General features: G+C 43.9%; 2 protein-coding genes across 2 annotated transcripts; both read right to left on the bottom strand.

The window, feature by feature from the left end:
• Positions 1 to 30,760: 30,760 nt before the first annotated feature.
• On the bottom strand, positions 30,761 to 32,080 carry LOC120044403 (D(1)-like dopamine receptor). Its single transcript, XM_038989039.1, has one exon. The coding sequence runs from the start codon at positions 32,078 to 32,080 to the stop codon at positions 30,761 to 30,763; it is 1,320 nt and encodes a 439-aa protein (XP_038844967.1).
• Positions 32,081 to 37,977: 5,897 nt separating this feature from the next.
• Positions 37,978 to 63,388, bottom strand: LOC120043906 (DNA repair protein RAD50-like). The gene is made up of 4 exons (XM_038988509.1): positions 63,205 to 63,388; positions 61,827 to 62,020; positions 61,495 to 61,605; positions 37,978 to 38,058 (listed from the first exon to the last, which is right to left on the bottom strand). Exons 2-4 carry the CDS (start codon positions 62,007 to 62,009, stop codon positions 37,978 to 37,980), a joined length of 375 nt encoding a protein of 124 aa, XP_038844437.1. The 5' UTR covers positions 62,010 to 62,020; positions 63,205 to 63,388.
• Positions 63,389 to 72,089: the final 8,701 nt, after the last annotated feature.

Below are 72,089 nucleotides of genomic sequence, written 5' to 3'. Positions count from 1 at the left end.
AAAGCCGCCCGTCTGCCATGAGCCTACAGAGCCTTCCGCCAGACAGGAGCCGCTAGAGCCTTCCGCCAGACAGGAGCAGCCAAAGCCTTCCGCCAGACAGGATCAGTCTGAGCCATCCGTCTCCGCAGCGCCATCTGAGCCATCCGTCTCCGCAGCGCCATCTGAGCCATCCGTCTCCGCAGCGCCATCTGAGCCATCCGTCTCCGCAGCGCCATCTGAGCCATCCGTCTCCGCAGCGCCATCTGAGCCATCCGTCTCCTCAGCGCCATCTGAGCCATCCGTCTCCCCAGCGCCGTCTGAGCCATCCGTCTCCCCAGCGCCGTCTGAGCCATCCGTCTGTCCCGAGCCATTAGAGCCGCCCGTCTGTCCCGAGCCGTCAGAGCCGTTAGTCAGTCAGGAGCCGCTAGAGCCATTCGTCAGTCAGGATCTGCCAGAGCCGCCAACCAGACAGGATCTGCCAGAGCCGCCAACCAGACAGGATCTGCCAGAGCCGCCAACCAGACAGGATCTGCCAGAGCCGCCAACCAGACAGGATCTGCCAGAGCCGTCAGTGAGCCATGAGCGTCAAGAGCCGCCAGTGTGCCATGAGCGTCCAGAGCCGCCAGCGAGCCATGAGCGTCCAGAGCCGTCAGCCAGCCATGAGCGTCCAGAGCCGTCAGCCAGCCATGAGCGTCCAGAGCCGTCAGCCAGCCATGAGCGTCCAGAGCCGTCAGCCAGCCATGAGCGTCCAGAGCCGTCAGCCAGCCATGAGCGTCCAGAGCCGTCAGCCAGCCATGAGCGTCCAGAGCCGTCAGCCAGCCCGGAGCTGCCAGTAATCCGGAACTGCCCCTCAGTCCAGAGCTGTCTCTCTGTCCGGAGCTGCCTTTCAGTCCGGAGTTGCCCCTCTATCCTGAGCTATCTCTCTATCCTGAGCTACCTCTCTATCCTGAGCTACCTCTCTATCTCGACCTACCTCGCTGTCCTGAGCTACCTTGTCTTGGTGTTGCCCCTTATATTAGGTGGGTGGAGAGAGAGGGTGGTCATTCTAAGGGGGAGATGTAAGCTGGGATTGACTATGGTGGGGTGGGGACCTCGCCCTGAGCCTGAGCCACCACCGTGGTCAGATGCCCACCCAGACCCTCCCCTAGACTTTGTGCTGGTGCGCCCGGAGTTCGCACCTTAAGGGGGGGGTTATGTCACGTTCCTGACCTGTTTTCTGTTAGTTTTTGTATGTGTTAGTTGGTCAGGACGTGAGTTTGGGTGGGCAGTCTATGTTTTCTGTTTCTATGTTGGTTAATGGGTACCTAATATGGCTCTCAATTAGAGGCAGGTGTGTGTCGTTTCCTCTGATTGAGAGTCATATTAAGGTAGGTGTTTTCACACTGTTTGTTGTGGGTGGTTGTCTCCTGTGTCAGTCTCTTCGGATGAAGAGGAGGAGGAACACCGTTACACCAATTCTTTGTTTTAAATCATCTTTGCTATATTCAGTCTGAAACATACGGTTGAATGTCACCATGTAGCTAGCTAAAGAACATAAAAAAATGCCCCATCATTGAATTTGTGTTGATGAAAGGAATTACTTGAAGCAATTGCAGTCTGGTCAGTTCTTTCAGTTTTGTCCCAGAAGATTTGTGTTGCCTCCACCTCCCTTTCAAAAAAGCCAGCCTTGGGGAGGGATGGGGCCAGAGCAGGAAGCGAGACTGGAATAAAATGTGCAGGACTACACATCTCACTGACCTAGAAATGTCTTGGACATGATCAAAACAAACCCATATTCCCCCAGGGTGAAAATTTCCTTTAATAACAAGGGACCAAAGGTGTATCCTACGAAGCAAGCTAGATCTACTCAGGGTTTTCTAAAGCTAACCCTCTTTAGTTAGCTTCACATTCCAGCTGAGGTTTCATTTGTACTACGACGATGGATATTGCTAGTCCACCTGCCGCTAACTCTAGCAGTCTTGTAACTGCGCTTGCATGTCACACATGGCTTGTTGAACGCTGAACTCTTCATTGGGACAATGCTGAAACATTAATCCGTGGGAAAGTCAGTGCCACATTTTCATTTGTGCTGAAATCAAAATTAAGGAAAAGTTATCTTGAAAATTCAGCAGGCTATGGCGTGAAATAGGCTTTTAGAAGTGCCGTCTTTATTTTATTACGTATCTTCAATGCCAACTTTGGTGTGCTTATCAATCCACCATTTTTCCCACTCCTACCGATAAAATAATTGTATTAAGACGTTCAAGTGAAACTGTGACATTCAAAATGCTTCCTGCCATGACTAAATGTGTAATGTGATATATTTTAACATTACAATTTTTTAACACACAGAAAACATTTGATAAGTAAAATATTTAATCAGTCATCTTCCTCAAATTAAAGTGATGATGATGCAATCTTTGCTACAGAGAGGGAATCTGATTTTACAGGTTCTCAACCCCGCAGCTCAGTCATTTCATTCAGGGTGTCACGTCGTATAAATGATTGGAGACGGGCGCAGGAATTCATAATAGGGGGTTTAATAACAAGTGCACAATACACACAGCACGAAAGCCGAAATAACAAAGCACAGGTATTCACAGACCAACGGACATGGGACCAATAACCAACCAGACAATGGTGAACAGAGGGCACATATATACAATTACTAACAAGGGGAATTGGAATCAGGTGTGCGTAATGAGACAGTTCAGTGATGCCTAGAGGCCGGTGACATAGACCTCCGGAACTGGTGCTCGGAAGGGCAGCAGTACCGGGGGAATCTGTGACACAGGGTAAGTGGACTTATCCGTGAGTTAGCCGGTACACCGGCACAGGTTAGTTGCCATAGAAATGTACCTGGCTAAAAGGTGAGCCACTTTCGTATGACTGGTTATCCCGAGTTGAACTCAGAGTTGACCAAAGTTACCTTATTAACTCCTCAAACCTGCTACGTGGATACCCCGCTGGTTGACACCTCATCCTGTTGCATTGCCTCTGTCGATTTACCAGACAGAATTTAATTTCACTGAGATTGAGTTAAAGGGAAATTCCACATCATTGGAATTATTCAGTGTACTGGAATAATGCAGTGGCACAGATTTGACTTCAGCTCATCATTGTGCTAAGAAATACATAAATGCATATTTCTGTGCTGAATACTCTTTCTGGTTGGTTTTCTGTGAAGCACCACATTAAATGATAACAACCAGAGTATCCTGCTCACTTGCTGAATATATGCAGATGGCAGCATAACCAACAGGTTGGGGGTAAAATGAAAGGTGACCGCGGAATTTGAGGGCCTCTCTAAAATAGCATCCTGACGCAATTTTATTTAAACACCGTGGGTATTTCAGTTTCTGCATGTTTGATTTTGATTTTATTCCCTAGTTTGTCATCCCCTTGGGCTGCCTTAGTCACTTCAGAGCTGGTGCTGAATCTTACATAACAGCCTGCCTGATCTGTGTCTGGACCGATACGCTGCAAATATACAAGTTACAGGCAAACTTGTGGAGCTGTGGTACTGTCACCCTTCCCTCACCTCCCTTCCCTTTCCCATCCCTTATTTTCCACTAGCTGCAACTTCATCTTCCGATCTCATGTTCACGCTTCTGTGCCATCATCACCCCTTCCCCTTACTATCAGACCCTTGCCCCCGAACCATTCCCCCCCCCCACCTCCCCACCACCTCCTCCCTTCTCTTCACACCTCCATCCTTGCCACTTCCCATCAGACTTCTGTGGTCACAGGAGGGTGTGTGAAAGCGTGCCACGCACCTGCCAGTGAGGGGCCTGTCGCACAGCACAGCTGTGAATCCAGCGTTAAGTCACCTCGGCCCGGCCTAGTGTCTCCCGGCCAACTGTGCTCATCCGCTCTATCCCTAACACCAAGAAGCAACAGCAGCTGCATCAGCAAAGGCAAAGCAGTGTTCTGTTTTTGGGGTTGCAAGAATAGCATAGTCCTCACAGCACTAGGAGCTAGCTAGGAGAACCAGAGGGTGGCTGATGTCTTTGTTCTATTTGGTTTTAAAAATACAAAACCCCAAAAAGCAGCCCTCAGGTCATTGTGACGTCACTGACTCCCTGCGATGGCGATGTGTGGGCGCTGACTCACTGCAAGAGAATGACACTCTCCTTTCCTCCTGTGACTCCCAGCCGCTGCCTCATCAACTGGTGCATCTGGCCCCGAGTTCCTCCCTCCCCCTCTCCTCCTTCTCTCCCTCCACCCTCTCGCTTCCCTCCCCTCTGCCAGTTTCCCCTTTGGGGTGATCAGTGGGCTGGACAGGGAAAAACAAATCCACACCTCCATTTATGTGAGCCCTTTCCACTGCACTATGGCAGTGGATCTACTAGCATGGCGTTTAGGAGCCCAGCCAAAGGAAAGGTCTGGAGTCTGTGGACAGTGGCGCCACATCCCATTCTCTAGCCTTGGACAGACGTTTTTAACTAGGTTTTTCATTATGTGTCATGGAGGGCTCAAACTTACCATGATCACAGTCCCTATCAGCAGCCATGCAGGGATGAGGTAGTAATTGATTTTCGCCACGGGTGAAGCACTTTATAGCAGAAGTCAAATTGCATCATGGCGTAGTCGAGAGCTACTGATGTCGTCCTCAGGTTTGATGGAGTTCTGAATGTGAGCTTTGGTCACTGGTTACCATGGAGATAGTGAGGCTTTGTATCTAGTAGGTAATTGATCAATACAGCCATGTATGTATAACTCTGTTCATGGTACTATAGCCTCATTCTCTGCAGTATGACAGGACCACAGTGGGGAGAGATTAGTTGTGAAACACTCTAGAAATGTCTTTGCATGTGTTAAATGTGCATACGGTATAATGTATGTATGGTGCTGTGAACCATTATTTGATAGGTTGAAGGGACGTTTGTAAAGGCATTATGCTCTCTTAACTTTTACCGCCTCAGAAACCCGGATCCGGGAGCACCCCCCCCCCCCCCCCCCCCCCCCCACTGACTAGCATAGCTAGCATAGCGTCACAAGTAAATTGTAGCTTCTAAATATCATTAAATCACAAGTCCAAGACACCAGATGAAAGATACACTTCTTGTGAATCTAGCCACCATTTCTGATTTTTAAAATGTTTTACAGGGAAGACACAATATGTAAATCTATTAGCTAACCACGTTTTTTTTACTCCACTATTTTTCCACTCCATCACCAGCTATCACCAATTCGACCAAATAAAGAAATAAATAGCCACTAACCAAGAAAAAACCTCATCAGATGACAGTCTGATAACATATTTATTGTATAGCATAGGTTTTGTTAGAAAAATGTGCATATTTCAGGTATAAATCATAGTTTGCAATTGCAGCCACCATCACAAATCTCCCCAAAGCGACTAGAATTACTACAGAGAGCAACGTGTATTACCAATTTACTCATCATAAAACATTTCTTAAAAATACACAGCTCACAGCAATGGAAAGACACAGATCTTGTGAATTCAGACAATATTTCAGATTTTCAAAGTGTCTTACAGCGAAAACACAATAAATCGTTATATTAGCATACCACATTTGCAAACGTTACCCGAGCATTGATTCAAGGCAAAATGAGCTATAGCGTTATCATCACCAAAATACATTAATTTTTTCACTAACCTTCTCAGAATTCTTCCGATGACACTCCTGTAACATCATATTACACAATCCATATAGAGTTTGATCGAAAATGTGCATATTTAGCGGCACAAATCGTGCTTACACAATGGAAATAGTGTCCAACTACTCAAGCAATCTGCCCGGCGCCATCTTGAAAATACAACTATTTTTATCGAAAACTATTCATAAACTTGACTAAAAAAATACAGGTTGGACATGAAATGAAAGATGCATTAGCTATTAATGCAACCGCTGAGTTAGATTTTTAAAATTAACGTTACTAGACATACAGTGTGCGTTACAGCCAGACTAGTGCCGCAATAATGGCGTCACTAGTCGCCATTATTGAGTTTACATTTTTCCACATAAAAACGGAATAACATCATAAATAGCTCTTACTTTTCGACGAGCTTCCATCAGAATCTTGGCCAAGTGGTCCTTTGTCCAAAAGAATCGTTGCTTGGTTGTAAAACGTTGCATTCAACTTCTGATATAGCAGCTAACAATAGCTAACAATAGCTATTTTGCCCCAACGTGTCCAAATCCTCAAGACGCAATACTGAGGAAATTCCGAAAAATAGCAATATACTCGCATAATCTGATATAACTCAGTTTAAAATAGCTTCGTTATGATGTTTCTAACACCTATATCGAATTAAATTACAGACGGATACATCTAAGGTTGATAACTGAGCGTTTGAAAATGGCATCCTGAGGTCCTTCTCTGCGTAATGGTCAGCGTCGAAAAGAAGGCGCACCTCACTCCTTGGCCTTTTATAAACTCTGAGAGCTACGTAGAAAGCCCATTCCACTTCTCATTGGTTACTGACATCCAGGGGAAGGCGGGTGCAGTTCATGTCGTTCCATAGGATACACACAGACCTTTAAAACTGATCTGAGACCAGAGCTTCGCTCTCAGACCTTCGCAGTACCTGTCATGGATTTCGCTGTAGAAAGAGTTCTGGGTCACCCACAGACATAATTCCAACGGTTTATGAAACTAGAGAGTGTTTTCTATCCAATAGAATTAATAATATGCATATTGTACGAGCAAGAATTGAGTACGAGGCAGTTTAATTTGGCAACACCCAGAAAAAAAAAATGCTAACTGCTCCCCCTATTGACAAAAGGTTAATGTGCTGTTTTTTAAAACGTGAATGAGCCTTGTGAAGGCTTGTGAAAATCAATGAATATATACATCTATGAATACTTAACCGCCTGTAAGGAAGTGCAATGCCTTTTTTTGTTGTTGCATAAACTGAAGCCAATAGACCCAATTTGTGGCAAAACCAAGAGGAGAAATAAGCCCGTGTTTGAGTTGTCATCATAACCATAGGAAATAATGAGCAAAGTATATGCGGTGTACCTGCACTTACTATAGTCATATCCAAATGATGATGCTATACTCAGCAAAAAAAGAAACGGCCCTTTTTCAGGACCCTGTCTTTCAGGTAGACAGGATGGACAGCTGATCATCCTCGCAGTGGCAGACCACGTGTAACAACACCTGCACAGGATCAGTACATCCGGACATCACACCTGCGGGACAGGTACAGGGCGGCAACAACAACTGCAAGAGTTACACCAGGAATGCACTGTCCGCAATAGGCTGAGAGAGGCTTGACTGAGGGCTTGTAGGCTTGTTGTAAGGCAGGTTCTCACCAGAAATCACCGGCAACAACATCGCCTATGGGCACAAACCCACCATTACCGGACCAGACAGGACTGGCAAAAAAGTGCTCTTTACTGACGAGTCGTGGTTTTGTCTCACCAGGGGTGATGGTCGGATTCGCGTTTATTGTCGAAGGAATGAGCATTACACTGAGGCTTGTACTCTGGAGCGGGATCGATTTGGAGGTGGAGGGTCTGTCGTGGTCTGGAGCTGTGTGTCACAGCATCATCGGACTGAGCTTGTTGTCATTGCAGGTAATCTCAACACTGTGCGTTACAGGGAAGACATCCTCCTCCCTCATGTGGTACCCTTCCTGCAGGTTCATCCTGACATGGCCCTCCAGCATGACAATGCCACCAGCCATACTGCTCGTTCTGTGCGTGATTTCCTGCAAAACAGGAATGTCAGTGTTCTGCCATGGCCAGCAAAGAGCCCGGATCTAATCTCATTGAGCACGTCTGGGACCTGTTGGATCGGAGGGTGAGGGCTAGGGCCATTCCCCCCAGAAATGTCCAGGAACTTGCAGGTGCCTTGGTGGAAGAGTGGGGTAACATCACAGAGCAAGAACTGGCAAATCTGGTGCAGTCCATGAGGAGGAGATGCACTGCAGTACTTAATGCAGCTAGTGGCCACACCAGATACTGACTATTACTTTTGATTTTGACCCCCCCCCTCCCCCTTTGTTCAGGGACACATTATTCAATTTCTGTTAGTCACATGTCTGTGGAACTTGTTAAGTTTATGTCTCAGTTGTTGAATCTTGTTATGTTCATACAAATATTTACACATTTTAAGTTTGCTGAAAATCAACACAGTTGACAGTGAGAGGACTTTTCTTTTTTTTGCTGACTATTGGCTATGCAGCCTAAATGACAACCCATTAATTGGTAGGCTATAGCCATGATATATTTGATTAATATCCATTGCCAGTTTTTAGAATTAAAAACTTTTTAGGAGCGTTTGAAATTTGTCACGATCGTTGTATAAATAATTAGACCAAGGCGCAGCGTGAGTAGAGTTCCACATTTTAATGATGGTGAAACTTCCAAAAACAACAAGGATATAACGGTCGTGAAATACGTGGCGCACATAGGCACTCAAACAAAACAATATCCCACATCGCAGGTGTGGTATGATCCCCAATTAGAGGCAACGATTATCAGCCGCCTCCAATTGGGAACCATACCCACACACCAACATATAAACACAATACCTAGAACCCCCCCCCTAGTCACGCCCTGACCTATTACACCATAGAGAACCCCGAGGGCTCTCTATGGTCAGGGCGTGACAAAATTAGGATCCTTTGCCCCAACAAGAGCATATCCAGGCACGGAAATTAATAATATATTTAGAAAATTCCCCAAACAAATCTTTCCCTTATAAAATCACCATTTTAAGCTTAAATAATGCAACAAAATATATATATATATTTTTTTACTATACAAATAAAGTTTCCCTGCTTGATAAGGATTGTCCCGACTTTCAAGAATCTCTGAGCTAATTTCCTGCTATTCTACACATTTTGCCATGAGGATAAGATACATTTTAGCAGTTTTAAAGCTAATTTCCTGTAATTCTAAACATGACGTGTTCATATGCTATCTGGGCGGCCCGACCTCCGGGTCGACCACAACCCCTCTGGTACGGCAACCTGGTACAGTGTCACATGGTACGGCAGCTGCGCCTCCTTCAATCGCATGGCTCTCCAGAGGGTGGTGCGAGCAGACAACATTGGAGGCACACTACCTGCCTTCCAGGACATCTACAGCACCTGGTGTCAAAGGATGGCCAAGAAGATAATTAAGGACCTCCAAGAAGATAATTAAGGACCTCAACCACCTGAGCCACGGACTGTTCACCCGGCTACCGTCCGACATACAGAGACAGTACAGGTGCATTGGAGCTAAGACTGAGAGACTAAAAAACGGCTTCTACTACAAGGCCATCAGACTGTTGAACAGCCATCACTAGCCATCTACCAACTGATGCACACTCACTCATACAAAACATACACACAAACTATCACACACACACACCACGTACACACATCCAACACTGCTTCCCCTTGCTATAGAGGCATTGAACTACTGGTCACTTCCGTTTCAAACTGTGATACTGTATCCCCGACTCATCATTTATTTATGGATTCTTGACATAGCTTATCTATTGCTGTAAATACCATTCTTAGCTGATCCGTGTAAAATTCTCCCGGTGTTCATGTGTTTAGATTGCATTTGATTACTGCTACAGTGCTATTTTGGTTATTAATCAGAATCGTCCCACCGGTCTTGATTTCATGTATTTTTTGTATATACTGTATATATTTTTTCTTACATTTGAATTGTTTGACATTTTACTGCATTGTTAGGAGCTAGTAACATAATCACCCACTAAAACACCTGCTAAACTGTGCATGCGAGCTGACTTTGATTTGATTACAAGGCACACCTCAAAATATGTTAACCTCATCTTGTAACGACCTGGGTGTCGGGGGGTGTGAAGTCAGACGCAGGAACAGCAGAGCTTCAATACGTTGATTCTTTAATGCCCAACTGGCAAACAAAATGTCCAACACGGACTTACTGGGTGTCATAAACAACTGTCCAAAAACACGGGAGACAAACCCAGTCCACAATACATAAACCACTCCCGAAATCCAAAGCTACAAACGAACAATCCCGCACAAAGAAGCGTACGGGCTGGCTGACTAATAAAGCCACACTAATTACCAATTACCTAAACACAGGTGATACAAATAAACACATAAGGAGGGGGAGGAAAAAGAGTCAGTGGCAGCTAGTAGGCCGGTGACGACGACCGCCGAGCGCCACCCGAACGGGAAGGAGAGCCTGCCTCGGTTGAAGTCGTGACAGTACCCCCCCTCTGACGCGCGGCTCCCGCAGCGCGCCGAGACCGGCCTCGAGGTCGACCCGGAGGACGAGGCGCAGGGCGATCCGGATGGAGGCGATGGAAATCCCTTAACATAGATGGATCCAAAATGTCCTCCACCGGTACCCAGCACCTCTCCTCCGGACCGTACCCCTCCCAGTCCACGAGGTACTGCAGGCCCCTCACCCGGCGTCTCGAGTCCAGAATGGCCCGTATCGTGTACGCCGGGGACCCCTCGATGTCCAGAGGGGGAGGAGGGACCTCCGGCACCTCACCGTCCTGCAGGGGACCAGCTACCACCGGCCTGAGGAGAGACACATGAAACGAGGGGTTAATACGATAATAGGAAGGGAGTTTTAATCGATAACACACCTCGTTTATTCTCCTCAGGACTTTGAAGGGCCCTACACACTGCGGCCCCAGCTTCCGGCAGGGCAAGCGGAGGGGTAGGTTTCGGGTCGAGAGCCAGACCCTTTCCCCCGGTACAAACACGGGGGCCTCACTGCGGTGGCGGTCAGCGCTCCTCTTCTGCCTTCTAGTAGCTTGTTGGAGGGACTCCTGGACGGCCCTCCAGGTCTCCTTGGAGCGCTGTACCCACTCCTCCACCGCAGGAGCCTCGGTCTGGCTCGGATGCCATGGTGCCAGGACCGGCTGGTACCCCAACACACACTGAAAGGGGGACACATTAGTAGAGGAGTGGCGTAGTGAGTTCTGGGCCATCTCGGCCCAGGGAATGTATCTCGCCCACTCCCCTGGCCGGTCCTGGCAATACGACCGCAGAAACCTACCCACCTCCTGGTTCACTCTCTCCACCTGCCCATTACTCTCGGGGTGATAACCGGAAGTCAGGCTGACCGTGACCCCCAGACGCTCCATGAACGCCCTCCATACTCGGGACGTGAACTGGGGGCCCCGATCAGAAACGATGTCCTCCGGCACCCCGTAGTGCCGGAAGACGTGGGTGAATAAGGCCTCCGCAGTCTGTAGGGCAGTAGGGATACCGGGCAACGGGAGGAGACGGCAGGACTTAGAAAACCGATCCACAATTACCAGAACCGTAGTGTTTCCCTGAGAGGGGGGAAGATCGGTCAGGAAGTCTACGGACAGATGAGACCATGGCCGTTGTGGAACGGGGAGGGGTTGCAACTTCCCTCTAGGAAGGTGCCTAGGAGCCTTACTCTGAGCGCATACCGAACAGGAGGAGACATAAACCCTAACGTCTCGAGCTAAGGTAGGCCACCAATACCTCCCCCGAAGGCTCCCCACTGTCCTCGTCACCCCAGGGTGACCCGAGGAGGGTAGGACATGAGCCCACCGAATCAGTCGGTCCCGAACACCAAGCGGTACGTACTTACGGCCCGCCGGACACTGAGGAGGCGCGGGTTCCGCCCGTAGCGCCCGCTCGATGTCCGAGTCCACCTCCCATACCACTGGCGCTATCAGCCTCGAGGCGGGGATGATGGGAGTGGGTTCGGTGGTCCTATCCTCCATGTCGTAAAGGCGGGACAGTGCGTCTGCCTTTACGTTTTGGGAGCCGGGTCTATAGGACAACGTGAACCGAAACCGGGTGAAGAACATGGCCCACCTTGCCTGACGTGGGTTCAGTCTCCGAGCTGCCCGAATATACTCCAGATTCTGGTGGTCGGTCCAGATGAGAAAGGGGTGCTTAGCCCCCTCAAGCCAGTGTCTCCACACCTTCAGAGCCCTGACCACCGCTAACAACTCCCGATCCCCCACATCATAGTTACGCTCCGCTGCACTGAGCTTACTAGAGAAGAAAGCGCAGGGGCGGAGTTTTGGTGGCGTACCCGAGCGCTGTGATAGCACGGCACCCACCCCAGCCTCGGACGTGTCCACCTCCACTATGAATGCTAAAGAGGGATCCGGATGCGCCAACACGGGAGCATCCGTGAACAGAGCCTTCAACCTGTTGAAAGCTCCGTCCGCCACCGCTGACCACCGCAACCGCACCGGGCCCCCCTTTAGCAGTGAGGTAATGGGAGCCGCTACCTGGCCAAAACCCCGGATAAATCTCCGGTAGTAGTTGGCAAAACCCAAAAACCGCTGCACCTCTTTTACCGTGGTCGGAGTCGGCCAATTACGCACGGCCTTTATGCGGTCACTCTCCACCACCACCCCCGAGGTGGAAATGCGATAACCCAGGAAGGAGACGGCTTGTTTGGAGAACACACACTTCTCAGCCTTGACGTATAAGTCATGCTCCAGCAGTCTGCCAAGCACTTTGCGTACCAGAGATACATGCGCGGCGTGAGTAGTTGAGTAGATCAGAATGTCATCGATATACACAACTACCCCCTGCACGTGCAGGTCCCTGAGAATGTCGTCTACAAAGGATTGGAAAACGTCTGGAGCATTCTTTAACCCATACGGCATGACGCAGTACTCATAGTGGCCCGATGTGGTACTAAATGCGGTTTTCCACTCGTCTCCTTTCCGAATACGCACCAGACTGTACGCGCTCCTGAGGTCCAGTTTTGTAAAGAACTGCGCTCCGTGAAATGATTCCACCGCCGAAGCGATGAGAGGTAGTGGGTAACTAAACCCCACTGTGATGGCATTTAGACCTCTATAATCAATACACGGACGCAAACCTCCCTCCTTTTTCTTCACAAAAAAGAAACTCGAGGAGACGGGTGAGATGGAGGGCCGAATGTACCCCTGTCCCAGAGACTCCGCGACATATGTCTCCATAGCCAACGTCTCCTCTTGGGACAAAGGGTACACGTGACTCTTGGGAAGCGCAGCGTTAACCTGGAGATCTATCGCACAATCCCTACCCGGTCGATGTGGTGGTAATTTCGTCGCTTTCCTTTTACAGAAAGCGATTGCCAAATCGGCATACTCGGGGGGAATGCGCACCGTGGAACCCTGGTCTGGACTCTCCACCGACGTGGCACCAATGGAAACTTCCAGACACCTTCCAGAACACTCCTCTGACCACCCCTGGAGAACCCCCTGTCTCCACGAAATATTGGGATTGTGCCGGGCCAACCAGGGAATACCCAGCACCACTGGAAACGCATGCGAATCAATAATATAGAGACTGATACGTTCCCTATGATTCCCCTGCGTCACCATGTCCAGGGGAACTGTGGCCTCCCTGACCACCCCTGACCCTAATGGCCGGCTATCTAGGGAGTGCACGGGAAAGGGAGAATCTATCGGCACAAGCGGAACGCCCAACTTACGGGCGAGTCCGCGATCCATAAAGTTCCCAGCTGCACCTAAATCGACTAGTGCCCTATGCTGGGAAGAGGGGAAAAAATAAAGGAAAAAAATTGAGACAAACATGTGACCAACAGGGGGTTCTGAGTGAGTTTGGTGCTGACTCACCTGGGGTGATCGAGAAGCGTTCCGCCTGACATCTCGACTCCCAGACAGACCCCCCCAGCACCGATCGGCCGTGTGTCCTCTCCGACCACAGCTGGTGCAGGGGGGGCCTCCTCCTCCGGTACCCCTAGGCGCGGCCCCTCCCAACTCCATCGGGATGGGAGCCGGGGCGCTGGGTGGTGGAACGCACAGGACCCTCTCCGAACGCCCGCGGGCAGCCAGCAGATTATCCAGTCGGATGGACATGTCAATAAGCTCATCCAGAGAAAGTGCGATGTCCCGACACGCTAGCTCCCTGCGGACGTCCTCCCGGAGACTACACCGGTAGTGGTCAATAAGGGCCCTGTCGTTCCACCCTGATCCCGCGGCCAAGGTCCGGAACTCCAGCGCGAAATCCTGTGCGCTCCTCCTCTCCTGCCTGAGATGAAATAGTCTCTCACCCGCCGCTCGGCCGTCTGGGGGGTGGTCAAACACGGCACGAAAACGACGGGTAAACTCCGGGTAGTGCTCCTTCGCGGAGTCCGGGCCATTCCAGACTGCGTTGGCCCACTCCAGAGCACGACCCGTTAGGCAGGAGACGAGGACACTCACCCTCTCCGCTCCCGAGGGAGTGGGGCGAACAGTGGCCAGGTATAGCTCCAGTTGGAGTAAGAACCCCTGACAACCTGCCGCCGCTCCATCATAATCCCTCGGGAGCGTAAGACGGAGCGCGCTGGAGCCGGGGGATGGAGAGTCCTGGGGGGGGGAGCCGAAGGTGGAGAGAGGAGCCCACTCCTCTCCCATCGCTCCATTCTCTCCATCATTTGGTCCATGGCTGATCCGATCCGATGGAGGACGGTGGTGTGGTGGAGAACCCGTTCCTCCATCGATGGGAGAGGGTTGGCTGCTGCTCCTGCTGACTCCATTTTAGTGGTGCGGGATTCTGTAACGACCTGGGTGTCGGGGGGTGTGAAGTCAGACGCAGGAACAGCAGAGCTTCAATACGTTGATTCTTTAATGCCCAACTGGCAAACAAAATGTCCAACACGGACTTACTGGGTGTCATAAACAACTGTCCAAAAACACGGGAGACAAACCCAGTCCACAATACATAAACCACTCCCGAAATCCAAAGCTACAAACGAACAATCCCGCACAAAGAAGCGTACGGGCTGGCTGACTAATAAAGCCACACTAATTACCAATTACCTAAACACAGGTGATACAAATAAACACATAAGGAGGGGGAGGAAAAAGAGTCAGTGGCAGCTAGTAGGCCGGTGACGCCGAGCGCCACCCAAACGGGAAGGAGAGCCTGCCTCGGTTGAAGTCGTGACACATCTGGCCAGAGGACCCCATAAAAAAATAAATGTCCAGCCCTTATATTTAGGTTCATGAAGTGTTTTACCATTTTCTTTTCAAGACAACCAGGGCTGAACACAAAACAAATGGACATAAACAGTTCATTGGCAAATGTCAAAAAATAAATAAGCTCCACCTAGCAAAAACCTGATAAAAACTCATTTATAAGAATGCTGTAAGTACGGAAATTGTTTGCTCAGTGGGAAATGAATATCCAACTAGTCAGTGACAACTGAAGTCTATGTAGAGTTACAGCTGCAGTTACAGCTGCAGTATGTAGTATATCATTGCATACTGTATATCATGGTACAGCTATATGGATGGAGATCAGACAAGGATTATGATATGGGTTGGTAAGCATGGGTAAGTGTCGAATAGTAAGTATCTAAAAAAGTAGCCCATCATGCACTGTAAAAGTTTTCCCTGCAAATGCACAGCTTTATACTGGCACCATAGTTGCAAGCTTAATACTGTAATGTTGCTTTCCAGCAGAGTAGCTGCAATATATTTTCACAGTACTATTTTCTGTCAAATATATTACAGCATCCCTGCTCTACATTTAAGAAAATATAGTACCTTGAAATATATTACAGTATTTCTGCTGTAAAGCAAAATCACAGTATTAAGCTGGCAACTCTGGTGTAAATATAGAGTGCAATTCTTCCTAAAATCTAAATGTAAGAAAAACAATACATTTGTACAATACATTTGTACATTCAAATTGGTAAAGACCTTATCGCGTGACTAACACATTTGAGTTATCGAGTGTGACCAGATACTCAAGAGGCCACTAACAATGAAAATAAATGTTGAAAGCGTTCCACAGGGATGCTGAATAGAATGCTTCCCATAGTTGTGTCATTTTTTCTGAATGTCCATTAGGGGTGGAGCATTCTTGATACACAAGGGAAACTGTTGAGTGTGAAAAACCCATCAGTGTTGCAGTTCTTGGCACACTCAAACCGGTGCGCCTGGCACCTACTACCATACCCCATTCAAAGTCACTACAAATCATTTGTCTTGCCCATTCACCCTCTGAATGGGTAAGCACAATCCATGTCATGCACAACCCATGTCTCAATTGTCTCAAGGCTTAAAAATCCTTCTTTAACCTGTCTTCTACCCTTCATCCAAACTACAAGACATCAATAAGGGATCATAGCTTTCACTTGGATTCACCTGGTCAGTCTATGTCATGGAAAGAGCAGGTGTTCCTAATGTTTTGTACACTCATTGTAGCAGTTATTTTGAGTAATATATTTCATGTTTTATGATTTTCTGTTATTTTAAAATAATTTAATATAATTAGAAGTTTAGCCTCAAAGTGTCTCTTTACCATGAATGGCCAGACAATAGGTTCACAAAATCCTTCTAGGTCTTTCTCTTTTTTTCCAGCTCACATTCCATTAAGCTGTGAAAAAGTTATGCATGATTCAATTATCTTGACATCTTGTCTATTTAATTTCAAACAACAGCAGTGTTTTGAGTGCAGTCACACAGCAAACATCCCACCGTGAGTCAAATAGTTGCTATACTGAGAATGCACTTTCAACGCTCAATTATTCATCTCAAATTCACATGAACGAATCAGGTATCGCCTGATGAGGGACTACTACAGCACTCGGGAGGAGCGGAGCGAACATACTTGAACTTGCTGACAAGGTCACCGAGGCTTGTGTAAAGGTCTGGGGCCTGGAGTCCTGAGTTGAGTTTAGTCAATGTGAGTGATGCACGACAGGCATGCTCAAGGTGCCACGTCAGCCTGACCAAGGGTTCACACAGGACTGGAACATTTCCTGTCTGACATTATTCTTGAAATGTGTTTTTAAGACATGCAGTCGCACAGACATCGACAAACTGTTGACTTATTAACGGGAGTTTCAGATCACGTTGGCATCATCTTTAGAGCATAATGACCATCGGAATGATATTGGACACACAATAAGACACAGTCCTCTGGGGTGGTGATGTAATGAGATTTCTTAATTATGTCAAATGAAGTGTAGGGCCCAGGGGGGTCAGCGGCGCTCTCTCCTCGCCACACTGTAAATAAAGTCACTGTCCGTGATTCAACAACGAAAAAAATACGTTTTGTCTGGGAGGATGACAATCTGTCTGGGCGGATGATAATCAATCTGATAATCTCTCCTTCTGACATGAGCCATACTCTTGGGCAAACTCATATGCACAAATGACTGCGCTGTGGAGCGGCGCAAATTTCATTCTCCTCCTGAGTCACACTATACTCATTGGTCGTTAAGATATTACTGTAGCTTTGGCGCATGTGTGTTGGAAGGGGATGTCAAATGCAGAAAGCTCAATCCTGTGGCACAACTGTTGATATGATGAATATTGAAAGAGAGAGTATTTTCTCTCACGATGATTAAGCTGTCATTAGGCATCCTTTGGAGGTTTCACCATCTCTTTGCAAAAACACCAATAACTTTGAAATACATTTTTGTGTAGCTATCAGTGACGTATTTCCACATGTAGAGGCTATGTGGCTTACCAAACAAACCCCTGGTGTTTTCATTAATAAATATATTCAAAGACATGCTCCAGAACTTTGGCGACTACTCAGTATTTTTCAAACTTCCCTCTTTGGCCTGGATGTGTCAATGTGTAGTTCATACATGCATAATTACTGTTTTACCTCAATTAGCCACTAAATCCCTAGTTTGAAATTAACCTTTACAAATGTAACAGTGTGTCCCAAAGGTAGCCGACAGTATTCCATTTTTTTAAGAGAGGGCAGTTAGTGGTGTCAGAGGCGACTGGAGCTACAGATGTCGGATCTTAATTTGACCCCTTTCGTCTCAGGAGGAAAATAATATCAGAAGAAATATTTAGAATCACCACCAGATGGCAGATGGAAGCGATATTTGCACACCGTACAATGCACACCGTACCTACTTTGTAATGTATGTAGGCTACGTGCAGGCTACAGCGTGTTTCACATGAAGTCTTATGTAGATTATTATAAATTGACATATTTGTAGGTTAGGGAAAATCTTTTTTTTATTATCAATTGTTTTATTATACGTTGAGGGCAAGTAATAGGCAGAATAAATGATTAGTTTCCTCAGTGCCTGTGTGGTCCAGTGCTTACAGCCACTGACCTCAGCACACATACTGTATGCCGGAGTTGGCATGGGTTTGAATCTGGCCCACTACCCTTTGACTCATGTATTAATGTCTATTTTTTACGCATTAATTCCATGTAGTTACAGGGTTAAAACAGAAACAACTCAAAGGTTAACAGTTTAGGCATTAATTAAGTTAAGGCTATGGTTTGGGGGAGGCTTAAAACAAAATAATAAAAAATGACACGCCTATGAATCAGCAGTATTCATAGTATTCTTAGTGCTTACTACAACATCGTGAACTGCCATAGCTCAGTGGTCTGAGCAGCGAAGCAAACTCCGGTTCCCAGTTTCATGAGTTTGTGCCCAGTGCTTCCCGATATTGTGACCAGTCTGAGTGTACATTAGGCCCACAAGTTAATTGCATTTATTTCAATATTTGTATTAAAAAGTAAAACAAATAGTCTGATATTTTACACATCAAAGAAAAGTGTTTCAGCTCAAAGAATAGGCTCAAATGCATAAACATCTAGACAGCTTTACGAAATGAAATATTAAAGCCACACAATACATGCTTTCAATCCACACCAAAGACATATATATTGGCAAATGATACATAGCCTAACTATAAAACATGGACGAGCATCCACACTGGAGGAAAGTTTATACCCCCTGTATATAGCCTCGTTATTGTTATTTTATTACTTTATTTTATTGTGATACTTTTTTTACAATTTTTTACTTTAGTTTATTTGGTAAATATTTTCTTAACTCTTTCTTGAACTGCACTGTTGGTTAGGGCTTGTAAGTAAGCATTTCACCTTAAGGTCTACACATGTGACAAATAAAGTTTGATTTGATTTGAACAATCGATGGCACTAGATTATCGGCAGTTGATGTCTCGTTAAACATTCAATATGGGCTAAATTCATCCGCACAGCTGATCTCAATTGCATCCATTATTGGTCACCTCATTACTGCTCCCTAAAAGATGTTGTCGGTGTTACCCTAAGTCCTGCTTGCAACCAAAGTCTTTCAAGATATGTTAAACCTGTAGTTGGTATTGTAATCGGAACAATTTAGTCCTTTTTGAACAGACTAGGGGCAATTGATCCATTTGACAAACATTCCGTACAATATAAATAAAGTATTTAATCGTTTACCACTGCAACCTAGCCAGCCTCCATTACTTACAATGGAGAAAATACCAACAAGTTTTTCACTCTGTTAAAACTCCCTTTAATTGCATTCAAAAATCACCAAACTCATGGACTATGTAGTTAACCATGTTATCTCAATATTTTGTGAGTCATATTGCACTTTTGCAAATTACATAACTGAATTGACAGGGTGAAATTATGAGACAGAGAAACGTTAGTAGTGTTTAGTAGTAGGCATTCTCCAAGATTGAATAAGAAACCTCCAAGACCTCACAATCCCACTAACGCTCCCCATTGACGTCACAGCTCCCCCTAGCGGCAGTAATCAAATACATTACCTTAAATGCAAATACCTGGGAGGCCTAGAAAATGATACAAGGGATGGCTCCATACAATAACAAATGAAATAAAACATCCCAAAATCGGACCATATACAGTTGAAGTCGGAAGTTTGTCACATTCATTAAGTTGATAAGCCATTGGCAAAAAGACAGAACATGGTATTCCAGGGGGGAAGTTATTCAGGCCAGATCGCGGAGCTCCCCAAAGCAAGTATGACAAGACATTAGTGCTCAAGCCTCATTGAGTGAAATTGCAGATCCATTTAGGCCGCCGGCCACGTTGTGCGTACATGTAAAACTTTCATATACCACCGTCTCATCTAGACTGAATTCCTCGATTCATCCTTCAGTGTAAACATGTCCTCCAGCTCTCTCCCAGAGCCATTATAATGACCCAAGGAGGTAGTGCACTGTTTACTAGTGCACGTCACAGACAAACCCTCTATTAAGGAAGAATGTGGAAATACTGTGCCTGCACTAAGCTTTGTTTTGTCTCTTTGTGTGCATGATTATAAATAGGCATTTTGGTAAAGGCAGTTATTCTTGGGTGGAAGAGTTTGATCCTTTCTCTCCCACCTTGGCACATAAGTATGAATGGATGTTACAGTAATTGTGCTGTATTATAATCTACCTTGTGGATCTGGTAAATACATGTCTGGATGTGGAGTAGGGGAGTCTTGAGGGGATACATAAGGCGTTTATCCTTAACTCTATGTCTTCAGATGCTTTTAAAGAAATAAGACCCAAAGCATAGTGAGGACTGAAGAGTGAGTCAAAAGAGTTTATTTCCTGTCAGACACAGGACTCTTTGAGATGTTTGATTTACTCTCCAGTATTCATTCAGGGACATGCTTTTAAAAATGATCATTCAGTGACATGCCTCTGATGAAACCTATCTGATGATGCAACCAGTGTTAGTTTTATTGAGTTGTTGCCTAAGTTAACATGGTTACTTTTTGTTAATATTTTTCTATTTAATACTGTAATTACTGTTTTTATAAAATGACCTAATAACAAACTGCCTACGCTACCCCTTCCCCAACTACTACTTGCTAATGTATAGGATAAACAGGCTAACTATAGGCTATTTGTAACCTGACTGCATTTAACGTCACATTAAAATATGAGAAGGTGTGTGTGTGGCAGTCAGCTCACCTGGACCTTCAGATTTCTGATCTGCAGAATTGACACTTTTGGCGGCCAGTCCCAGAATAGGGTTTTTGTTCAAAGTTATTGGTTCTGGGAAAAGGATTGAGGTGAAACAGACCATGTACATCAGTAGTCCATCATTAGTGGTCCAACACTAGAACGCAATTTCTGATGTTTAGATTGGCACAATTTGCAGACAGCAAGGAATAGAGAAACCTTCCTGTTGTAAGCCCTCTGACAGTAAGTCAGTTCTGGGAGGTTGCTACTGCACTCTAAATGATGGGGGTATGTAAGGGTGTAGTGAGTTCTCTAATGTCTACTGTAGAAAATAACGTCTCTAAACCTACCAATCCTCGTGCTATCCCGGAGCATGAGTACAGGACTTAAAAGGCTGCTTCCGACTGTTCTACGACAGCTGCCGGGAGCTGATGCTGTCGTAGTCCATGTGAGGTCAAACGACAATAGGAGGGCTAGCTGGGAACTGCTGAAAATTGATTTTAAAGAACTGATGCTAGTTCTGAAAGATTCCAAAAAGCGGCCAATTATTTCAGGTCCGGTACCATCGTTGGGCCACGGTTGTGAAATATTCAGCAGGCTACTGGCATTACACACCTGGCTAAAATATTACTGTAGCTCTGTTGGAATAACTTATATAGATAACTTTGCACTGGAAACAGAAGATGCTCTACAGCAGGGGTGTCAAACTCATTCCACGGAGGGCCTAGTGTCTGCAGGTTTTTGGTTTTTCCTTTCAATAAAGCCCTAGACAACCAGGTGTGGGGAGTTCCTAACTAATTAGTGATGTTAATTCATCAATCAAGTACAAGGGAGGAGCGAAAACCCGCAGACACTCGGCCCCCCGTGGAATGAGTTTGACACCTGTGCTCTACAGGAATGACGAAGTCAATCATGTTGGCTCCTGGACACTCTGAACCAGAGTTATACTGTTAGTACTAAGGCGGTGTGCCCTAGTACGAGGTCCACTGAGTGCACTTCATCCTGCACTATCAGCTCAAACATAAATAACATTGCCATGTCTACTTCTGATAAGCTTCCCAGTAAAGCTATAAAAACAATCAACCATCCCAGAAACGTTATAAAAATAGCCCACATTAACATATGTAGCTTAAGAAACAACGTTCATAAAATAGATAACTTGCTAGTAACAGATTACATTCATATTCGGACTCTAAAAATCACTTAGATAATACCTTTGATGATACAGTGGTAACAATACAGGGTTATAACATCTACAGAAAAAAACAGAAATGCCAATAGCTGCGATGTTGTAGTCTATATTCAGAGCCACATTCCTGTAAAGCTTAGAGAGGATCTCATGTTAAATACTGTTGAAGTAATATGGCTACAGGTTCACCTGCCTCACCTAAAGCCCATTCTTGTGGGAAGCTGCTATAGACCACCAGGTGCTAACAGTCAGCATCTGGATAATATGTGTGAAATGCTTGATAATGTAGATGATATCAACAGAGAGGTATATCTGCTTTAAAGCAGTATCCAAATCCATCGGATGTAGTGATCACAATACTGTATAGTAGCCATATCTAGGGAAACCAACGTTCCAAAGGCTGGGTCTAATATAGTGTATAAGAGGTCATGCAATAAGTTTTGTAGTTATTCCTATATTGATGATGTAAAGAATATTTGCTGGTCTGTGCACTTGACACATTTACGAAATTGCTTTTCGTTACTAATAAACACGCACCCATTAAGAAAGTGACTGTAAAAACTGTTAAATCCCCGTGGATTGACGAGAAATTGAAATATTTATATATAGCCAGTGTGTCTATGTATGCGGATGACTTAACATTATACACGTCAGCTACTACAGAGTGAAATCACCGGAACAGGGCTGCAGTCAGTTAAAAGAATGGGTGGCAAGAATAAGTTAGCCCTAAGTATTTCTAAAACTAAAAGCATTGTATTTGGGACAAATCATCCACTAAACCCTAAACCTCAACCAAATCTTGTAATGAATAATGTGGAAATTGAGCAAGTTGAGGTGACTAAACTGCTTGGAGTAACCCTGGATTGTACACTGTCATGGACAAAACAAGTTAATGCAATGGTAGCTAAGATGGGGCGGCAGGTAGCCTAGTGGTTAGAGCGTTGGGCCAGTGACCGAAAGGTTGCTAGATTGAATCCCCGAGCTGACAAGGTAAAAATATGTTGTTCTGCCCCTGAACAAGGCAGTTAACCCACTGTTCCTAGGCCGTCAGTGTAAATAAGAATTTGTTCTTAACTGACTTGCCTAGTTAAATAAAATAAAAAAATAAGATGTCTGTCCATAATAAAGTGTTGCTCTGCCTTCTTAAAAACCCTACCAACAAGTCAGGTATTACAGGCCCTAGTTTTGTCACACCTGGACTACTGTCCAGTCGTGTGGTCAGGTGCCACAAAGAGGGGCTTAGGAAGATTACAATTGGCTCAGAACAGGGCAGCCTGGTGAAACCCTTAAATGTACACGGAACACTAACATTAATCATATGCATGTCAATCTCTCATGGCTCAAAGTAGAGGAGAGATCGACTTCATCACTACTTGTTTTTGTAAGTATTGACATGTTGAATGCACCAAGCTGTCTGTTTAAACTACTAGCACACAGCTCGGACACCCATGCATACCCCACAAGACATGTCACCAGATGTCTCTTCACAATCCCCAAGTCCAGAACAGACTATGGGAGGCACACAGTACTACATACTGTAGAGCCATGGCTACAAGGAACTATATTCCACATCAGGTAAATGATGCAAGCAGTAGAATCAGATAAAAAAAACAGATACATGTAACAGCGGGGACTGTGAGGAGACACATACAGGCACAGCCACGCTAACACACGCACTCTACACGCACTCTACACACACGTACACATGGATTTTGTATTGTAGCTATGTGGTAGTAGAGTAGTGGTCTGAGGGCACACACTTAATGTGTTGTGAAAAGTGTTATGAAATGTAATGTCATCTAATATTTTTAATTGTATATAACTGCCTTTATGTTGCTGGACCCCAGGAAGAGGGGGATCCTTAATAAATACAAATAAATACTAATAGACTGTTCATCCATAATGTTGTTAAATAATTCAAATGTCCCCCTCATTTTGAAGAGTACAATTTGACGGTGATGGTAGGGATGATGCAAATTACTTTTTTCTCTTGGAGTTGGTCATTGGTCAGAAATTGTAGCTGATCAGACTGTTGAAGCAACAAATGTTTTGATTATGTGGACCAGGCAGTTGCTCAATGGGCAGAGAAACCTGTAAATTGGCTGAATTTAACTACTCCCAGGAATTCGATAGACTTTGCCAGACCAGATAAACGTTTTCTCCGCAGACAGGCAGCAGAATGCTACATTTATGGAAAACTCTTGACATGATTGCTAGATCAAAGCCAGGTAGAGACAGAGAAGGGTTGACAGTTAGTTATCCATCAGGTGAACAGCCATGGGCGTGTTGTAATGAATAAGATGTATCCAACTCGAAGCCTTTCAGTATCAGAGGAGAAAGAGGACTAATACAAAACACGTCACTGCATACATGCTGAACAGATGCCATGAGTCAGGGACAGAATTAGAAAGCAGTAGGGAAGTCTGCCTTCACTAGCCTGCCTGTTTGATAAGAGTAATAGCATGTGACATGGTGGTACAAAGAGGTGAATGAAGGAAACTTTCCTCCCTTGTAGCTCCCAGTTTGTGAACTTAATTTGTGCTGCTGTACGTCAGGACTCCAAATCAAAGCAATGTCAAGCTGTTGCATTCGCAGCAGAACTGTAAACATCTTAACTAAGATATAGTGTCCTTGTCACCCTCTACAATCTATAACAGCAATACACATTGCAAGGTTTTGAATCATCGTCTTTGGAAAATACTGTCGCTACTTTAACTTTGATCAAGAGAACACACTTGCAATTTTTCTGTTTGATATATCGACAGAAATTCTGGGGACTAAAGGAATTTTGACCTTTCAACTGTTCTTTTGCCCTTTTGCCCTTTCAACCAAAAACCATTTAATGTATCTCTACCAGGAAATGTTAAAGATTTACTCTCTCTATAGATATCCCGGCTATACAGAAGAAGGAGGCAAAGAGGGGATTTGGGTAAAGACTGTATTTAGTTCAAGTAAAGTATTTAAACCCCTCATCTGGCACTATAAAGGCTTTTCCTTTCCGTCCACTAATGCAGACTGACCTCATGATTATTGGTTCCCCCTGCAAACAAATCCTCACCCCATGGGTTTCAGTAGCTTAGACATAATATCCTCACGAAGACACAGCCTAGCTCCTAGTGCCTGTTCAGACTTGTACTGTAATTTAAATCTCCATTTTTTTCCAGTTCGAACTGCAAGCAATGGTCCTGATGCTGTGCTTGGTGGAGAAATAAGAAGCTGCATGTTGGTTACATAAGCACATTACAGCAGTCGTTCATGGCCACCTCCTCTCACCAAGGCAAGCGCTGCCCGCGGGCCTGTCATTAACCTTGACTGTGTTTCCGCTCTGGCCCCCTTCAATTCCTGCCTGTGTTGATCTACGGGAAGGTGCAGATCAACCATCCATGTGATTTATGCATCACTTACGGGATGTGTCAACACGCCAGGCATTGAGTTTACACTAATGGTCATAACATCTCCAATATTAATGTTTTTTACTGTATCCAAACCTTGCAGTCTTTCTGGTCCTAATGTTTTTGAACCCCCTCACACTGTTGGGTTTCTAGACAACTGCTGTCTTGTTCAGATCTAAGTCAGTCAGAATGAGAGCTTTGCATTTGTGGCTGCAGCCCAGCAAGTCACTTACGGACACAGAGCTAAATGGGGCTGTGGTACAGTATCTCCCTCTGCACACCACAACAGCCACTGATTCCACAGCTGAGCGCCACTGAATGGCTCTGTGTTGAGTCACATTACCTGGTTGACTGAGATGAGGATGTTTACATGCTTTTTAAAAGAGCTACTAATTGAATGTGAACAGCTGGGCACAGAGTGGTCACCCAGGGCCTTCGTGGCACCCACACCAATACACAATGTGGACAGATACCTTTTTTAGCCTGTAACTGTAACAATCTTATTCTTAAATAGAAACATTAAATAATAAATGACATATGCGACAGTAGAGCATCTCGCTCAATGGTAAGGTCAACTGTCACATCAGCATCAAACAAACTATTAAAAGAGCAGTTGTATTTGGAATACCATCAGATCAGAGTGACATAGACTTTGACATACCAGACACTGACTGCTTTGCTGTTTGTTTTGCTTTTGAAAGGCTATTTCAACTCGTTTCTCCGCATCTAGTTATGTAAATGATGTGGGATATGAACAGAGTGAGGCCATCAAAGCTGAAAATGTGCGTCACTGTCAGACAGAAATCAATTCATATTGATCCTCCACAAAGACATGATCTTCCAATAAACAGTTGGACCCAAACTACAGTACCACACCAGCCAAACCTCCTCTAAAATACATTAAAATAATCGTTTTACAAAATGTACATGTACTTTTATTTTGCAAGTAGTATAGGGCACATTTTGTTAGAACCGTAAACTAGGTACTGTAATATATTTGAGGATTATTATTTTTCATCTGACTGACGAGTGTCTTGACCTTTCAATAAACCCACGCTGAAAAACAGCACATGCAGTTTGCTACTCACAATTAAGGATTCCAAAATTTTAAAAAAGCACTTGTGTTCACATCTACATTTGAACATTGTACAATAATTTTCTTTCATTTTATGTCCATGAAGTGTTGTTGAATGTCGAGGTAGGGATGCCATCGTTAATAAAGCATCTTCATAAAATGAGCTTGACAACAACACCCCTGTAATTGGACCCATCCAAAAAGGATCGTGTTTAATATCATATGAGGACAGTGACCGTTATCTTTCCCTGTTTGTCATCTGATGCAAAGGAATGCTTTGCTGTCAGATAGGTTAACAAAAGCACTGTTACATGTGATTTCACAACAAACATCTAGACAGAACATGAAGCTGTCACAAGTTCTTTCTCGTAACCTGTGGGGCACCCCTAGGAAAGACATTTGAACAAGCAAGGCATTCTGCTTTGTTCATTTAGCAATGCAATGCCCCCCAAATCATAAAGTGGCAGTTTACTGTGGTGAGTAGAGTTGAACATGACTGGTGAACTTGGTCAGATCTCAGGAATGATACAGATACAGCAACAAGCAAGATAGTTAAACCATCTGAAACCAAAATAAATATTGATCTGTATAAATGTATAAAACCCAAAAACATCTGGACAAGCCTCAGATACTTCAAAGAGCCATGCCAGCGGCACAATTGTTCATATGGCTAAGCAAATGAAAATCATACAACTTTATAAAACATTGTCGTCTTCTCACAGCATGGACTTCACACTCAGCAAAATGGTTGGAAACAAAAGCTGAATAGACATTTGTTTATTTTGGGCATCTTTATGCAGGCCAAATTACCTAGTTGTAGGACCAGGTGTGCATGTTGCATCGTTGTGATAGAACCACAGGGGGAAACAGCAGGGGAGGATTGTTTACTAATGAAACTGAGTAACAGCTTCTCCACTGAGTAGACAGGGCCTGACGGGGTGAGCGCTGAGCAGACAAAGACAGTCTTCTGGAATATTTCCCATAGCAGCTCAGATTATGTGGAGTTATTTTTTAATTGTATATTTGAGTGGACTCATGTTTGAAGATAGCTAGAAAATAAATGATCAGCAAAGAATATAGTTTATAATGGAGAGACGGGTCAATATTGGTCAACAACTGTTATTTATTTTTATTTTATTTAACTAGGCATGTCAGTTGTTTAATATTTACCCTACGGCCTACACTGGCCAAACCCGGACAACGCTGGGCCAATTGTGCGTCGCCCTATGGGACTCCCAATCACGGCTGGTTGTGATACAGGCTATGCAGTGGTGTAAAGTACTTAAGTAAAAATACTTTAAAGTACTAAACTAGTTTCTATGGGTATCTGTACTTTACAATTTATATTTTTGACTACTTTTACTTCACGACATTACTAAAGAAAATAATGTACTTTTTATCCTAAAGAAAATAATGTACTTTTTACTCCATACATTTTCCCTGACACCCAAAAGCACTCATTACATTTTGAAAGCTTAGCAGGACAGGAAAATGGTCCAATTCACGCACTTATCACGAGAACATCCCTGCACATCCCTACGGCCTCTGATCTGGTGGACTCATTAAACACACATGCTTCATTTGTAAATTATGTCTGAGTGTTGCAGTATGCCCCTAGCTATCCGTAAAAAAAATAAAAATAAAATAAAAATTGTGCCATCTGGTTTGCTTAATATAAGAAATTTGAAATGATTTATACTTTTACTTTTACTCTTGATACTTAAGTATATTTTAGCAATTACATTTACTTTTGATACTTTAGTATATTTAAAACCAAATACTTTTAGACTTTTACTCAAGTAGTATTTTACTGGATGACTTTCACTTTTACTTGAGTCATTTTCTATTAAAGTATCTTTACTTTTACTCAAGTATGACAATTGGGTACTTTTTCCACCCCTGCTGTTATGGTAGAAAATGAAAAAAGGCCAACCTTCACTTGACATAGTTGCATGTAGTTGCTGCAGTTATGCCTTCGTCAATGACATAATACCTTTGAAAAAACATTTACAAAATATATCAGATGCTACTATATCAAGTCAGCACTGTTTTTACTTCAATATTATGGGATTGGTGGCTTCCAGAGCCATGTTTAAATTCATTGGTGCCTTCTACACTCTTAAAAAAAGGGTTCTAAAGGGGTTATTCGGTTGTCCCCATAGAATAACCCTTTTTGGTTCAAGGTAAAAACCCTTTTTGGTTGCAGGTACAACTCTTTTGGGTTCCATGTAGAACCCTCTGTGGAAAGGGTTCTACATGGAAGCCAAAAGGATTCTACCCGAAAAACAAATTGTTTTTCAAAGAGTTCTCCTATGGGGACAGCCGAAGAACCCGTCTAGGTTCTAGATAGCACCCTGTGACAATTAGAGTGGAGCTGAACAGTGAGCACGTTCCACCATTATCTACAAAATGACATAGACAGAGGTCTTCTCAGAGGGAGTTCATATTTTGACACTTGTCATAGAAGACTTGTCATAGATGGACATACACTCTAATTAAGAATCCAGGGTCAGGCTAATACAATTAGGCCATAATAACTCAATAGGAGAGCAATACAGGAGTGGGTGGAGTGAGGCAACTCATAAGTAACATGTTGATCCACAAACGTTCTTCCTTTTGAATTTATGTCAAATTTGATTTCCCAGAACAACAAAATATAATAACGAATGAATTTGAGACCAATACTTGACTCAATACAAGGACTTAATTCAATACAATGACTTACCCTATTCAATGTATGACAACTCTATGCTTTTACAGCTGGCGATACGAGAACTAGGTTGACGTCTGCAAACAACTAAACCACAATGCATTAACTCTAGTTAATGTTTACATCAAACCCCTGGCCATGGGACTTCCCATCATGGAACTATGATAAATTGGTGTTGCCACACTTCTGTAAAGAGTGTGAAAATATGTTCTGCACCCAATTCACACTGTGAAATTACATCCAATGTAGATTCATGCAATGCCTTCTGAAATTAACAACCTTATGAAGGCCTTAACCACACAAGCTCTATATAATTGTTCATATTTTATGAACATTTTGTTTGCCATCTGTCAAATTCAATATAGATTTCAATCCTGCAGAGAGAACAACTTAACAGTCAGAGGTACAAATTAGAGAATTGATCAGAAGAGTCAAAGGACCAAAGCATACAGTGGGTGGCTTCAATCTGGCAGCTATAAGCACAACAATAGTCCCACTGTTACCTAAAACATCACAGCACTAGCTTAAGCAATTCACAATATGTGATTTCAGCGGTTTAGCAAAGGTCACAAAGTGTCAATTGTGTTCCGGTTGGGTGACCAGTGACTTGCATAAGGTACAGGATTGACATTTTTCTTTTATGCATTGATGGCATTTACTGCTGCACACTAAGCAGTTTTTTTCTCTTCGTGCCAACAGAACGTTAATAGAATCAGAATCAGTTCTCTGCATTAGTACAGTAAAAGGGTGCGTCCGAAATGGAATCCTATTTCATATTTAGTGCTCTACTTTTGACAAAAGCCTTTTAGGATCTGGTCAAAAGTAGTGCACTATATTAGGAATAGGAGATGCACACCTGAAGGAGTGTCTCATGAGGCCTGACTTGCCAACAGGATCACTGATGCCCTAAGTGTGAAGAGGTAACACTTTTTAAGCGGAGAGTGTCTTGTGGGAGTGAGTAATAGGGACAATCAGAATGAGCTCCATCTACACCAGTTGGAAAATGCATTTACTACAAAAGGGGAATACAACTGAAATATTTAGAAATATGGCATACTTGGCATAAGATGTTGTAACTGTGAAAATTAAAGGCATTTAAAGCATGCCTCAGTTATTGACACAGTGCTCTAAATGTCAAATGCATCATACCTTACTACCACTCTGAGGCTTACCACTTTGTCACAAGAATGTAAATGCAAGAGTTGATGAGGGTCGTTTTCAATTATTTACACCATCCTATGGTCATATTATTTTACTCAATTGTCCTTACCACCGAAGTGTCTTCAACTCGCCAATATATTATGATAAATAATATAAATAAAAACCAATGAATTACACACTGTGGTTGACATTTAAAAAAAAATAGCAAAACCAATTATCTTTATAGTTCTGTATATGAAACACACTGTATACATAAATGTAAAGCACTCACAAGACATTTAGCTACTATTTCTACGTCTTTCTCCATGTTATAACGGCATCCAGGATATTTGTAACATCACTACTGTACATATATGCAAATGTATACGTATTCGTAAATACAACACATGTATACACGTGTGTATTTCTTTTTTCTTTATTCAAGTTATGGAACATTTAGCAACAAATCTGTCTATACTTCATTAATAAATGCTGAAGGTGTTTTGCAGATAGTTAATCAGGTTAAAGTGCCTTCATTTGAAACATTCTGTAGATTTCCATAGTGATTCGAGTTTTAAGGTTTGCAGTGAAGCTCAGTTTGTACACCCCACACCTTTGCTAGGCATACTGCCTGGTCTCTCCCTCTGTGGGTTCCTTCTATGTTTGTACACCAATACATACACCAATCAACATCTCACAGTTTTGTGTTGGCCGTTCTGAGTTATCGGATTAATCGCATCCGCATCGCTGTCCACGTTTTCAGAAAGAGGCGGGGACAGTTTCTCCAAGGTCTTAATCCCAACCTCATTCTTCTTCTGCAGCTCCTCCTCCTGACACAGGATGCTGTGGGGAATCACATAGGTGGCATTGTTTCTCTCCTTGGGAATGTGCCCTTTAGGCTGATACTGGGACGCAGGTGGCTGTTCTCCATTGTTGTTGATGCTCACTATCTCTATGGCGTTGCTGCCCGGGCAGAGTCTGTGGCAGCCCAGCAGGATGGAGAATGCTTTGCGGAAGTCCGCGTTGAAGGCATATATGATGGGGTTGAGTGAGGAGTTGGCCCAGCCGAACCAGACGAACACGTCAAATGTAGCGGGGCTAATGCAGAAGAAATCAGAGGTGCTGTTGGCCTCACAGAAGGGCACCATGCAGTTGAGGATAAAGAAGGGCAGCCAGCAGCATACAAACACCCCCATTATGACAGAGAGGGTCTTTAGGACTTTGGTTTCTCTTTTGAAAGACATCTTGAAGGAACTCTCCGTCTCCATGTTGGAGTTGTTCCCCATACTGCTGTGGCGGTTCTTGGCACTCTCCGCAGCCCTCTCCAGGGCTGAGATCCTCCTGATTTGTATCTGGGCAATTCTGTAAATCCGGGTGTAAGTCACGATCATGATTGCCACAGGGATGTAGAAGCTGATGAGGGAGGAGGAGATGGCATAAGTCCTGTTAAGGCTGGAGTCGCAATTGTCCGGAGGCAGCTCCCCGTAAGTGCTGTTGAGCTCCAACACTGCAGCCTTGTGCCAGTTCAACTGCACGGGGATGAAGGAGATGAGCACGGACAGAGTCCATGCCACACTGATCATAATAAATGCCACCTTGGGTGTCATCTTCCTCTCATAGCGGAACGGGCTTGAGATCGCCCAATATCTGTCCACGCTGATGACACATAAGTTCAAAATGGACGCTGTGGAGCACATGATGTCGAATGCCACCCAGATGTTGCAGAAGGCTCCGAAGGGCCAGAAGCCCACGATCTCCGTCGCTGCCTTCCATGGCATCACCAAGATGGCCACCAGCAGGTCTGAGATGGCCAAAGAGATCACAAAGAAGTTGGTGACCTTTGAACGCAGGTGGCGGAACTTGGTGACGGCAACACATACCAGTGTGTTCCCTAGCAGTGTGGTCAGGATGAGCGCAAAGAGAAAGCAGCCTGTCAGAACGCGCTTGGATGAGTTTCTCTCTGGCAAATTATCGCTATCACGGACCATGGAGAAGTTCAAATCCATGTTTCTGTCAGCTTGTAGAGATGGAAATCACCCCATAGTTCCAATCACCTGAAGTCAGGACAATTAGATGGGAAATGTAGCCTTGGCCTCTTGCCTGGGGACAAGCTCATTTGGAGGTTGGGTCACCATGCTCATCACAACGATCATCTTGCAGAATAGTGTCTATAAATATTTCAAAAAGCAATCGTTAGAAATGAGCCAAAAAAAATCATCCTGTTCATGAATTCTCAAAGACATTCTAATGTTAGTGCAGCAGTTATCAACAAAAGGTATTCCAGCTGTTATTGAAGAGTTGAATATGCTACCAATCTAAACTTCTTTTTTTATTTGATGTTATGTCTATTTCAATGAGCTGGCAGCAGTCATCTGAAACTTTCACACCATATTCTCGCAGGCATGTTATGTAAACAGAGGCTGGGCCAATCATTAGCCTTATATATGGGCTCATCAATACAGTCTATTGATCATATTTGCACTTTCATTTATCTGATTTGTTTAATGACTGACAAGGCGTGTCCATCTGATTATATTCGTGCTCCTATTGACACTCCATCCAGGACAAGCATTAGACTTTGTAACTGCAATGCACATGCACTGGACCTACCGCATGACGATTTGGGCTGTGATAGAAATGTAGACATAATCACGACTCCTCCCAAAACATTGTTGACTAGAAATGCATTCGCATCATAACAACAAAATGAATACATTGTCTGTGTCTTTACACATGAAACGTGGCTTCTGCCTTTGTTTTATGAAAAATGTGCATTCAAGGTTCCATAAGCACCAATAAAACATGTCAGGCTACATTTTACTGTGGCGCAACACATAACCGTAATCCTGGAACTCAATCCGTTTGTGCGGTCCGTTTTTGTCACACATCAAGTCTCCAAAATTGCAATGAGACTCCATGGAAGATGAGCTGTCAACTTTTTTCAAACAAACGTTTTTTTGTTGTTGCAGATGCCGTTAAATCCTCAAAGAAAGCTCAACGGTAAGTCATTATTTACATGGAAATAGAAGGCTCTACTTATTCTCCTTCCCCCCCATCTATACACCAGAAGCGCACGCCTCTCTGCTCTCCTCCTCTCTTCGCGTGTGTTCCGGATGCAGCCCCAGTACCGCCAGCAATGTGTAATTAACATTAAATTAAGTCCTTTCGAAATTCACTCTACTTTCACGTGAAAAACTGTGCGACCACATCCAGAGAAGGTGCAAAAACCGTCCGATAGAATCAAGTCAACTCGTTTATCTTCTCACAAGCTCCAAATCAACAACAATAAGAGTAGCTTACGAGTTTTCCTAAACGTCACGAACTGGATGTCGTGCCTCTTTTGTTTTGTTACTTTCTTCTTATTTTGAAGTTATTGTGAAGAGATCCCGATTCCGTTTTAGTCTCCTCATCCAGCAATGACGTGTCTGAAGTGAAGTCTCTCACTTGTAGATTGAGGGAAGGTGAGAGGGTGTCGGAAACGTCCCCATCTGCTTTTCTCCAGCTCATTAAGAAAATCAGCTCATACTTCAGCATGGTGAAATGTGCTTATTTGATCCTTTTAAAGCCCACTCACTCTTCTATATTGATATTAGATGTATAATTACATAGTTATTTATACAGTAGCCTAATATCTTCGATATTGATATTAGATTTATAATTATATAATTCATTATACAGTAGCCTAATATTACAGCTAGGCCTGCTATCAAACGCATTGGCCACAGTATGTCATATAAGGGATTTGATGAAACGTAAAATAAAATGAACCATGGAATTATTAAAATATCTTATGGTGAAATTGTCTTGAAGTTGAACATGAAGAGAATCTTTTTGCACAATGAGGCCCAATGAGGCCATCTACTGGAGGCCATATTAAGTAATCATAAAAAAAATGAAAATATGATATGCTGCAAGCTTAAATTACTATCATCATTGACATGACAGAATAAGAAATATGCAATTCTAAAGATGTTTTAGTAATTACATTATTAATACACCAACACAATATATAGAGAAACTATGAGAAATGGATAGATCAATAAAACCCCTGACCAGTGCTCTGTTTTCTTCATATTTGCTGTGAATTTCAGAGTCAATGCAGACATCAAATATTTCTTCATGTACAGGGCATTCTGAAACTATTCAGACCCCTTGACTTTTTCCACATTTTGTTAAGTTACAGCCTTATTCAAAAATGTACTCAATTATTGTTTTTCCTCATCATTCTACACACAATACCCCATAATGACAAAGCAAAAACAGGTTTTTAGAAATGTGTGCAAATGTAATAAGAATAAAAAACTGAACTATCACATTTACATAAGTATTCAGACCCTTTACTCAGTACTTTGTTGAAGCACCTTTGGCAGCGATTACAGCCTTGAGTCTTCTTGGGTATGAAGCTACAAGCTTGGCCCACCTGTATTTGGGGAGTTTTTCCCATTCTTCTCTGCAGATCTTCTCAAGCTCTGTCAGGTTGGATGGGGAGCGTCGCTGCCCAGCTATTTTCAGGTCTCTCCAGAGATGTTGGGTCGAGTTCAAGTCCGGGCTCTGGCTGGGCCACTCAAGGACATTCAGAAACGTGTCCCGAAGCCACTCCTGCGTTGTCTTGGCTGTGTGCTTAGGGTTGTTGTCCTTTTGGAAGGTGAACCTTTACCCCAGTCTGAGGTCCTAAGCGCTCTGGAGCAAGTTTTCATTAAGGATCTCTGTACTTTGCTCCGTTCATCTTTCCCTCGATCCTGACTAGTCTCCCAGTCACTGCCGTGAAAAACATTCCCACAGCATGATGCTGCCACCACCACGCTTCACCGTAGAGATGGTGCCAGGTTTCCCCCAGACGTGGCGCTTGGCATTCAGGCCAAAGAGTTCAATTTTGCTTTCATCAGACCAGAGAATCTTGTTTCTCATGGTCTGAGTCCTTTAGGTGCCTTTTGGCCAACTCCAAGCAGGCTGTCGTGCCTTTTACTAAGGAGTGGCTTCCGTCTGGCCACTCTACCATAAAGGCCTGATTGGTGGCGTGCTGCAGATATGGTTGTCCTTCTGGTAGGGCTGGGCGATATGGCCAAAATCTCATATCCCGATATAGGTCATTTCATATCCCGATAACGATACATATCACGATATAGCACATTTTCTGTAAATTCAATGAATAAATAGTTTATATAAAATGACCACATTGTAAAGGCCTATTTCATATTACATTTTGAATTATACTCAACAAATAAAAGGTACTTACTCATATTTGATTATTTATCCTTTTATTTAGAACCTTTGTGCAAATGTTCAATTAAGCATGTAATAAAATATTAATGTATAAAATCTAAAAAGGTAAAAAGAGAACACTTCAACTATAGTTGCAAACAAAATAAATATAGGCCTAAAATATATATATATATTTTGGGGGGCTTGCCTGTGTCGGGGTAGGTTCCTTGTTACTTGTTACTTGTCAATCATTGGCTTATTGGTGAAATCAGCAATCAGACAATATCTTCTTTAAGTAAATCAATTAAACCTTTATTTAATGCAATTGCAGACAGAAAATGACAATGGAAACACAGCGTGTATGTTTCAGAGTAAGTTCTGCACCCCACCTAAGGGCGCAGCTGATTTTATACACGTGATCACTCCCTAGTGGTATGATCACCTACGTCAATGCATGTGTGTATCAATAAGCTGAGGTTACCTTATAATAAGGCAAGCTAGTACAGTAGCTTCTCTGAAATTATTAGCATTGTCCACTGTCACACAAGATCAAAATGTCAAAACCATGAGACCATGGTCTCATCCGGTTACTTCTCTTTATCTAGTTTCTCTTTATCTAGTTTCGGTCTGACTCAGACCTAGCCTGCAAGCACACTCTTGCAACAGCTAGGGCTTAACCACAAAGACTAATATAGATGGCTTGCGCAACGTATAGTAGCAGAGTTTTTAGGCACATAGCAACAGTATCTATTATAAGGCCTGCAGCAAAACATATGAATCTTAAGGTTCCCTTAATCAATAATGGCCTTGGAGGGTCTCTGGGACCCATCCCCTACACCAGTTTTGCATGTTATTTTGGCATTAATACGTGTCACATATACATTTGCATTTGGTACCTTGGGTCGAGTGTTAGCACCAACTCACAAAACCCCCTTTTCTCAACCGTGTAAATTGGGGCCATGTTTTTGCAGATGTAAGTTGTAACGGCAGGTGTTATCTCCTTCCATCTTCGTGATTCTTTGCCACATGATGTGCCGCGGGCAGACGCCTCTTGCAACATCTGAGTCGGGTTTGTTTTGAGCACTCGGTTGTACTTTTTTGGGTCTCATCCGTAGACTCTCTCTGTACTGTTTCACATGATTCTTTCGTAGGTGGTAAAAGAGGTTAGTGGTGTTTGAGCCTGTTGTCGGGACAGGCCTGCGGCATATTTTGCAGAGGACGGTTTTCTGGTCGGGTTTTCTGATCCGTGTCAGACTTTTCATACCTAAACCACGTCCATGCGACCGAAGTAGCCCCTCTTTTAGGTATGAGCTCCGTGTCTCCGTGCTCTGTGTCACGTTCACTCTCCTCCATGTTTGTTTGTGTTGCAAATTTCCTTCCACACATGGTGGAAGAACGCAAAAATATTGCCATAAAGAGTGTGATTTGCGACACAACGAAATAAACGACCATAATATGAAACAATAGACGTTTTTATATCGTCACACAATATATATCGTCATATCACCCAGCCCTACCATCTGGAAGGTTCTCCAATCTCCACAGGGTAATTCTGAAGCTCTGTCAGTTACCATTGGGTTCTTGGTCACCTCCCTGACCAAGGCCCTCCCTTACAAGAGCTGGTGGTTCCAACTTCTTCCATTTAAGAATGATGGAGGAAACTGTGTTCTTAGGGACCTTCAATGCTGCAAAAATATGTTGGTACCCTTCCTCAGATCTGTCCCTCCACACAATCCTGTCTCAGAGCTCTACAGACAATTCCTTCGACCTCGTGGCTTGGTTTTTTCTTTGACATGCACTGTCAACTGTGGGACCTTACATAGACAGATGTGTGCCTTTCCAAATCATGTCCAATCAATTGAATTTTCCACAGGTGGACTACAATCCAGTTGAAGAAAAATCTCAAGGATGATAAATGAAAGCAGGATGCACCTGAGCAAAGGGTCTGAATACTTACAGTTGAAGTAGGAAGTTTACATACACTTAGGTTAGAATCATTAAAACTTGTTTTTCAACCACTCCACAAATTTCTTATTAACAAACTATAGTTTTGGCAAGTCGGTTAACATATCTACTTTGTGCATGACACAAGTAATTTTTCCAACAATTGTTTACAAACAGATTATTTCACTTATTATTTCACTGTATCACAATTCCAGTGGGTTAGAAGCTTACATACACTAAGTTGACTGTGCCTTTAAACAGCTTGGAAAATTCCAGAAAATTATGTCATGGCTTTAGAAGCTTCTGATATGCTAATTGACATCATTTGAGTCAATACCTGCAGTCTCGCTTGGCAGCCTCTACACTGAGAGCATATTTGGCAGAAATATCTGCCTGCCATGTGGGGTGGATGGACAGGCCAGTGGGGCGCCATCCCTTGGTCTCCAGGTTTATGAAGGGGGTTTGTCACCTGTGTCCAGCTAGGACACGCTCAACGGCGAGCTGGGATCTGGATGTGGTCTTAGCAGCTTTGGCAAAGCCGCCTTTCGAACCGTTGGAGTCTGCCTCCCCGAAACACCTCTCTATGAAGGAGGTTTTCTTGTAGCGATTACTGTCATGTAGAGGGTGGTTGAGCTCCATGCTTTTTCGGTAAGTTCTGAGTGCTACCGGATAGACCCTGGGGGGAGGAGTATATCTCTCCGCCCCAACCCCTCATTCCTCCCGAAGGTTCTGATAGACAGGTATGTGAACATCCCTTTTATCCTTTCTGCTTACGACCCCCGGCAGTGGAGTCTGGGCCTCCCTCCGGCATGCTGTGCCCTGTGAGGGCACTGGCTGCCTATGTGGAGCGGACACGGTCAGTGAGAACAACAGACCAGCTCTTTGTCTGCTATGGTGAGAGAGTCCTCGGGGCTGGACTATCAAAGCAGAGGCTCTCACTGGATCGTGGAAGCGATTGCGACAGCATACCGCCTAGCCGGCAGGCCAGTGCTGGAATCTGTGGTGGCACATTCAAGACGAGGTGTGGCTGCATCCTGGGCTCTACTGGGAGGAGTGCCCCTCGCTGATATCTGTGCTGCGGCCAGCTGGGCTTCCTCTTGCACCTTTGCTAGGTACTATCGGGTAAATGTGGCACCTCCCTCTGCCGTTGGTTCAGCGGTCCTGGGCGTCGTCTCCCCTTCCACAGACTGTGCCGGGACCCCCCTTCCACATTGACGGCCCCTGCGTCTCGGTCCCGCGCTGGGACATCGCCGCTGGCTGGACAGGTCCCTCTAGCACCGACTAATCTGATACGGGTGTCAGGTTTTGGCCAAGACTGTTCGGGTTTTGGTCACTAGATGTCCCCATTGCACCTTTTTTGTACCTTTTGTTTTTCTTGCTCTAATTATTGTTTGCACCTGTAGGTCATTCCCTTGTTAGTATTTAAACCCTGTGTGTTCCTTGCTCAGTGTTTGTAAGTTAGCACCCAGCCCCAGCCCAAGCCTTGTTTTATACAGATATTTCTCTTGTTGGATTTTCCAGAGGTTCTCTGGTTTAGTTCTTGTGTATTATTTGAGTAGTCTTTTGAGGTTTGTTTTTCCCTGCTGTTTTTTACCACTTTGTGGAGTTTCTTTTGTATTTTGGAGGATTTCCATTTTGTGCCTCTTGGCTTTATTTTTGGACATTGTGGATTTAGTTTCTTTGCCTGAAGATTTTGTTCTTTAATTAAACCACCATCTCTAGTACTGCTGTGTCTGCCTCATCTTCTGGGTTCTGACGATTATTAGTGACTGTTTCTCGCACCGGGTCCTGACAACGGGTATACCAATATATTGGAGTGATCCAATATAGTGAAACATAACGAAGGTTACTTATGTAACCACGGTTATGTGAGCTATATGGATCATTACAATCCTCTGCGGTGCTCGAGGCGCCTCAAAACTGATGTAGAGAACGTGTGTCACGGCCATGGGGTCTATATATAAGGGCGGACCCCAGCTGTAAATCCTCACCTCGGATGTATCCCTCCGCCGCGGAGTGATACCAATATATTGGAGTGATCCATACAGCTCACATAACCGTGGTTACATACATAACCTTCGTTTTCATGGTTTACAGTCAGCCAAAACACCCTTAGTCTGTCAAAATAACATTAGCTGTATTCCACTCAGTCAGTCACCCACTCGCATGTCTCGACATTTGCTCACGTTCTGGTGGACTTCACACGGGAGAATTAACCCACTGGCTAGGTCAAATATCGATAACCCGACCTTAATAACCCACCACCAACAACCCAGTCTTGCTGTTTTTACAAAAAAACGACCAACTATTGACCCAATGCCTGCATCGCAGCAATCGGGCCATCCAAACAACCAGTTTCTTTTTTTGTAATTTACATCTCAAAGCCTTGACCTGTCTGGTGCACACATATTTCTCTGTCCTCCATTTGATTGAGGCCTCAATCTGAGTTTTTACCCTGTAACTGATTGCTTCTAGAAAGAGAGTAGGAACAACACATGATCAAGATGATCTAGCTACTAGTTTAAAGCAATTAAATATCGAATTGATGCAAAGAATGACTGTAAGGGCTACATTTATGAGAATACATGCATTTACTTACCTTGTCAATCGTGAAGACGATTCACACAAAAAATACATATTTCCATGCATCCTCCTCCCAATACAGCCTCTTCCAACACCATGGGTAGGGGAATCCATCAGAAAAAGTTTCAGAGCGTCAAAGATCATACCCCCAAAACATGCTAACCTCCCCTTGCTATTGGTAATGGTGAGAGGTTACCATATCTTTGAGGTATGATCTTTGACCCTCTGAAAATTTCTCACTCATCATTATTCACGGTTCATTCAGGATTATTTGGAATCATGGTAGCATCCCCATTAATGTAGAAGTGTTTAAAAACATATTCTATTCTTATTTTCAATAAAGGTGACTCCAAAATTAAATCTGAAACATAACCAAAACTAACTGCAAATGCATTCAATAAGTTTGTAGAGTTGCAAGCTTGATGTAGTCATTGCGTGCTAGGAATATGGTACCAAATACTAAACTTTTAACTACTTTATTTATAAGAATCTTTAGTGATGTCAATAATTTGGACATACGGAAGCACTGAAGCCCAAGGCAAAAAATAATATGGCGACTCTTGGAATTATCTAATTTGAACCACTTAGTATCTTGTTTGAACAGTTTTAGTATATTGTTTGAATAACTTATTATCTCGTTTCAATGACTTAATTGTTATTTTGTCTACTTAGGCCTTTGTTATGCAGCTTCTCAGACCGGGTAATGGCTGCTGCAGCCATTTATTCACTGATTCCATCCATTGATATGATTATTCATTGACAGTTTCCACTGTGAATCATGGAGGAGGAGGTGTGAAGGTGTGGGGCTGCTTTGCTGGTGATACTGTCAGTGATTAATTTAGAATTCAAGGCACAATAAACCAGCATGGCTACCACAGCATTCTGCAGCGATTCTGGGCTATTTGACCAAGAAAGAGAGTGATGGAGTGCTGCATCAGATGACCTGGCCTCCATTATCACTCAACCTCAACACAATTTAGATGGTTTCGGAGGAGATCTGTGCCTCAACACAATCCAGCCTCGGAGCTCTACGGACAATTTGTTGGACCTCATGGCTTGGTTTTTGCTCTGACATGCACTGTCAACTGTGGGACCTTATATGTGACCCGTTTCAGGAAACTAGGCATATGTCGCAGGTCACTACTTCACAGGAGAGCCGTTTGAACATAAAAATGTTTTTTTTAAATCAAAATGCATATTTTTTTAATCAAAATGCATATTTTTGGGGCAGAAATGCCTTTTTGAACATGTGAACTTTCATGTGCCTTAATAACAAACTTGTAGACCATCTGTAAATACGAATAAAATTGTTCAATTACGAGCTGGGTTGATTTAGCCACAGAAAAAGTTAGCAACCTTTCCGCTAGCCATGATTGGCTGAGATAATGATTGGGCTGGGCATGCTGAGAGATGAGTTTGGATTGGTCTGCCATATAACATGTTTCTGTCTATTTGAGCTATTCGGTATGTGTAGGTAATCCTTTTTAACGCGTCTTTTTGAAAAATCTACTGCGTAGTAAAACTTCATAAGTGTTGCTCTCCACTTTCTGGAAGACCAAGTTTTTAAATCAGTGGAATTCGAGTATGATAGCTAAGGAGATGGAGAAAACATCTGTCTCCGGATTTACATCTTCAAACTAACGGTAACCATGGCATCCGTGACAGGACACGCGTCCATCTATGATGTATACCGGTAAGATGGTCAAGGTGGCTACATTTTCAGATATTACAAGTTTCTAATTCAGATATTAAAAATTTCTAAAGACATAAAGTCTTTTCATTTCAAATTAACGTGTACTGTTAGTGTCACGCCCTGATCTGTTTCACCTGTCCTTGTGCTTGTCTCCCCCTCCAGGTGTGTCTCCCCCTCCAGGTGCCACTCATTATCCCCGGTGTATTTATACCTGTGTTTTCTGTCTCTCTGTGCCAGTTCGTTTTGTTTGCCAAGTCAACCAGCGTTTATCTCCTAGCTCCTATTTTTCCCAGTCTCTGTTTATTCCTAGTCCTCCTGGTTTTGATCCTTGCCTGTCCTGACACTGAACCCGCCTGCCTGACCATTCTTCCTGCCCTGAGCTCGAGCCTGCCTAACGCCTTGTACTGTTTGGACTTGGACCTGGTTTATGAACTCTCGCCTGTACCCGACCTGCATTTTGCCTACCCCTTGTGTTATAATAAATATCAGAGCTCAACCATCTGTCTCCTGCGTCTGCATATGGGTCTCGCCTTGTGTCCTTATAGTTAGCTAGCTAGATAATGTTAACTGGCTGGCTTGCTAGCAAACGTTACGTGTATATCTCAGAGCCATTTGTTTGGCTAGTTATAGCCTAATGTTAACTAGCTAACATTGAACCTGGTTGGTTAGCTACCTGCAGATTCATGCAGGGTAGTAATATCATGAGTTGGGATTATGGTTAATTGTTTAGCTAGCTAGTTAGCTACATGTCTTAACAAAAGACTCCACTACACAAGTAACCATTTCGGGTTCGTTCGTAAATTCAGGCTGGCCAACTACTCCATTTTCAGAGCACTATCATCTTAGTGGGCCAGAGCGTAAAATAACTGATGAATTTACGAACGCTCAACACCTGTTGAACATGGCCGGTGTCAGTAAAAGTCGCCAAAAAATCGTAATTAAATTGTTGCCAACAGCACAGTTACAGTCACCAACACTCTGGATAACATGAAAACAGCCTAACCAGCTCTGCTAGGGCGAGTAAAATGGTCAGAGTTTGGGTGGCGGGGTGAAGCTTAAGAGGGTGTGAACGATGCTGAATAGGTGTAGACAAAGAGGAGCTCTCCAGTAGGTACCAAATTATTCGAAGGCCATTTTCTCAAAAGTGAGGTTACAAGTTTATCAACTTTCAAAGCAAAATTACTTTCCCATTGTTCCTCAAATGCAGTGTATGATATAGCATTTTGTAGCTCTGTGTCTCTGCTTTTATCCAATGTAAAAAACACAATTTGAATACTGCACTATACTTTCCAAATGCACTGTATGCTGTATGACTTACATTTCAACTAATATGGCGGAAACGTCATTTGATGGTAACACTATAGGCTTTCAGATATCATCTCTCACATGCACCCAAAGTGCAAAGGCCACAGTATTGCTGATTTTAAACCATTGCTCCATTCCTAAATGATACATTATCAAGATTCTCGTGAGAATCAAGTAATCAATGTGAAATATGGAAGATTGGTTGATTTCCAGTTTTTAAAGGTACACTAAGCAGGAATCGATTCCGCCATTTCCTGGTTGCTAAAATTCTAATAGTTTGCCTAATTTCAGTTAATGTGACAAAACAAGCAATTATCATACAGAGATTGTATCGTTTGTATCATTGTACCATCTAAACCTCTGTGAAATATATTTTCCTTAACCAAAAACGTGTATTTTTAGCTGTTTGAAGCTAGTGTACAAAACCTACAGTAAAAGATGCTAAAACGAAACATAAGAACGGGAATCACAGAAATAGCGCACATAGAACATATCTACCTCTTCTTAGACTTGCTTTCAAAGAGAATGACAGATCTATAACTTACATTTCTGTTAATTTTGTAGGGTAGCCCAAAAAGTTACATATTGTGCCTCCCGAGTGGCGCAGCGGTCTAGCGGAGACTCCGCTTAGCGGAGGGTTTGGTCGGCTGGGATGTACAGTACTTGTCCCATCGCACTCTAGCAACTGCTGTGGTCGGCCAGGAGCATGCACGCTGACAGGTCGAGCCAGCTGTGTCACTACAGATCCTGGTTCGATTCCAGGCTGTGTCACAGCCGGCCGTGACTGGGAGAACCATGAGGCGGCGCACAATTGGCCCAGCGTCGTCCAGCTTAGCGGAGGGTTTGGTCGGCTGGGATGTACAGTACTTGTCCCATCGCGCTCTAGCAACTGCTGTGGTCGGCCAGGAGCATGCACGCTGACAGGGTCGCCAAGTGTACGGTGTTTCCTCCGACACATTGGTGCGGCTGGCTTCTGGGTTAAGCAGGCATTGTGTCAAGAAGCAGTGAGGCTTGGCGGGGTCGACGCACGGCTCTCGACCTTCGCCTCTCCCGAGTCCATATGGGAGTTGCAGCAATGGGATTGGGAGGATATACACTGCTCAAAAAAATAAAGGGAACACTTAAACAACACAATGTAACTCCAAGTCAATCACACTTCTGTGAAATCAAACTGTCCACTTAGGAAGCAACACTGATTGACAATAAATTTCACATGCTGTTGTGCAAATGGAATAGACAACAGGTGGAAATTATAGGCAATTAGCAAGACACCCCCAATAAAGGAGTGGTTCTGCAGGTGGTGACCACAGACCACTTCTCAGTTCCTATGCTTCCTGGCTGATGTTTTGGTCACTTTTGAATGCTGGCGGTGCTTTCACTCTAGTGGTAGCATGAGACGGAGTCTACAACCCACACAAGTGGCTCAGGTAGTGCAGCTCATCCAGGATGGCACATCAATGCGAGCTGTGGCAAGAAGGTTTGCTGTGTCTGTCAGCGTAGTGTCCAGAGCATGGAGGCGCTACCAGGAGACAGGCCAGTACATCAGGAGACGTGGAGGAGGCCGTAGGAGGGCAACAACCCAGCAGCAGGACCGCTACCTCCGCCTTTGTGCAAGGAGGAGCACTGCCAGAGCCCTGCAAAATGACCTCCAGCAGGCCACAAATGTGCATGTGTCTGCTCAAACGGTCAGAAACAGACTCCATGAGGGTGGTATGAGGGCCCGACGTCCACAGGTGGGGGTTGTGCTTACAGCCCAACACCGTGCAGGACGTTTGGCATTTGCCAGAGAACACCAAGATTGGCAAATTCGCCACTGGCGCCCTGTGCTCTTCACAGATGAAAGCAGGTTCACACTGAGCACATGTGACAGACGCGACAGAGTCTGGAGACGCCGTGGAGAACGTTCTGCTGCCTGCAACATCCTCCAGCATGACCGGTTTGGCGGTGGGTCAGTCATGGTGTGGGGTGGCATTTCTTTGGGGGGCCGCACAGCCCTCCATGTGCTCGCCAGAGGTAGCCTGACTGCCATTAGGTACCGAGATGAGATCCTCAGACCCCTTGTGAGACCATATGCTGGTGCGGTTGGCCCTGGGTTCCTCCTAATGCAAGACAATGCTAGACCTCATGTGGCTGGAGTGTGTCAGCAGTTCCTGCAAGAGGAAGGCATTGATGCTATGGACTGGCCCGCCCGTTCCCCAGACCTGAATCCAATTGAGCACATCTGGGACATCATGTCTCGCTCCATCCACCAACGCCACGTTGCACCACAGACTGTCCAGGAGTTGGCGGATGCTTTAGTCCAGGTCTGGGAGGAGATCCCTCAGGAGACCATCCGCCACCTCATCAGGAGCATGCCCAGGCGTTGTAGGGAGGCCATACAGGCACGTGGAGGCCACACACACTACTGAGCCTCATTTTGACTTGTTTTAAGGACATTACATCAAAGTTGGATCAGCCTGTAGTGTGGTTTTCCACTTTAATTTTGAGTGTGACTCCAAATCCAGACCTCCATGGGTTGATAAATTTGATTTCCATTGATCATTTTTGTGTGATTTTGTTGTTAGCACATTCAACTATGTAAAGAAAAAAGTATTTAATAAGAATATTTCATTCATTCAGATCTAGGATGTGTTATTTTAGTGTTCCCTTTATTTTTTTGAGCAGTGTATATATAATTGACGAGAAGAGTATCGCCCATCCCATCAGCCATCTCACTGCACCCTCATATCACGTCTTGAAATATGTAGAGACCTGAAAATAGCTGTGCAGCAATGCTACCCATCCAACCTGACAGAGCTTGAGAGGATCTGCAGAGAAGAGTGGGAGAAACTTCCCAATACAGGTGTGCCAAGATTGTAGCGTCATACCCAAGAAGACTCGAGGCTGTAATCGATGCCAAAGGTGCTTCAATAAAGTACTGAGTAAAGGGTCTGAATACTTATGTAAATGTGATATTTCCATTTTTATTAGCAAAAATTTTGAATAACCTGTTTTTGCTCTGTCATGATGGTGTATTTATGTTTATTGATGAGGGGGATTCTTTTTTTAAATCAATTTTAGAATAAAGCTGTAACAGCTTTATTAACATAATGTGGAAAAAGTCAAGGGGTCTGAATATTTTCCGAAGAAAAAAAAGGAAAAAATTTGTTTCACCATTTTAAAATGAGAGTCCAGTTCACGTAACAGGGTTTACCTTCAAATGAGGGACATGTTTTTTCCTTAAATTGTATCACTAATCACCTTTAATAAATTATAATCCCCAGAAATGTCACGTTCCTGACCTGTTTTCTCTTGTTTTGTATTTATTTAGTATGGTCAGGGCGTGAGTTGGGTGGGTTGTCTATGTGTTGTTTTCTATGTTGGGGTTTTGTGCGTTCGGCCTGGTATGATTCTCAATCAGAGGCAGCTGTCAATCGTTGTCCCTGATTGAGAATCATACTTAGGCAGCCGGGGTTCACGTGTGTGTTTGTGGGTGTTTGTCTTCCGTGTATGTAGTTGTGCCACACGGGACTGTTTGTCGGTTAGATTCTCTTTTGCTATTTTGTTTCGTTTATTGTTCAGTTTAATTGTTAATAAAACATGGACACTTTCCACTCTGCGTTTTGGTCCGATCCCTACACCTCCTCTTCTGACGAAGAGGAGGAAATCTGCCGTAACAAGAAATGACTTTGTAAACGTTACATAATAACTAGGCCTTTACAATGATGGTGAAGACTTGAAGAAATGTTGGGTTAAGTGGGTTCAAATGACAGAGGGTGCATTAATCAATTTTTCCATATGGTCTATATTAAAGGGCACTTCATATAACAGGTTTTAAAAATTCAACATTGGTGAACAATGTCTACTTAAAATGGAAATAGTCTGGGTAGCCAATTAATTGATTGTTCAGCACTATTATGGCTTGGGGGTAGAAGCTGTTAAGGAGCCTTTTGGACCTAAACTTGGCACTCCGGTACCGCTTGCCATGCGGTAGCAGAGAGAACAGTCTATGACTTGGGTGACTGGAGTCTTTGACAATTTTTCGGGCCTTCCTTTGACACCACCTAGTATATAGGTCCTGGATGGCTGGAAGCTTGGCCCCAGTGATGTACTGGGTTGTACGCACTACCTTCTGAGGCGCCTCACGGTCGGATGCTGAGCAGTTGCCATACCAGGCGGTGATGCAACCAGTCATGATGCTCTCGATGGTGCAACTGTATAACTTTTTGAGGATCTGAGGACCCATGCCAAATCTTTTCAGTCTCTTGATGGGGAAAAGGTGTTGTTGCGCCCTCTTCACGACTGTCTTGTTGTGTTTGAGCCATGATAGTTTGTTGGTGATGTGGACACCAAGGAGCTTGAAAATCTCGACCCACTCCATTACAGCCCCATCGATGTGAATGGGGACATTTTTGGCCCTCCTTTTCCTGTCGTCCACGATCAGCTCCTTTGTCTTCCTCATTTAGAGGGAGAGGTTGTTGTCCTGGCTCTAGGTCTCTGACCTCCTCCCTATAGGCTATCTCATTGTTGTCAGTGATCAGGCCTACCACTGTTGAGTTGTCAGCATACTTAATGATGGTGTTGGAGTCGTGCTTGGCCACGCAGTCGTGGGTGAACAGGGAGTACAGAAGGGGACTAAGCACGCACCCCTGAGGGAGCCCCTGTGTTGAGCATCAGCATGGCAGAAGTGTTGTTGCCTACCCTTACCACCTGGGCCTGGCCCACCAGGAAGTGCAGGAACCAGTTGCAGAGGGAGGTGTTTAGTCCCAGGGTCCTTAGCTTAGTGATGAGCTTTGTGGGCACTATGGTGTTGAACGCTGAGCTAAAGTCAATGAACAGCATTCTGACAAAGGTGTTCTTTTTGTCCAGGTGGGAAAGGGCAGTGTGGAGTGCGACTCGGATTGCGTCATCTGTGGATCTGTTGGGGCGGAATGTGAATTGGAGTGGGTTTAGGGTTTCCAGGACGATGCTGTTGATGTGAGCCATGACCAGCCTTTCAAAGCACTTCATGGCTACCGACGTGAGTGCTATGGGGCGGTAGTCATTTAGGCAGGTTACCTTCACTTTCATGGGAACAGGGACTATGGTGGACTGCTTGAAACATATATGTATTACAGACTCGGTCAAGGTGAGGTTAAAAATGTCAGTGAAGACATTTGCCAGTTGGTCTGTGCATGCTCTGAGTACACATCCTGGTAATCCGTCTAGCCCTGAGGCCTTGTGAATGTTGACCTGTTTTAAGGTCTTGCTCACATTGGTTAAGGAGAGCGTGATCACACAGTCGTACGGAACAGCTATTGCTCTCATGCACCCTTCAGTGTTGCTTGCCTCGAAGCGAGCATAAATGACATTTAGCTCGCCTGGTAGGCTCGGGTCACTGGGCAGCTCGCAGCTGAGTTTCCCTTTGCATGCCCTGCCACATCCGACGAGCGTCAGAGCCGGTGTAGTAGGATTCAATCTTTGTCCGGTATTGATGCTTTGCCTGTTTAATGGTTCGTCTGAGGGCATAGCGCAATTTCTTATAAGCGTCCCGATTATTGTCCCGCTCCTTGAAAGTGCTAGCTCTAGCCTTTAGCTCGGTGAGGATGTTGCCTATAATCCATGGCTTCTGGTTGGGAAATGTAGGTACGGTCACTGTGGGGATGATGCACTTATTGATGAAGCCGGTGACTGATGTGGTATACTCCTCAATGCCGTTGGATGAGTCCCATAACATATTCCAATCTGTGCTAGCAAAACAGTACTGTAGCGTAGCATCCGCATCATCTGACCACTTCTGTGTTGAGCGAGTCACTGGTATTTCCTGCTTTAGTTTTAGCTTGTAAGCAGGAATCAGGAGGATAGAATTATGGTCAGATTTGCCAAATGGAGGGCGAGGGAGAGATTTGTACATGTCTCTGTGTGTGGAGTAAAGGTGGTCAAGAGCTTTTTTTTTCTCCTCTGAATGCACATATGACATGCTGGTAGAATTTTGGTTAAACGGATTTAAGTTTGCACTGATTCTGGATGAGCATTTTCTTGTTTGCTTATTGCCTTATACAACTCGTTGAGTGTGGTCTTAGTGCCAGCATCAGTTTGTGATGGTAAGTAGACGGCTAAGATGCATACAGAAGAAAACTCTCTTGGTAGATAGGGTGGTCTACAGCTTATCATGAGGTACTCTACCTTAGGCAAGCAATACCTCGAGACTTCCTATTAGACATCGCACACCAGCTGTTATTGGCAAATAAACACACACCCCTACCCCTCGTCTTACCAGATGTAGCTGTTCTGTCCTGCCGATGCACCAAAACCCAGCCAACTGTATATTATCTGTGTCGTCGTTCATCCACGACGATCATCAAGTTAATTCCTCTTCTTCTATTGGCACGTTGGCCAATAGAACGGATGGTAGAGGCGGGATACCCATTCGCCAATGAATTCTCACAAGGCACCCAATCTCTGTCCCCTACATTTCAGTCTTTTCTTCACGCGAATGACTGTGATTTGGGCCTGGTCTCGGAGAAGCAGTATATCTTCATCCAGTTGGAGGTGAGTAATCGACGTTCTGATATCCAGAAGCTCTTTTCGGTCATAAGAGACGGTAGCAGCAACAGTATATAAGTTACAAACAATGTGAAAAAAAACACACAAAATAGCACAGTTGGTTAGGAGCCCGTTAAACGGCAGCCATCCCCTCCGGCACCATTATTATCGGGAATCTTCCGTTTTGTTGTGAAGGAAAACATTAATGAATTCCCCAACAGTTCAGCCGGATAATCCCTCTGATAATCTTTGGTCACCGTACACATCATTCTTGATAGCCACAAGCCAATGGCAGCATAGTAAATCTCTGGTAGGTAGAATGGAAAAACAGAACTCCTTTCGCGCCTGTTTGTAATTAACAAAGCCAGGCACATGATGTCAAATGTTAGTGAATAACAAACAAAAACAATTTGCCTCCAGAAGTTATGAGATGACTCTGTTTGTTTGAAGTAAACAACACCATCATCCAAGTTTGTGGGCACGCCCCATCTACCTAGTGGACGTTTTCTGCATTCGCTATGAATGGCGGACTTTGTGGTTCACTATGAGTAGACAAATACACAGGTAGTTAAAACTTCCCGATTCTACCAGTGAAATGACAATGCACTCTTTATAGCTTGTGGTTTGGATAATTTTTATGTTTATTACAAAAACATAATATTGTTAATATAGTAATGACTAAATGCTGTTGCAGAGCCAGGATGGAATTTCCCTTTAACAAAAGGCACATCTCAATACGTGGTCCAGGTATCCTTATGAAATGGCACAACTCTATTGCTCCTCTATTTATCCAGCAAGCAATGGGGCAGGCCGATGACATCAGAGGGCACCATCAGACCTACTCCTTGAATGACCTACTCCTTGAAGTTTGCAGTTGTGTCTAAAAAAACACTTTTTTTTTTACCCTTAATTGTGTGTATATTACTGTATTTGTAAGTGGGATATTGTTTTCAACAGGAAAAGTAAAAAAATGTTTGCTGGAGTGGGTCTTTAACAATCAACAATTATTGTATTGCAAAATGCCATTATTGATGCAGATACAGCTCTACCACTGGCAAACGTATAGGCTGACTGTCTGAAGAGAGCATGAAAGTAGGATTGGTACTGATGAGGGAATGACAGCCCATTGTTCATCACAGAAGCAGAAGCAATGAGCTGGCTTTCACCCATACTGCAAGTGTCAGAATCAATTTCATTTTCTGTATCTGGCTCCCAAAATTCATCAAAGGCCACAGAACAAAACTAATACCACTCAGTGCTCTATATGAAGTAAACCACTTTGTGTGATTTATTGAGAGAGAGAGATAGAGAGAGAGAGAGAGAGAGAGAGAGAGAACATTGTATGAAAACTGAAAGCACTCTGTTGCATATTTTTTATGGTATTTGTGAGGACTGCCACGGTTGTTGAGGATGATTTCTTCTAAGTGCTATCAGATGTATGATTTCACCTGAAATTGGAAGCAGTGAACCCTCGACAGGCAGCACTCTTGGAGACCGAAAATAACTATTTCTGGTGCAGAAGTCAATACTACTTTCTCTAACGGATGCTCTTCAGTGTTGCAGCACTCATGTGTCATCCACCATACCATTAGTTTGAAATGAAATATTGGCATTGCAATTCATGTGACAGGAGCCCACTAAACTACACTAGCTCATTAAATCTCAAACCACAGAGTGCAGGTAAACAAACACCACTGCCTTTTTGCCTTTGTGCAGATTGCCATGATATTGATATATTTATATATTTTTCAAAGTATCTCTCTTTTTAAAACATGCCTTGCAGAGCTGTCTACAATTTCAATTTCATCCCCCTGAAAGATACAACAAATATTATGGCTGAACTCAAATGTGCTGGTTGATTAAATACCTGTATGTATGGGAAAGATGTTTGAAAAGGGTATTTTGTTCTTAAATGATATTGTAAATTGGAATGGTAGAGTTATGTCCTTCATGGAGTTATCAGAATTGTACAGGAAGGTCTGCTCAATCCAAGAGTACAACCAATTGATTACAGCATTACTCCAAAAATGGAGGAGGCAGGTGGCAGTGGGAGGAGGTAGGGAACTGGTCTGTCTGCCCAATATAAAGGATCAAAACTGGTGGAGGAATAAAAATAACATAAATAGGAAAGTATACAAGTTTCATTTGAGGACCAGGATGTTGACAACTGCCATACAGATTGCAAAATAGTTGGGAAGAGATTTTTGATGTACAGGGTGTATGAGTTGATATATAAAACAACGCAAGATTCAAGACTTCTTGCTTTTCAGCTAAAATTAGTATATAGAATTCTTGCCGCCAACAAAATGTTGAATATTTGTGGCATAAAATCATCGAAGCTCTGCAGATTTTGTTGTGAGGATACAGAATCAATAGACCATTTATTTTGGTATTGCCCTCAGGTAGCCTGTTTCTGGTCTCAGGTTCAGGAATGGCTGAAAATGCATAGATAATAGTACTGTTAGGAGATCTGGAGAGACCGGGTCAGTCAATTACTAATATCTTAGTAAAAGTATTTATCTTCCACTCGCAATCTGTGGATTCTATCCGATTAGATTGAAATTGTATGTTAAACATCACAGCATAGTTGAAAGATATGTGTTGCGTAGAAACCCGAAGAGGGTGGCCAGCAGAGATCGATGGGATGAGCTGAGGGAAGCTGAGGGTTGGGATGTGGAATTGGAGACAAGTGGGAGTGGAGATGCTGTGGAGTGGAGATAGAATGATGGCAAATATAAACGTTTTTTTTTAAGTTAAAATAAAACATAATAAAAAGTATGTTTGAATGACACTGAGGGGCAGTGTTTTTACAACTAATGCCGGTTTGCCTGAGGCTGATGCCATGCAGGTGTTTGTACACATGCATATACACACTCTCATTCAAATAAACGCATACAAGAACACACATATACATGTAATAGTGAAAAATGCACACAAACATATACAGTTGGCATTACTGTTATGATTTTAGTTTTCCTTCATGTCCTTCTTATTTTTGATATATTTTTTTATTGCTATAAAAAAAATAGCATTGTTGTTTGCTGTTTTCTTCTGTCTTTTTCTCTTTAGTTCATTCTTTGGTTGTTGGTACGTTGGGGGGGATGGAATTAATAGTATTTTTTATTAAAAAATTTCTTCTGAGGTGGGGGGCTGTGGGAGGGGTCTCGAATGGTTGAGGGACAGCTATTGGGGAACTGTGGGGGGATCTTGGAGGGTTTGGGTTCATGTTTTTTGGCCTGGTGGGAGATCTGTCAACGTGCCCTTGAGCACGGCATTGACCCTGGATGCTTCTGTGTGTCGCTCTGAATGGGAGTCTGTTGGATGACTGGTATGGTGTAGTTGTTGAGCGGCTTCACTGCAAGTATATTGTATGTTTCGGATATTCAATAAAAAATGTAAAACACCACTGTCTCTCATGTCTCTCTCAGTCTAGGAACAAAGGGTTTTTATAGTGCACAGTGCACTGATGTTGCCAATGCATGGTGGTGTACACAGCAGTTTTAATTCTCCCACAGCTAGCTATATATACAGCAGCAACTTCAGTAGTGATAGTGACACTCTTCCTTGATTAGAATTCTGCCTACTGAACCAATCACATTTGGTATTTGGCTACTTTGAGGATTAGGGGTTTTAATCACACACAGGGGCTGTGTCCAAAATCTGGCTTGCCTATTACTTACTTAAACTGCATACTGTGCACTAATCATACTACATAATATTTTGCACATACTGTTTAGTAAAAAGTATGTAGTATGCCACGGCCGAAACGTACTACTTTTGGTGCATTCCAAACAACTGGGAATTCGGAAACAAAATGAGCTCAGACTGGGAAAAACCGTGACGTTGGTGATCTTCAGGTCGGAGATCTAGGATGATGCCCAAGTTTCTGACTTGTAATTCCGAGTTAGATGATTTTTTCCAGTCGGAGCGCGTTTTTTTTCATTGTTACCTGTTGTCTTGAACACACCATCAGTTACGGCTTCATATGAACCGGAAAGATCTGTAGCCCCACCCAGTGACCTTTCGTGTTATTGTTTTCAGGTAACGTTACCTAAGTAGCTAGCATTTGGAACGGCGTATATGGAGTAAAGTTGAGTGTACCATAGGCCTACACGTGTATCAATTGAAGAGTCACCTGAAGCTTGAGAAGAATGGGAATGCAGTAGAGGAATGCAGTGCTGAGGCAGAGGGGTTGTAATGAGGAAGACTGGCTACTACTCTGAACTGTGTGTGGTGAGCTTTCTGGCGCCCAGAGCTGCCAAGGCATCACCCAAGTGGGCCATACATTGTGAAGGAGAAGTCCAGTGGCTACACCCTCTACAAGATTATCACCAGACTCCATCTTCATCAACCATCTCCTTGACCACCTTCCTCTGCTCAAGCCATGAACTATCGCTCTCCATCTTTGCACTCAAAGACTTGGCCTCTATTGGGTGACCTAGCCAAATAAAGCTAGGCTACTCAAGATGATGTATTGCCAGGTTTGTTTTTTGCATTTGATGTACTTTGAGATTGTTATGAAAAGCGCTATAGATATGTAATCAATTATTATTATATTAAAGATAGTTTAGTAGAGCAAAAAGCTCTGACGAAGGCCAAGAGGCTGACACATAAGCTTAAATAAAAAAGTAATACTAGCAAGAGTCGTGTGTGGGTTTCTTTTTTCTTTCAACTTATCTAATTGCTACCATGCACCTGCAGCAAGATACAGTAGCGCAGATGTGGGAGTGCATTTTTGAATGTTGAAATGTTGAAAGTAAAATACACAAATAGTATGTCACGTTCCTGACCTGTTTTCTCTTGTTTTGTATGTGTTTATTGGTCAGGGCGTGAGTTTTGGGTGGGCAGTCTATGTTTTCTGTTTCTATGTTGGTTTTGGGTTGCCTGGTATGGCTCTCAATCAGAGGCAGGTGTTTGACGTTTCCTCTGATTGAGAGTCATATTAAGGTAGGTTGTTCTCACTGTTTGTTGGTGGGTGGTTGTCTCCTGTGTCTGTATGTATGTTCGTGCCACACGGGACTGTAGCGTTGGTTTGTAGTCTGTACCTGTTTCGTGCGTTCTTCGTGTATTAGTAGTTCTCATGTTTTAGGTCAGTCTACGTCGTTTTGTTGTTTTGTAATTTTTCAAGTGTTCTTCGTGTGTTTAGTTTCGTTTTGTAAATAAATTCATTATGTCATCCTACCTCGCTGCAAATTGGTCTTCCGATCCCTCTCTCCTCTCCTCGTCCGAGGAGGAGGAGGAATTAGAGTTCCGTTACAGAACCACCCACCAAATTACCAGGATCAAGCAGCGGGGAGAAGGGCAGCGACAGCAACCGCAGAGATCCCAGGATTCATGGACATGGGAGGAGATCCTGGACGGCAAAGGACCCTGGGCTCAGCCAGGGGAATATCGCCGTCCCAAGGCGGAGCTGGAGGCAGCGAAGGCAGAGAGGCGCTGGTATGAGGAGGCAGCGCGGCGACGTGGTTGGGAGCCCGAGAGTCAGACCCAAACATTTCTTGGGGGGGGGCACACGAGGAGTGTGGCAAAGCCGGGTAGGATACCTGAGCCAACTCCCCGTGCTTACCGTGGAGTGAGAGGGCGTCGTACTGGTCAGACACCGTGTTATGCGGTAAAGCGCACGGTGTCCCCAGTACGCGTGCTTAGCCCAGTGCGGGCTATTCCACCTCGCCGCACTGGTAGGGCTAAGTTGGGCATCGAGCCGGATGTCATGAAGCCGGCCCAACGCATCTGGCCACCAGTGCGTCTCCTCGGGCCGGCATACATGGCACCAGCCTTACAGATGGTGTCCCCGGTTCGCCAGCATAGCCCAGTGCGGGCTATTCCACCTCGCCGCACTGGCAGGGCTACGGGCACCATTCAACCTGGTAGGGTTGGGCAGGCTCGGTGCTCAAGAGCACGTGTCCTCCTTCACGGTCCGGTATACCCGGTGCCACCTCCAAGTACCAGTCCACCGGTGGCAGCCCCCCGCACCAGGCTGTCTCTCCGGGTTCTCTCTCCAGCTGCTCCCACCTGTCCAGCGCTGTCAGAGCTTTCCTCCTCTCCAGCGCAGCCAGTGCCTATACCACGCACCAGGCTGTCTCTCCGTCTCCTCCCTACAGAACTGCCCGTCTGTCCCGAGCTGTCAGAGCTGGCCGTCTGCCCAGCGGCGCCTGAATTGCCCGTCTGCCCAACGCCGCATGAACTGCTCGTCTGGACTGAGCCGTCGTCCAGCCAGGACCAGCCAGAGCCGTCCAGCCAGGACCAACCAGAGCCGTCCAGCCAGGACCAGCCAGAGCCGTCCAGCCAGGACCAGCCAGAGCCGTCCAGCCAGGACCAGCCAGAGCCGTCCAGCCAGGACCAGCCAGAGCCGTCCAGCCAGGACCTGCCAGAGCCGTCCAGCCAGGACCTGCCAGAGCCGTCCAGCCAGGACCTGCCAGAGCCGTCCAGCCAGGACCTGCCAGAGCCGTCCAGCCAGGACCTGCCAGAGCCGTCCAGCCAGGACCTGCCAGAGCCGTCCAGCCAGGACCTGCCAGAGCCGTCCAGCCAGGACCTGCCAGAGCCGTCCAGCCAGGACCTGCCAGAGTCCCTCAGCCAGGACCTGCCAGAGTCCCTCAGCCAGGACCTGCCAGAGTCCCTCAGCCAGGACCTGCCAGAGTCCCTCAGCCAGGACCTGCCAGAGTCCCTCAGCCCGGAGCTGCCGTCCCTCAGCCCAGAGCTGCCGTCCCTCAGCCCGGAGCTGCCGTCCCTCAGCCCGGAGCTGCCGTCCCTCAGCCCGGAGCTGCCGTCCCTCAGCCCGGTGCTGCCCCTTATCCCGGTGCTGCCCCTTATCCCGATGCTGCCCCTTCATTTAGGTGGGTTTAGTTGGAAGGTGGTCATTGGGAGGGGGATACAGAAGCGGGGAGTGACTATGGTGGTGTGGGGACAGCGTCCGGAGCCTGAGCCACCACCGTGGTCAGATGCCCACCCAGACCCTCCCCTAGACTTTGTGCTGGTGCGCCCGGAGTTCGCACCTTAAGGGGGGGGTTATGTCACGTTCCTGACCTGTTTTCTCTTGTTTTGTATGTGTTTATTGGTCAGGGCTTGAGTTTTGGGTGGGCAGTCTATGTTTTCTGTTTCTATGTTGGTTTTGGGTTGCCTGGTATGGCTCTCAATCAGAGGCAGGTGTTTGACGTTTCCTCTGATTGAGAGTCATATTAAGGTAGGTTGTTCTCACTGTTTGTTGGTGGGTGGTTGTCTCCTGTGTCTGTATGTATGTTCGTGCCACACAGGACTGTAGCGTTGGTTTGTAGTCTGTACCTGTTTCGTGCGTTCTTCGTGTATTAGTAGTTCTCATGTTTTAGGTCAGTCTACGTCATTTTGTTGTTTTGTAATTTTTCAAGTGTTCTTCGTGTGTTTAGTTTCGTTTTGTAAATAAATTCATTATGTCATCCTACCTCGCTGCAAATTGGTCTTCCGATCCCTCTCTCCTCTCCTCGTCCGAGGAGGAGGAGGAATTAGAGTTCCGTTACATAGTAGATGCAACGGTGTCAAATAAAAATGTTTATTACAAACAAGAAACACTTCAATGACAAAACAGAAATCCACTTTGGGTTTAAAAAAAAACACTTCACCAAAAACAGTAAAAAATTAATAGCTATAAATAAAATGCATACAAAATAAAACACATTTTTAATAATCTAACCTTTAAAATGGCCATAAGGCGTGCCTCCCTGGCAGCCACCTTCTCCCGCCTCCACATCTGGACCCTTCTGGAAGGGAGAGGAGATGATGACCGGTGGGGTGATGGAGTGGCAGGCCTTGCAGCACCTCATCCATCACCACATACCCCCACCCTCCGTGATGACTCCGGTGGGGGGAGCTTTCAATTGCTGAAAAATATGGAAAAGGATAGCTTTCAGCATCAAACATACTACATGTAAAGGTCTGTAAAATGTATAATGACAATTGCAGTACATTTCTCTGGAATACTTGTACCTTTCTAACATGTAAATCTGCACGCTTACATGAATGTGCCAGTGAAGCATAGGAAATAGATGGGAAAGTGGTGTTGCTCTCAGAGAACAGGGGTGCTTTATTAGCCAAGTACAGCACAGCAATAAATGTCAAGATAACATACAGCAGCGTACCGTGTATTTTTGCTTATGGCTCCTCTCCCACTTATTTTTCACCCATGCAGGCGACAGCTGCTCCTCCAACTCACACTCCTTCACGTACAGGTCGATCCTGGAAAGGCATAAGACGAAGTACAACATTAACCAAAACAAGTAGACTTGTGTGAAATGTATGTAGATAGCTAGACTGAAACGTACTTTACCGAATTGGAGTGCCAAGGAGAAACAGTAATGAGTGCAGCTTACCATTACTTTCACCTTAACAGGTTATGTGCAATGAAACTAGCTAGCTGGACCCATTCAGGCTGTAACCGTTCAGGTAGAAACTAATATTGCATAGCATGAACATTACAATCAGCTCAACACAGATAAACCAACGTGACAAATCGGGAGAGCTACAAGAAAAGAGAAGTGGTGTGACCAGCACCGCTGTGGAAAATAGGAATGTAGACTACCGCGTCACTAATATTAGCTATAGTTAGTGGCAGTGCATAGCGCAGTGGCAAGAGAGCTAACTATGGCCACATGACTTACTCAAAACCTTTTTTGCGGCATTTCTCTTGACATGTTTGCCACTGAATTAAATGCCTGTTTTCAAAGATGTAATGTTAGGATGAAATCGTCATTTGCATTTTGAGGAGAAGAAAAACAACTTACATAAATTTTGAACATCACCGCAGAAGCTTCGCTAATCACCATCTTCCAAGTTGTTTTGGTATTTGGTATTTTATTAGGATCCCCATTAGCTGTTGCAAAGCAGCAGCTACTCTTCCTGGGGTCCACACAAAACATGACACATAATACATAATACAGAACATCACTAGACAAGAACAGCTCAAGGACAAAACGACATAAATTTTTAAAAAGGTACACAAAGCCTACATATCAGTGCATACACACAAACTATAGGTCAAATAGGGGAGAGGCGTTGTGCCACGAGGTGTTGCTTTTTCTGTTTTTTGAAAGCAGGTTTGCTGTTTATTTGAGCAATATGAGATGGAAGGAAGTTCCATGCAATAAGGGCTCTATATAATACTGTACGTTTTCTTGAATTTGTTCTGGATTTGGGGACTATGAAAAGACCCCTAGTGACATTAGAGTGTCAGAGCTGTGTGTAAATTGACTATGCAAACAATTTTCATTCATGCACAGGCATGCATAGTATTTATATCAGCCCTTTGATTACAATTAAGAGCAAAACGTGCCGCTCTGTTCTGGGCCAGCGGCAGCTTAACTAGGTCTTTCCTTGCAGCACTGGACCACACCACTGGACAATAATCAAGATTAGACAAAACTAGAGCCTGCAGAACTTGCTTTTTGGAGTGTGGTGTCAAAAAAGCAGAGCATCTCTTTATTACAGCTAGACCTCTCCCCATCTTTGCAACTATTTAATCTATATGTTTTGACCATGACAGTTTACAATCTAAGGTAACACCAAGTCATTTAGTCTCCTCAACTTGTTCAACAGCCACACCATTCATTACCAGATTCAGCTGAGGTCTAGCACTTAATTTGTTTACAGAGAAATAGCATTGTATTTGGTCCCCAAAAAATTCCAACAGTTTGCTAAGAGCTGGCAGCAAGCTTATAGGTCTGCTGTTAGAACCAGTAAAGTCCGCTTTACCACTCTTGGGTAGAGGAATTACTTTAGCTTCCCTCCAGGCCTGAGGATAAAGACTTTCCTCTAGGCTCAGATTAAAAATATGACAGATAGGAGTGGCTATAGAGTCAGCCACCATCCTCAGTAGCTTTCCATCTAAGTTATCAATGCCAGGTTTGTCAGTATTGATTGTTAACAAAAAAATGTTCCACCTCTCTCTCACTAACTTTACAAAATTCAAACTTGCACTGCTTTTCTTTCATTATTTGTATTTTTATGCATGAATATAATTGCTCACTGTTTGTTGTGGGAATTTCCTGCCTAAGATTGCCCACTTTGCCAATTAAATAATCATTAAAATAATTTTCAACGTCAAATGGTTTTGTGATGAATAAGCCATCTGATTCGATGAAAGATGAAGTTGAATTTGTCTTTCTGCCCATAATTTCATTTAAAGTACGCCAAAGTTTTTTTTCCATCATTCTTTATACCATTGATTTTGGCTTGATAATAAAGTTTCTTCTTCTTTTTTGTTGAGTTTAGTCACATCATTTCTCAATTTTCTGTAAGTAAGCCAGCCAAATGTACAGCCAGACTTATTACCCACTCCTTTTGCCCAATCTCTTTCAACCATACAGGTTTTCAATTCTTCATCAATCCATGGAGCCTTATCAGTTCTAACAGTCAGTTTCAAATCAAATTTTATTTGTCACATACACATGGTTAGCAGATGTTAATGCGAGTGTAGCGAAATGCTTGTGCTTCTAGTTCCGACAATGCAGTAATAACCAACAAGTAATCTAACCTAACAATTCCACAACTACTACCTTATACACACAAGTGTAAAGGGATAAAGAATATGTACATAAAGATATATGAATGAGTGATGGTACAGAACGGCATATGCAAGATGCAGTAGATGGTATAGAGTACAGTATATACATATGAGATGAGTAATGTAGGGTATATAAACATAAAGTGGCATAGTTTAAAGTGGCTAGTGATACATGTATTACATAAAGATGGCAAGATGCAGTAGATGATATAGAGTACAGTATATACATATGAGATGAGTAATGTAGGGTATGTAAACATTATATTAAGTGGCATTGTTTAAAGTGGCTAGTGATACATTTTTACATAATTTCCATCAATTCCCATTATTAAAGTGGCTGGAGTTGAGTCAGTATGTTGGCAGCGGCCACTAAATGTTAGTGGTGGCTGTTTAACAGTCTGATGGCCTTGAGATAGAAGCTGTTTTTCAGTCTCTCGGTCCCTGCTTTGATGCACCTGTACTGACCTCGCCTTCTGGATGATAGCGGGGTGAACAGGCAGTGGCTCGGGTGGTTGTTGTCCTTGATGATCTTTATGGCCTTCCTGTGACATCGGGTGGTGTAGGTGTCCTGGAGGGCAGGTAGTTTGCCCCCGGTGATGCGTTGTGCAGACCTCACTACCCTCTGGAGAGCCTTACGGTTGTGGGCAGAGCAGTTGCCGTACCAGACGGTGATACAGCCCGACAAGATGCTCTCGATTGTGCATCTGTAGAAGTTTGTGAGTGCTTTTGGTGACAAGCCGAATTTCTTCAGCCTCCTGAGGTTGAAGAGGCGCTGCTGCGCCTTCTTCACAACGCTGTCTGTGTGGGTGGACCAATTCAGTTTGTCCGTGATGTGTACACAGAGGAACTTAAAACTTTCCACCTTCTCCACTACTGTCCCGTCGATGTGGATAGGGGGGTGCTCCTTCTGCTGTTTCCTGAAGTCCACAATCATCTCCTTTGTTTTGTTGACGTTGAGTGTGAGGTTATTATCCTGACACCACACTCCGAGGGCCCTCACCTCCTCCCTGTAGGCCGTCTCGTCGTTGTTGGTAATCAAGCCTACCACTGTAGTGTCGTCCGCAAACTTGATGATTGAGTTGGAGGCGTGCATGGCCAAGCAGTCGTGGGTGAACAGGGAGTACAGGAGAGGGCTCAGAACGCACCCTTGTGGGGGCCCAGTGTTGAGGATCAGAGGGGTGGAGATGTTGTTACCTACCCTTACCACCTGGGGGCGGCCCGTCAGGAAGTCAAACTTCCTGACAAACTTGGCCTTTGTTAGCCAATAGAGAAATACCGGGAAAAATTCCTGCCACATAGGCATTGGTTTAATCTACCAACCAATCGTCTCCCACAACACCTCCCCCCTAACCCTCCACATACGCGAGCACACCACAAGTACAGCGGCATGCCTCGCAGCTGTGCGATTTCACTCAAATTAAATTACATACTTTGTTCACTATGGTCACACTCACTATGACCAACTTTGAATCGTTGATGTACCAGGCTTATATGCGCAATAGCCTGGGGACGAGGTTAGTAGGCGATAGACATGAAGTCCTCTAGTGACTGGAGGAACACTGTTTTCAGACTTAATATGCAGTCCTCCATTAGCACTTTGAAAGTATTAGCAAGAAATGTTGGACTGTTAAATAATACAAAAGAGACAGAGGTGGTGGTACCTTCTCTTGTCCCTCCTCCTGCCTCTGCTTCCTGCGCTCCATCAAATCCAGCCTCTCCTGCTGCAGCTTCTCCAGGGTGGTGGCCAGAGGGGACACCTGCTCCTTAGCTTCCTGAGCACAACACAGGGAGGAGACAACCTTGATACACTGATAAAGCTATACACCATGACCTTCTCTTATTACCAAGACTACAAAACATCACAGCCAATACAGAAGAAAACATGTTATAACGGTCAAACCACCTGCTGCTAGACAGTTCTACCAACACTGAGGTTTTAGTAGGATTCCAGATAGAGCAGTGACCTGTCTGAGGAAACTGAGTGGAGTTTTACCTTGATCTCTCTGTGCAGAGCCTGAATCTCAGTGGTGAACTCCACACACTGCTCCTCCAGCTGCTGCTGCTTCTGCATGTTACTGGAGATCTGCAGTTTCTCCGCCCGGGTCTCGTTCAAGCTGCTCTTCAGGCTCTGGATCTGCTCCTGCTGGTCCTGGATCAGTTTACCCTTCAGCTCCATCTTGCTGGACGCTGCAATGAATCAAATAACATTGGAATTCATAGTAATACAGTATAAGGGTGGAATAGATAGGTATATCATAATATGTAACACACAGGATATGAACCCGGGTCTCCCACGTGAGCAACCAACATCTTAGACCAAGAGGCTTTGAAGTTAACAGGCGTCTCACGACAGCTACATTCACCCCCATTTGAACTCCTTCCCCACGACAGACCACCCCACATTGGGCGCCAATGTAACACGCGGGATATGAACCCTGGTCTCCTGCGGGAACAACCAAAGTTCAGTGGTGTAAAATACTTAAGTAAAAATACTTGAAAGTACTGCTTAAGTAGTTTTTTGGGGGTATCTGTACTTTACTATTTATATATATTTTTTACAACTTATACTTTTACTTCACTACATTCCTAAAGAAAATCATGTACTTTTTAATCCATACATTTCCCTGACACCCAAAAGCACTCCTTACATTTTTTATGCTTAGCAGGACAGGAAAATGGTTCATTTCACACACTTCAAGAGAACATCCCTGGTCATCCCTACTGCCTCTGATCTGGTGGACTCACTAAACACACATGCTTAATTTGATAATTATGTCCGAGTGTTGGAGTGTGCACTTGGCTATCGGTAAATTTAAAAAATTAAGAAAATGGTGGAGTCTGGTTTGCTTAATATAAGAAATTTGAAATTATTTATACTTTTACTTTTGAAACTTAAGTATATTTTAGCAATTATATTTACTTTTGATATATATTTAAAACCAAATACTTTTATAACTCAAATAGTATTTTACTGGGCGCCTTTCACTTGAGTAATTTTCTATTAAAGGTATCTTTACGTTTACTCAAGTATGACAATTTCGTACTTGTTCCACCATTGCTGAAGTCTTAGACCAAGAAGAAATTCCCTCTTGGGCCGAGGGCAAACACTGGTTTTGAAGATTGCACGAGGGGCTACTTCATCACGTGACCATGACCGACTGATGTCCGCTTCACCTACACTGAATTGATCTATAGGCTATGGAATGTCATCATAGATGTAATATTTACATGAAGGAACAACAATTCCCTTCACTAACAGCTAAAGTTGATTAACTATAAGCAAATCCAACTTCCAGTCTGGCATTTCACAGTTGCTCAACAGGTCTTGCTGAGGAGGCCCCAGTGTAACATTAGCCCCAGGCAGGTCGTACTTGTGTCCAGTCGGTGCTGGGTCTCCTGTTTCTCCTGGTTGACCTGCTGAATGGTGCGGCTCAGGTCCACTCCCTGCAGCTTGGCAGCTTGCTGGGCTATCTTCCTCTCCACATCCTTCAGGTCCAGCTGGAGACCAAGGACACACACAGACAGAGGAGGTTACCACAACAGTCAAGGATGGAATGAAGGAGGGTAAAGAGATGAAAGAAAGAAACTAGGGATGGCCATTTGAAATTATTTCACTATTTGAATTGTCTTCCCCCCCTCCCCAGATATCCAGATAGTCGAAATACATGCGTTTCAAAGATGAAGATGGTCCGCTTCAAGACCTTTTTATCTACCAAGAGAGTTTTCATCTGTAAGTATCACTGCTGTCTACATCCCACCAGAAAATGAGAATGGCACTAAGCAGGCACTCAACGAGCTTTACTGTACAGAGCGATTATCCAAAAGGAAAAAGCTCACCCAGAGGCAGCATTTCTAGTGGGTGGAGACTTTAATGCGGAGAGACTGAAATGCGTTTTTACCCCACTTTTACCAACAAGTCTCCTGCGCCACAAGAGGCGCTAACACTTTTACTCTACCCACAGAAACGCATAAACGCAAATCAGACCATGACTCCATCCTCCTGCTTCCTGTTTACAAGCAAATACTCAAACAGGACGTACCAGTACAGAAGTCTGTACTGTACTGATAACATTGAGGAGTTTACCACATCGGTCACGGGTGCATTGACGATAATGTCCCCACAGTGACCGTACGTATGTACCAAAGCCAAAAGCCATGGATAATGGGCAGTATCAGCGCCGGGCTAAAGGCTAGAGCTACCGCATTCAAGGAAGAGGACACGGACATTGACGCTTACAAGAAAACCCGATACAACCGCCGACGAGCCATCAAACATGGAAAGGGTTGATATAGGACCAAGATAGAATCCTACAACACCAGCTCTGCAAGGCCGCTGAGCCAGACGGAATCCCAGGGCGCGTTCTCAGAGCATGAGCAGACTAGCTGGCAAGTGTCTTCACTGACATTTTCAACATCTTATTGTCCCAGGCTGTAATCCCAACAGATTTTAAGCAGATCACCATTTTCCCTGTTCCTAAGAACTAAAAGGTAACCTGCCTAAATGACTATCATCCCGAAGCACTCTCTAACCCTATAATTGTATTGAGACCGCACTCATTAAGGTGGTAAATTACCTTTTAACGGCATCAGACCAAGGCTCTGTGTCTATCCTTGTGCTCCTAGACTTTAGTGCCTCTTTTGACACAATCGATCACCACATTATTTTGGAGAGATCGGAAACCCAAAGTGGTCTACGTGGATAAGTTCTTGCCTGGTTTAGATCTTATCTGTCGGAAAGAGGAGGTGTATAGCCTAATAGGCCTAGGACTATGTGGTATAGCTATTTGTAGGCTATAGCCTAATGTAAATACAAATACCTATACTGTAGCTTAATATCACTGTTTGCGAGGCGAGCTTTAGTTGTGAGTAGGAATTTCAAGTTTTAATATTTTTTAGCATATCCTGCAGTCAATGTTAGATCATATTTACATTCATTCCTTTAACTGGGAAATATAAAAATACAACATTTCTATTTTATTCTAAATATTAATTTTTACATTCAAATTCCAATTTAAAAAGTCCAAACCGTCTAATTCCAATTCAGATCCAATTCCATAAATTGAAGATTGTTGAATTCAAGAATTGAATTGGAATTTTAAATAAAATTGGAATTGAGTGATGGTTGGGGTCGCTTGGAGGCGGCAAGGTGGGGTGTGGGCTGGCATGGTTCTGAGTGGTTGGGGTGGGTAGGGTAGTCTGAGGGGCGTGGAAGAGTGGGGTCCTATGGAAAGGCCGGAGTGCTGGTTAGGGTTGATTGGTTGGGGTTGCTTGGGGGGTCTGGGGGATCTTTATAGGCGTCTGGAAAGGGGGGATTGGCGCTCAGAGTGTGAATAAAAATCCAGCAGGTGGCCCAAAGGTGCTCAGAGCTACAGGACCATCAAAATATGCAGCCCTTGTCCGTCATGCATTCCAAAGCACATAGATGGAAATGTGAGGTAACTGCAGTCATAATACTTTCTGTTAAAAGTGGGCATGTAATAAAATTAAGTTGTTCCTCTAAAGTGAAAATGCTTGTTTGAATTGATTTAAGTTTGTTGATAATGTTATGTTTGTCGAGTGCATGCAAGGTTTTTTTTATACTTTAAAGGGTTTAATTAATTCTTTGTTAAATCTAGGTCAAATGTGGTGGGTCATATCAGGAAGGAACCAGATCTGCCAAAGGCGAGGTGGAGCAGGTCAATCAATAGCTTCCTGTCAAGGATTGCTATTACTACCAAGTACATGTCAAAAGCAGGTTTAAAGTGTTTTTACACCCTCAATTAAGATTGGATCGACGGCCCAGTTTATATTGCTTTTTTCAAGCCCGCACAGACATGCTGACCCTGCTGATGGGTTGGAACAGGAAGCTGCAGAACATGGGTCATACTTTAGCACAAAGATACCAGAAGATATAATCCTCTATGTATAATTGATATTGATTCTGGTAGGCATGACACTAGTTAGCTGCCTAATGTATAATGTCAATGTATCTGCCTGAAGAATTCCATTGATTTAAATAAATCTCAACTTTGAAAATGATGACTGATCAATACTCAAACACTTGTCTTAAGGACAGTATGCAAACAAACTATGTATAGATTAAATTCATGTTTAAGTAATTTTACAGTACGTATAAACCAAATTATTTTTCCATATTCTAATGTCCTTTCCTCAGATTGTTTACATTTCTGGTGGCCCACTGTATGGTATGCACATATTATAGAATGTGTCTTGAAATTTTAACCCTCAACGCCCCTCCTTTGTATCTGATCCTCAGACACAAGGATCTACATGAATAGGGCAGCCTTCAAGCCCTGAATACCCAGTTGGCTGTAGAAGATCTACAAAAACTGGGTCTTAGATGTTCAGTGGGCTAAAGGTAAAATATTAATCCTGTTAAATTATGAATGCTGTCAATTGTATCTTCCTGTGCACTGTTGTCATTGGCTATTACATTTGTCTTGGTAGAATCAACTGAAGACATTGATGGCCCTCTACAGGACTTACAGAGGAAAATAGAGGGGCTTACTGTTGGCATCAAACATTGGACTGTAATATTGACTCAGGGAGACAAGCAGGTGCAGGTAGTTTAATAATAATGATGACAACCGTAGAATGCTACAAAACAAGCTAACCATCTGACAAGGAAACATAACCAATACTGCCTGAGCAGTAATGCTAGGGAGTGCTAGATAAAGGGGGAGTAATCTCATGATGGGGCGCAGGTGTGGGTAATGAGGGATGCCAGGTGTACGTAATGATGGATTGCTAGGACCGGTGGTTAGTACCGGGAGTAGACGTGACATGGACACAGCATCTCTACCATCAGATAGGGGAAATTAGTATTTGTTCCGATATGAACACGTTTTAGTGGCTTCTGGGTTAAAATAGTATAGTCCCAGAATTGCAAACTACACCACTCAAGCAAACAAAAATACTAATTGATTCCAGGTCTCGCCTTGAAAGTTTTTAAGAAACTGTTTGTGGGGAGTATAAAAGGGGTCATTCCAATTTACCAGAGTACATGCCTTACACTGAGTGTACAAAACTTTAGGAACACCTGCTCTTCCCATGACATAGACTAACCAAGTGAAAGCTATGATCCCTTATTCATGTCACTTGTTAAATCCACTTCAATCAGTGTAGATGAAGGGAGGAGACAGGTTAAAGAAGGACTTTTAAGCCTTGGGACAATTGAGATATGGAATGTGTATGTGCGCCATTCAGAGGGTGAATGGGCAAAACAAACTATTTAACTGCCTTTGATCTGGGTATTGTAGTAGGTGCCAGGCACAATGGTTTGAGTGTGTCAAGAAATGCAATGCTGCTGGGTTTTTCACACTCAACAGTTTCCTGTATGTATCAAGAATGGTCCTCCACCCAAAGGACATCCAGCCAACTTGACACAACTGTGGGAAGCATTGAAGTCAACATGGGCCAGCATCCCTATGGAACACTTTCGACACCTTGTAGAGTCCATGCCCTGACGAATTGAGTCTGTTCAGAGGGCAAAAGGGGTGCAACTCAATATAAGGTATTCCTAATGAGTTGTCCACTCAGTATTTGAGATTAAAGCTGGTGTTAGTTTCTTTTTTTTGCATATAATGTATATGGGGTGGTAGGTAGCCTAGTGGTTAGAGCTTTAGGCCAGTAACTGAAAGGTTGCTAGATTGAATCCCCGAGCTGACAAGGTAAAAATCTGTTGTTCTGCCCCTGAACAAAGCAGTGTTCCTAAGCCGTCATTGTAAATAAGAATTTGTTCTTAACTGACTTACCTAGTTAAATTTTAAAAACTATATATATATATATATATATATATATACCATGTTTTTTTTCTTTGTCTTAAACAAGATGCAAAATAAAATGCGGCTAAATATTTGGGAGGAGAAGACGTTAGCTGTGGCTGTTCAGGAGTACAATGTCCTGTGTGCAGAACCGTCTCTGAGAATTGGTTCAGTCAATGGCCTTTTCCAGAATGAAACATCTGCTTCCCATTGGCAAGTTCATGCATGTGTTACATTTTCCATTTAACTGAAGATGTGTTTTCTCAGTTTTATCTTTAGCAGTTCTCACCAACATGTTTCACTGTCAATATGTTTACTAGATCCCATGTTAAGCCTGACCCAATTATGAACTACTTTAAGTGAAAGTCAGTAGGCTCCCTGCATTTGGTTACACAAATAGTCTGCTCTATTATTTGAATTCATTTTTGCTACAGGCCCACTCATTTTAGGGAGTGTCTTTAATACTAATGAATTGTTTAATGAAATACAGAATCTGTTGATTTTCTTACAACGGGGAAGGCGTTAGACGACTCCAGGAGGAAGAGTTGTGCTGTGAAATGCAACAACACTGGAGGGCCTTGAGAAGTCGAGCAGTGATAACTGCTTTTCAAATAGGTCAGAGAAATCTATAATCCATACATGAAATCAGAGGTGGCACAACAGGTTCAAAAGTTGTGTGGCAGAATTTGTACATGTCTTTTCTGGGACCTGACGTTTTTCCTGATCTCATGGCCTTGTAAGATAAAACTCGGGGTCCTATTCGTAGGCTATGACAAAAGGTTATTATTATTATAGATAAGCTTCCCACTTTCATCTGTGCTATGACTATAGGGCTGGGGAAACACTCCTGGCCTACGGTGGAGCAAACCCTTTCAAACTACCACAAACCTTGTTATTATTCATTCTGAATCTGATATCAAAAGAGCCAAAGACAACTACTTCAATGGACAACATACTCTGTAGTTTAGTGAACTACTATAGCAGGGCTGAGCGTTATGCAAAGAATGGTTACGATTTCTTTAAATATTGATTTCACTCTATTCACACACAATGTTAATCATAGACAGGCTTCTCCACTCTTCATATGAGTGAAGTATTTTTTAATAATAATATATATATATATAAATATATATATATACACACTACCATTCAAAAGTTTGGGGTCACTTAGAAATGTCCTTGTTTTTGAAAGAAAAGCAAAAAATGTTGTCCCTTAAAATAACATAAAATTGATCAGAAATACAATGTAGACATTGTTAATGTTGTAAATGACTATTGTAGCTCGAAACGGCTGATTTTTAAAGATTTTTTAAAAATGGAATATCTACATAGACGTACAGAGGCCCATTACCAGCAACCATCACTCCTGTGTTCCAATGGCACATTGTGTTAGCTAATCCAAGTTTATAATTTTAAAGGCTAATTGATCATTAGAAAACCCTTTTACAATTATGTTAGCACAGTTGAAATCTGATGTTCTGATTAAAGAAGCAATCAAACTGGCCTTCTTTAGACTAGTTGAGTATCTGGAGCATCAGCATTTGTGGGTTCGATTACAGGCTCAAAATGGCCAGAAACAAAGAACTTTCTTCTGAAACTCGACAGTCTATTCTTGTTCTGTGAAGTTAAGGCTCTTCCATGTGATAAATTGCCAAGAAACTGAAGATCTCGTACAACGCTCTGTACTACTCCCTTCACAGAACATCGCAAACTGTCTCCAACCAGAGTAGAAAGAGGAGTGGGAGGCCCCAGTGCACAACTGAGCAAGAGGACAAGTACATTAGAGTGTCTAGTTTGAGAAACAGATGCCTCACAAGTCCTCAACTGGCAGCTTCATTAAATAGTATCCGCAAAACACCAGTCTCAATGTCAACAGTGAAGAGGCGACTCCGGGATGCTGGCCTTCTAGGCAGAGTTGCAAAGAAAAGCCATATCTCAGACTGGCCAATAAAAAGAAAAGATTAAGATGGGCAAAAGAACACAGACACTGGACAGAGGAACTCTGCCTAGAATGCCAACATCACAGAGCCTCTTCACTGTTGACGTTGAGACTGGTGTTTTGCGGGTTTGTTTCACTTTAAAACCATTGGTTTTTGTTTGACATACACTTTTTAAAGTGAAAAATCTGTCAGCATCACTCTGTTAGTGTGGAATTGCCCTACAGTTCGGCTCAGTCCCACATCCTGTGTTCTCATTTGGCTAAATTGTCCTTAGTTGCCTCTTTTGATACAACCACAGCAGTCTTTAAATGGACTGTTACTTTGAATGCAACATTAAGATGTTAAAACGTTTAAACTCCAAAGTGAACTCTGACATTTCTCGCACTGCAGTTGTTCTCAGGAGACTGGTCAGTGTGTGTAGAGAGAACATGTTTGACTAGGTGGAGTCAGGCTTCTACGCCATGGACCACTACACCAATGAGACAGAGGATGCCAAATTTGGACCAGTGAGTCACCAACTAATTTTATGACTTACACAACTTAGCACATACAGTATGTATTCCTCCACCTTCCTCAAACTCCAGTGCCCTACTTTTGTTTACCTTTTTACCAATGTGTATGGATTGTGCAATGATTTTAAGTTGGGACTTTGACTAAATACTAAATGTATTTCTATCTCCTGTATTGTTCTGCCCTCTTTTTTTAAGATGTTGAAAATCTTCCCTGGTTCTGAGGGAGGTGACGTGGCCACAAACAGTTCCTGGGACACCTCTGGAGAACAGCCAGAGGGTGGTCAAGGCATCTGATGCAACTTCATCTTTAGTGTGTCAGCTCTGGCGCACCTGGGAGCTAAAGATATGGCACTGCACTCTTAAGTCATGTATGATTAAACATACTTGTATGCTCATTTATGTGTTTCTTTTTTTTAAATTTTACCCCCTTTTTCTCCCCAATTTCATGGTATCCAATTGTTAGTAGTTACTATCTTGTTTCATCGCTACAACTCCTGTATGGGCTGTACGGGAGAGACGAAGGTTGAAAGCCATGCGTCCTCCGAAACACAACCCAACCAAGCCACATTGCTTCTTAACACAGCGCGCATCCAACCCAGAAGCCAGCCGCACCAATGTGTCAGAGGAAACACTGTGCACCTGGCGACCTGGTTAGAGTGCACTGCACCCGGCCCGCCACAGGAGTCACTAGTGCGCGATGAGACAAGGATATCCCTACCGGCCAAACCCTCCCTAACCCGGACGACGCTAGGCCAATTGTGCGTCGCCCCACGGACCTCCCGGTCGCGGCCGGCTGCGAACCCAGAGTCTCTGGTGGCACAGCTAGCACTGCGATGCAGTGACCTAGACCACTGCGCCACCCGGGAGGCCCGTCATTTATGTGTTTCTTAAAGTGGCAATCAGGAGTTGAAACAACAAAGCATACTCCCCGCCCCTGTTTCAGTAAAAACCTGAGGGATGGGGCTGGAGAAATTTAACCACTCAAATTCATAGACAGAGCTAAGGATGCAGGACTGACCACAGCACCTACTAAAACTCCATAGGATGAGACAACCCAAGGTTCCTCGCCTCAGACCTTGTCCAATGGGTTTTGAGAAGGATGCAAGTAGAGCGGAAGCGAGGAGCTGAACAGAGATTAATTGGGACAGAGCTCATGTCATTGTTTTTCGGTGGAAACTTAAATTGAATGATACATTTATCACTTATCTTTGCTCTGGCTTGCTGATAATATCTGATCTGATGAGACTTCCTTTGTGATTTATAATGTAGCTTAGTGTACAGTGTATGTGGATCTGTGGAAATTCTGCATACATTTTTTGTTTGTGCTAATTGTCTGTAAATTCTGTTCGTGACAGCACCATTTCACAGAGTCAAATTCCTGTACATGCAAATGTATTTGGTGAAGAAAGCTGATTTTGACATGTTAACCTGAGTTTCGCTGGTTTATCATGTCAGTTTACATTCTATTATTTTGTACTGGAACTCTAGCAGGTAGCAGATTCTCTCTTTCGTGTCGTCACATAATAAAAATTCCCTGTGTGTGTGTGTGTGTCCGTCCTTGGGATTAATACCCTAAATATTGCTTCCTGCCTGCAATTATTGGACTCTTTTTGGTGTTTGCTAAAGCTGACTGTCTGCTTTTCGTTTTACAGAGAAACGTTCCTGGCTAACAACTAATTACCTAGCTAACTTTAGCAAGTAGATTCCACTCAACTCAAGGTATAGTTTACCTATTCAAATTTCCCAAATTATTTGGTTATTAAGCTGCTGGGTTTCCCAAGTCGTTCGGCGCTTTCTTACTCAAGCCGGCTAGCTTGCTAAACAGCAACTCTGCAATGCATCACAAACAGAAGGCTCGTAATAGCCAATCACAACACTGGACTGGGCAATGACATGAATGTATTCGTTGGTCCATCACTCCGGTGAAAGTGACTAATCTAAGGTTTTTATACAAGCACCCGCCTTTAAGCCCCCCATCAGCCTGAAATCCAAACCATAAGGTTCCAAGACTTCAGAGAGAACAAATTGAGAAATTGAGAGC

The sequence above is a fragment of the Salvelinus namaycush genome, chromosome 3, assembly GCF_016432855.1.
Source record: "Salvelinus namaycush isolate Seneca chromosome 3, SaNama_1.0, whole genome shotgun sequence".
Taxonomy (NCBI): domain Eukaryota; kingdom Metazoa; phylum Chordata; class Actinopteri; order Salmoniformes; family Salmonidae; genus Salvelinus; species Salvelinus namaycush.
This window is presented reverse-complemented; position numbering and strand designations above follow the sequence as displayed.

Coding starts and splice junctions, on each gene's coding strand:
- LOC120044403 (XM_038989039.1), bottom strand. CDS start 32,080: ATGGATTTGAACTTCTCCATGGTCCGTGATAGCGATAATTTGCCAGAG.
- LOC120043906 (XM_038988509.1), bottom strand. CDS start 62,009: ATGGAGCTGAAGGGTAAACTGATCCAGGACCAGCAGGAGCAGATCCAG. Junction 61,606..61,826: donor CTCTGCACAGAGAGATCAAG/GTAAAACTCCAC, acceptor TGTTGTGCTCAG/GAAGCTAAGGAGCAGGTGTC. Junction 38,059..61,494: donor AGGAGGAGGGACAAGAGAAG/GTACCACCACCT, acceptor CGCTCCACATAG/GCAGCCAGTGCCCTCACAGG.